The sequence below is a fragment of the Neoarius graeffei genome, chromosome 25 (assembly GCF_027579695.1).
Source record: "Neoarius graeffei isolate fNeoGra1 chromosome 25, fNeoGra1.pri, whole genome shotgun sequence".
Classification (NCBI taxonomy): domain Eukaryota; kingdom Metazoa; phylum Chordata; class Actinopteri; order Siluriformes; family Ariidae; genus Neoarius; species Neoarius graeffei.
In genome coordinates this window covers 32,332,473-32,404,561 of record NC_083593.1, presented here as the reverse complement: position 1 = coordinate 32,404,561, position 72,089 = coordinate 32,332,473, and the positions used below count along the sequence as shown (strand labels likewise).

Sequence of the window (72,089 nt, the reverse complement as noted above, 5' to 3'; positions counted from 1 at the left end):
TTAATTATCCTCATAAAGATCTGTACTTCCCAAAATTGTATGTCCAAGCCTCATCTTTGCTTCAGTGTCACATGGATATTGCAGACTTGTATCTGCTGAAACTGCTGCTATAATCATAAGGACTGTCCTGTGTTAATCTCGGGACTCCTCACAATCTACTCCTACTGAACATGCTTTTAACACACCTTCATACTGTTTGACTCTTTCTAGCATACAGCTGTAGAAGAGTAATGATTTCTAATCATACTATCCAGTGTCACCTACTGGATTTGAACATAGTCCTTTGCTAGGTTTTTTTCCCTCATTTCCTCTCAAAGGATTTTTTCCCCCCTCCTCCATGACTGGCACTTCTGGCGTGCTCATTAATGATCTAACTCAACATCTGGATTCCTGTAAAGCTGCTTTTTGATGATGTCTCTGGTTAAACTTACTAAGCATAAAAAATCGACCTGAATTAAGATCATATGTAGGGGTAGGATCAGTCGCTTGCAGTGGATGAGTGAGGAAGTGGGCTGCCGTTATAAGGTCAGTGTCTTTATTAGCTCATGTCCTTTAACCGAATGAAAACGTGCTCCTTGAGCCGTTGTTTGTTTCGTGTGTAATGCACAATACATAAGTTATTTGTTGTTTATGTGGAGTTTGTCTGTAGTGCTAATTATAGTAATGACATATCGATATTTGTGCGTTTTGCTAACTAACTTGCTAAATACACTCACCGAACACTTTAATAGGAACTTGTTCCTGATGCTAAGATTCCTGTTCTTGGCTGGCAGGAGTGAAACCCAATGTGGTCTTCTGCTGTTGCATGCTGAGATGCTTTTCTGCTTACCACGGTTGTAAAGAGTGATTATGCGAGTTGCTATAGCCTTCCGGGCAGCTCGAACCAATCTGGCCATTTTCCTCTGACCTCTTTTATCAACAAGACGTTTCCACGCACAGAACTGTCACTCGCTCAAGGCCTCTGCATGCTCTTGCGACAAGGCAGATAGCTTTTCGCAGACAGTTGTAATTTATTGTTGAGCGGGGGAATAGGCGTGCACGATGTTATTCACCGGCACAACGCAAGGGGGCGCAAAGTCGCTAGGAGTAGTTGGTGGGTGTGGTTAGTGGAGTGTTTATCCTCCGGTTACTTATAATGACTAGAACTTTTTTTTTTTATAATGACTAGAACTGGAGTCGTATAGATGTACGTACTTCCTCAATCAACCGCTCTTCGTGCTGCTCCATCTTCGCTCGTGTTTTTAAAAATGCCGGTCGTGAAAACAAAACAAACCGGGAAAGTAGGGAAGCGGAAGTGCGTGTACAGCGGATGTAGAGTGGACCAATCAGAGCCCTCTTGTCTGCGGCGCTGTCTGCGAGGCTTCTGCGGTGGTCACAATTTTTGGGAGGTGCGCGCAGAGCGTCTGCGAAGGTGGGGGGGCTACGCAGACACTGTCTGCGAGGACTGGGTTGTCAGCGTAAATTGGCCTTCAGTGTTTTTTGTTTTTCACACCATTCTGTGTAAACTGTAGAGACTGTTGTGTGTGAAAACCCCAGGAGATCAGCAGTCTTTTTTTTTTTTTTTTGGGGGGGGGGCTTTTTTCACCTTTATTGGATAGGACAGTGTAGAGACAGGAAATGAGTGGGAGAGAGATGGGGAGGGATCGGGAAATGACCTCGGGTCAGAATCGAACCCGGGTCCCCGGATTTATGGTATGGCGCCTTATCCACCTGAGCCACGACGCCCCCAGATCAGCAGTCTCTCTGAAATACTCAAACCAGTCCATCAGGCACCAACACCCATGCCACAGTGAAAGTCACAGAGATCACAGTTTTTCCCATTCTGATGTTCGAAGTGAACATTAAGTGAAGCTCTTGATTTGTATCTGCATGATTTTATGCATTGTGCTGCTGTCAAGGGATTGGCTGATTAGAGAACTGCATAAAACAGCAGGTGGATGGGTGTACGTAATAAAGTGGCCGGTGTGTATATATAACGAGCTATAGAATTTTTTTTTTTTTTTTTTTTGGGGGGGGGGGGGGGGGGGGGTTTGTATGTTATAGTTATGTAACTATGATTTTAAGCTCGTTAATATTTTTGTATTTTCCATCTACTTTGCAAGATGTCGTCACTGTCAGGTTTTATTAGCACTAGAAATAAAAAGGGCACATACAGTATATTAATGTTAACAGCATTTAGCAGATGCCCTTATTCAGAGCGACTTAGGCCAAGTTTACATTAGACCGTATCTGTCTCGTTTTCTTCGCGGATGCACTGTCCGTTTACATTAAACCGCCTGGAAACGCCGGGAAACGGGAATCTGCCAGCGTCCACGTATTCAATCCAGATCGTGTCAGCTCCGGTGCTGTGTAAACATTGAGAATACGCGGATACGCTGTGCTGAGCTCTAGCTGGCGTCGTCATTGGACAACGTCACTGTGACATCCACCTTCCTGATTCGCTGGCGTTGGTCATGTGACGTGACTGCTGAAAAACGGCGTGGACTTCCGCCTTGTATCACCTTTCATTAAAGAGTATAAAAGTATGAACCATCCTTCCACTTGCAAGTAGTAAGTGATATGCACTGGGATCACACACACAGCGGCTCAGTCCCGAATCACTGCTCGTGCGCTATACTCGCGCGCTCTGTGAGCTGCGCAGGGCCGGAGTGCGCACCCTCCAGAGGGCACTCGCTGTTCAGGCCGGAGTGATTTGGAGCGCAGGATGCCTGCGGAGCCGGGCGTATCCGTGTATTGGTGTTGCTGTGTGCACACTAATCGTTTTAAAAACATTAATCTGATGATCCACTGATATGGTCTAATGTAAACCCCACCTTAGAGAAGTGCTTTGCAGTCTCTATCAAAAACGCATCCTTACGCCAGTTCACTAGGGGTACCATCAGTGTAAAAATATGCCTTTTATCCATAATAATATTCATGAAATGCATTTATCCGAAGATAAGTATATAAAAATAGTGTTGTGTCCTCTACATTTGTGTGTAAAATGACTTGAAAAACCAGAACATAATGGACAATACACTGGAGAAACGCATTAATGCTTTCACTTCTCTAGTGAGCCAGCAAAGGAATTTGAATTGTTCAAACTTGGCACGTGAATGCAAGCTTTATTACATTGCCACATTGCCCATATAGTTGAACACCTGGAGTATCTTAGGTTTTATAAGAGTATAATCACTATTACAGACCAACAAAAGGATACAGAATAGTAACTACAGTGGCTATAAAAAGTGTACACACCCCGTTAAAATGATAGGTTTTTCTGATGGGAAAAAAAAAGAGATGACGATAAATAATTTCAAAACTTTTCCCACCTTTAATGTGGCCTATAACCTGTACAATTCAGTTGAAAAATAAATCTGTTTGGGGGGCAAAACATAAATAAAAAGTGTACAATAAGCTGGTTGAATAAGTATGCACACCCTTAAACTAATGCTTTGTTGAAGCACCTTTTGATTTAATTACAGCATTTAATCTTCTTGGGTCGGAGTCTATCAGCCTGCCACATCTAGACTTGGCAATATTTACCCACTCTTCCTTTCAAAAGCGCTCCAAATCTGTCAGATTGCGAGGGCATCTCTTGTGCCCAGCCCTCTTCAGGTCACCCCACAGATTTTCAATTGGATTTAGGTCTGGGCTCTGGCTGGGCTGTTCCAAAACTTTAATTTTCTTCTGATGAAGCCATTCTTTTGTTGATTTCGATGTATGCGTGGGGTCATTGTCAGGCTGAAAGATGAAATTCATCTTTATCTTTCTAGCAGACACCTGAAGGTTTTGGGCCAAAATTGACTGGTATTTAGAACTGTTAATAATTCCCTCCACCTTGACTAAAGCCCCTGTTCCAGCTGAAGAAAAACAACCCCAAAACATGATGCTGCCACCACCATGCTTCACCGTGGGTATGGTGTTCTTTTAGTGATGCGCAGTGTTGTTTTTGCACCAAACATACCTTTTGGAATTGTGGCCAAAAAGTTCAACCTTGGTTTCATCGGACCATAACACATTTTCCCACAAGCTTTTAGGAGAGTTGATGTATTTTTTTTTTTACAAAGTTTAGCCGGGCCTGGATGTTTTTCTTTGTAAGAAAAGGCTTCCATCTTGCAACCCTACCCCACAGTCCAGACATATGGGAAATGCGGGAGATTGTCATGTGTAGTACACAACCAGTACTTGCCAGAAATTCCTGCAGCTCCTTCAGTGTTGCTGTAGGCCTCTTGGCAGCCTCCCTGACCAGTTTTCGTCTTGTCATCAATTTTGGAGGGAAGTCCAGTTCTCGGTAATGTTACTGTTGTCCCATATTTTCTCCACTTCCTGATGACTGTCTTCACTGTGCTCCATGGTATATCTAATGCCGTGGAAATGTTTTTGTCCCCTTCTCCTGACTGATACCTTTCAACAATGAGATCCCTTTGATGCTTTGTAAGCTCTCTGTGAACCCTGGCTTTTGCTGGAGGATGCAACTGAGTAAATGTCCGAACTTTATTTGGGGTTAATCAGTGTCATTTTAATTGATGGCAGGTGTGAACCCAAAAAGACTGAATGCTGTAATTAAATCAAAAGATGCTTCAACAAAGTATTAGTTGAAGGGTGTGCACACTTGCGCAACAAGCTTATTGTATGTTTTTGTTTGTTTTTCCCCTTAACAGATTTGTTTGTTTTTCAATTGAATTGTGCAGGTTATAGGTCACATTAAAGGTGGGAAAAGTTTTGAAATTATTATTATTTTTTTTTTTTACATCAGAGAAACCTATCATTTTAACGGGGTGTGTACACTTTTTATATCCACTGTACCTCGGCCAAGCTACATATTTGGATTTGCATCAACATTTAATCAATTGTTCCTTGGCCCATGGCCCACCTTTCCTCAAAATGTCATCAGTCCGTTCACTACTTTTTCAGTTACTTTAGGAACAGATAGACAGACAGACAAACAAACGGAGGTGAAAGCATAACCTCCTCCAACAAAGTTTGTGGAGGTAATTAAATAAGGAAAGCTAAATCTTTGTGGAACTTATTAACTGCTCGCTGTCAGATCCTAATGGGTCTTTAAATGGATGCTTTATTAAAGGCAGGCACACTTGAAGAGTAAGTGCATTAATCCTGTTATTAACTGCAAACCATAAATACATGGTGTGTAACAAGTACCTAATTAGAGCAATAAAGCTTTTGGTCTTTTCCAGTTCGATTAGATCTAAATTGTTTAAAAAAAAAAAAGTCTAACTTTTCTCAGTTTAGTTAACATGTTAATAATAAATGTTATTATTGTCAGGTAATTTATACTTCTTCCTTAGTTAGCTGTTTCACATTTAGAGCATTTAAAATGAGCTTGTTTAAACAAAAAATGTTACAGGATGTTCAAAAATGTTTAACTGGCAGTATTTAATACTCGAGTTGAACTCGTACAACTTCATTGCACTGATTTATTTTTTATTTTCCCCCCCACCATCCATCTGCTCCATGACATCTCCCCCCATTTTTTTCTTTATCATGTATTGCATCTAACTGTGTTTACTGTGTCACTCTGCCAAAGGAACCCTGAGTGCCGGTACTTGGCTAGCTCATCTAAAGATGGCTCGGTTCGGATATGGGACACGGTACTGGGCCACTGCGATAAGATCCTGACGGGCCACACGCAGTCAGTGACCTGTGTTAAATGGGGAGGGGATGGCCTTTTGTACACTTCATCCCAGGACAGGACTGTAAAAGTGTGGAGGGCCAAAGATGTAAGAGCAAACCCTTTTATCTGTGCGTACATGCGTACAGTACCAGTCAAAAGTTTGGATACACTACTCATTCACAGGTTTGTCTGTATTTTGACTATTTTGTACATTGTAGAACAATACTGAAGACATCAAAACTATGAAATAACACATGGAACACTTACTGACTGAGTGGGAGGGCCAGACGGGAAAATATTTGGCTCGAGGTCATGCCGTACAGACCAAGCACAGTGAGGTCCATACAAATGGTCAAAAGCCAAATATTTTCCCATCCAGCCCGACCTAAGTCAGTCAATAAGCATTTTATCATGTGATCTTTTCAGGGTTTTCCATACATAGACCATTGTGTGGTGCAGCGCCACACAATGGATTCCTATCGCCACACAATCAGACTCGCGATTTTGGGGGAAAAAAAATTCCATTGTGTATCGTTCCGTTCATTCATAGTGCTCTTTCTTCTCATTCACGCGCGCGCGCACACCCACACACAGAGAGAGAGAGAGAGAGAGAGAGAGAGAGACGGAGAGGCGTGTACACAGGCCTGCCGGTGCGCATATACCCGGACTGCAAGTAGGCCTGTTAGGCTAATTAAAAATAACGCAGCCTTCCCGATTCGCCTTCCGCCCCCTTATTTTAAAAGGTAGCCTACGTCATGCTCGTGATGAGCTTTATCATAGCCTTCTTGGCTTACATGAAACAGACATCCCTGAGTCAGGCTATAAACCAATTTTGATGCATACAGTAGCAGCTTGACACGAGGAACCGGCCTTATTGCATTATCCCGTTTATCCCGCTTCAGCATTCATGCAAGTTATTTATAATGGCTTGACATTCACAATAAATAAGGATTTCCCACTAGCCTAATTTTATTATTATTTTGTTGTTACATTATACTATTTATTTCATTTTAGTATTGGTTGAGGTAAGTGTTGAGTTCAATATTTAAAATAAAAACCTCCAGCTTGTTTTTTGCAACTTATTCCTTGAATGTCAACTAAAGAATGATTGAAAGATTGCCACCAAAAAGGCAAAAAACTAAGGTAAAAACTAAACTTTAACTTCAATTTTGGTGAGTAATTTTCATAAATTTAAAAGACAGGTTTTCCACCAACATCAAGCCCAGCAAACTAATGGCCTGCCCTGTAATTTAAAGTTGGGTTGAGGAATGAAACCAGGCAGGGTTCTGGTAAAAATTGTTTTAGCTGTCTTATCTTAAAAACTTAAAAGAATTTAGATTGAACTGAATAATCTCAAATGCTTCTTGTAGCTTTAAAATAGTCCCAGCAGGTGACTCTGAAGAAAAATACTGTGTGTTTGAACACCACCCGCTGTAAACACTTTGCATACACCCCAATGACCGACTCCACCGACCGCCACGACACCACCGCGCACGATTCCCTCATTGGCACAGTGGAGCACCACAAATTGCTACCTGGTCTGTGGGAAACACTGCTTTTTAACTAACATGCACAGTGGAGAACAACAGTGTCCGAAAAACGAACCATCTCATCTCATTATCTGTAGCCGCTTTATCCTGTTCTACAGGGTCGCAGGCAAGCTGGAGCCTATCCCAGCTGACTATGGGCGAAAGGCGGGGTACACCCTGGACAAGTCGCCAGGTCATCACAGGGCTGACACATAGACACAGACAACCATTCACACTCACATTCACACCTACGGTCAATTTAGAGTCACCAGTTTACCTAACCTGCATGTCTTTGGACTGTGGGGGAAACCGGAGCACCCGGAGGAAACCCACGCGGACACGGGGAGAACATGCAAACTCCACACAGAAAGGCCCTCGCCGGCCCCGGGGCTCGAACCCAGACCTTCTTGTTGTGAGGCGACAGCGCTAACCACTACACCACTGTGCCACCACTGTCTGATAAATCATCTGGATAATAAAGTTCACTTTCACTGTGCTCAAGTGTGTCGCTTATTTTTCAAAGTAACAATTCAGAGCAGAATGAAAACGGCGGAAGTGAGGGAAACGGGTCCGGGGCTGCATAAGGCTTTTCTTGCCTTCTTAATGCGTTTGAGTTTAAATAGTAAATAAAAATGCAGTAAATAGCCCTATTCCACAATTGTAGTAATCCATATAATGTCTAGCACTGTTCAACTAAGTAAAGAGAAATGACCATCATTACTTAAGACATGAAGTGTCTTTTAAATTATAAAAATGGAAAAAAAAATTAATTAGAAGGTGTGTCCAAACAATTGCCTGGTACCGTATACACGTGACTGTTAGATTTGCAGCACTTCTGTATCAATTTAAGAACACCTTTTTTCCACAATACATATTTTTACAGAAAATTCATTATTTCTGACCTAACAATTGCTGAACTAAATAAAGATATGTTTGGATTTCTCCTTGCTTTAGGGGGTTCAGTGTCGGACATTGCAGGGTCATGCTCACTGGGTGAACACGCTGGCCCTCAGCACCGACTACGTCCTCCGTACAGGAGCCTTCGAACCAGCTACTGCTACCATCAACCCTCAGGAACTTACGGGCTCATGTAAGATGAACAATGCATGCAATTAGTCTTTAAAGATGGATATGGGGTTTATGGTATCTGATTATTGTACCAGTCTGGGACTTGCTTAACATCGAACAAAGGGACTTTAATCAAGTCCACATTTTAAACTCTCAGTCACTAATTTTGTGGTCTCGCAGGGCTGGACATGAGCTCGAACAAAAAAACCACACCCGCAGGCTGGCTTTTAAAAATGTGGCAGTGAGTTATAGGGAAAACGAGCACAAACAACGCTACCCTCACTCACAAGCTTCTAAAACATTGCCCAGTTTTTCTAGTCTAATATACGTTTAACATCCAAAGGAGTACCAACAATTCACGCAAGTTATATCTTCAAAACAGATGTTTAACCCAGTGATTTTGGCCTAGCGAAGCATTTTAGTGCACATAATCTGTTCTCCACACACACACCAACAAACGGATGCATGCTTTACTGGTGTCTTATTTAGTGACTGTTCTGCTGTCCTGGTTTACTCTCATAATACCATATGCTGGTTGTTATGGGTGTTCTCATTAAAGACTACGAATAAATAATATCAATAATAATAATAACTAGAGGTACTGTGCCAAGGGCACAGTGGTATCCCATTTCCACACCTGAGGCCTTGGGACAAAGGTCAAGGTCACAGAACTGAGAGAAATGAGGCCACTTGTGTGGAATCTGATGACAAAGGGAAAAGGATATCATACTTCCCATGGTTCATAATATTAACCAAGTTCCTATCTTTCACCAATTTTTTGATGCAGGCCAGTAAAAAAAATATACCGATCATTGATCTGACCTGTCAGGGTCACTCCAGGACAAAACCAGTGTTCCCAAATGAAAGCCCATATATGACATGGTTAATAGTAACTATAACCTTATCTTGCTCCGTTTTTGAGATATAGGCCATTGAAAATATGTGACCTAATATTGACCTCGGTCAAAACTATAAATATTCATTAAAACACGTTTTTCTATGGCAAAGGAGCAAGGCTGGCTCAGAGACCATGAAAAATAGACAAAAAACTGACTTTTTGCTATAGAGTCACCTAACTGACAAGTTCAAGGTCACGTAACTCGGTGAAAATAGGTCCGATTGCTTAACCGATGCAAACTATTTTTGATGCCCCCCCAAATAGGTTCTCCATACTCCATTTGGTGAAAATTCATGAAAAAATGAGGGAGGAGTAGCGATTTAACGCACAAGTGACCTTTGACCTAATTCTGGCAAAGGGTCAAGGTCAGAGGTCAAATGAGTGCAAAAAAAATTAAGGTATAAAGGCCATGGAAGGGCGGCACGGTGGTGTAGTGGTTAGCGCTGTCGCCTCACAACAAGAAGGTCCTGGGTTCGAGCCCTGGGGCTGGCGAGGGCCTTTCTGTGCGGAGTTTGCATGTTCTCCCCGTGTCCGCGTGGGTTTCCTCCGGGTGCTCCGGGTTCCCCCACAGTCCAAAGACATGCAGGTTAGGTTAACTGGTGACTCTAAATTGACCGTAGGTGTGAATGTGAGTGTGAATGGTTGTCTGTGTCTATGTGTCAGCCCTGTGATGACCTGGCGACTTGTCCAGGGTGTACCCCGCCTTTCGCCCGTAGTCAGCTGGGATAGGCTCCAGCTTGCCTGCGACCCCGTAGAAGGATAAAGCGGCTACAGATAATGAGATGAGATGAGATGAGGCCATGGAAGATAGCATGAAAGAATTTTGTCTAGCTTGTCCTGGTACTGTACCAGGTGGTCCCATTCATAGCCATTCCTGAACATTTTATGACATCATGGCATCATGTGATGTCATGCATGATCTGGAGATCACAGATGGTCACTACCTACACTACCGTTCAAAAGTTTGGGGTCACTTTGAAATGTCCTTATTTTTGAAAGAAAAGCACTGTTCTTTTCAATGAAGATCACTTTAAACTAATCAGAAATCCACTCTATACATTGCTAATGTGGTAAATGACTATTCTAGCTGCAAATGTCTGGTTTTTGGTGCAATATCTCCATAGGTGTATAGAGGCCCATTTCCAGCAACTCTCACTCCAGTGTTCTAATGGTACAATGTGTTTGCTCATTGCCTCAGAAGGCTAATGGATGATTAGAAAACCCTTGTACAATCATGTTAGCACAGCTGAAAACAGTTGAGCTCTTTAGAGAAGCTATAAAACTGACCTTCCTTTGAGCAGATTGAGTTTCTGGAGCATCACATTTGTGGGGTCGATTAAATGCTCAAAATGGCCAGAAAAATGTCTTGACTACATTTTCTATTCATTTTACAACTTATGGTGGTCAATAAAAGTGTGACTTTTCATGGAAAACACAAAATTGTCTGGGTGACCCCAAACTTTTGAACGGTAGTGTATATGCACACCAAGTTTCATCCAGATATTTTCAAAACTGAGCAAGAAATGACCCTTGTCTAACTACGACGTGTACACTAAACCTAAGCAATTTCAAGATGATAATAATAATAGTAGTTACATGTATGTGTGATGTACCTTTTGGATTAACGCTCATTTGCTTGCTTCCTACAGTGGAAGAAATCAAAGACAGAGCATTGCAGCGATATAACAAAGTCAGAGTAAGTGCAAAGCGTCTGCTAATGAGATTTTAGTTCATACAATGGTACTTTTACACTTTATTGAGCGTTCTCTCTGAATCAGGGTGAGGCTCCTGAGAGATTGGTGTCAGGTTCTGATGACTTCACGCTGTTCCTGTGGAATCCAGCAGAGGAGAAGAAGCCTGTGGCTCGTATGACTGGACACCAGGCTTTGGTCAATGAGGTGCTCTTTTCCCCTGACACACGTCTGCTCGCAAGTGCTTCTTTCGACAAGTCTATCAAGATCTGGGATGGCAGGACTGGCAAGTATGTAACTGAGCCTGATATTTTCTACTCTTTTGATTGTTGCATCTAGACTAGAGGTGGGAAGCATGAAAAAAATCACTGCGACACCTTTACAATGGAGTGTCATGATTTGAACTGTCAGGGTATTACAAACCCTTTTCCAAAAAAGTTGGGATGTTGTGTAAATATAAATAAAAGCAGAATGTGATGATTTTTCAAATCATGGAAACCCTATATTCCATTGGAAATAGTATAAAGATAACATATCAAATGTTGAAACTGAGAATTTTAATTTGTTTGAAAAATATATGCTCATTTTTAATTTGATGTCAGTAAAATGTTTCAAAAAAAGTTTGGACGGGTGTGTTTACCACTGTGGTGCATGACCTCTACTTTTAACAACACTCTGTAAACATTTGGGAACTGAGGAGACCAATTGCTGTAGTTTTGAAAGAGAAATGTCCCATTTGTACCTGATATACAATTCTAGTTGCTAAACAGTTCGGGGCCTCCTTTGTTGTATTTTGCGCTTCACATCACACCAAATGTTTTAAACGGGAAACAGGTCTGGACTGCAGGCAGGCCACTTTAGCACCCGGACTCTTTTACTACAGAGCCATGCAGTTTTAATATGTACAGAAAGCGGTTTGGCATTGTTCTGCTGAAAGAAGGAAGGTCTTCCCTGAAAAAGATGTCATCTGGATAGCAGCATATTGTTCTGAAATGTGTATGTATTATTCACCATTAATGATGCTCTCCCAGATGTACGAGCTACTCATGTCATGTGCAGTAATACTCCCCATACCATCCCGGATGCTGGCTTTTGAACTGTGTGCTAATAACAAGCCGGAGGTCTCCTCTCCTCTTTAGCCCAGAGGTCGCAGTGTCCATAATTTCCAAAAAGAATCCAAAATGATCTCGGACCCAGAGAAGGTGGCTGCGTTTCTGGATGTTGTGTAGATATATATGGTTTTAACTTGCATTTGTGGATGCAGTAATGAACTGTTTTCACAGACCAAGGTTTTCTGAAGTGTTCCTGAACTCATACATTGATTTCCACTACAGACACATGTCTGCTTTTAATACGGTGTCACCTGAGGGCCTGAAGATCACAGGCATCCAATGCCAGTTTTCAGCCTTGTCTCTTGCACACAGAGATTTCTCCAGATTCTCAGAATCTTTTAATGATATTATGTGCCATAGATGATGTGATACCCAAATTCTTTACAATTCTACATTGAGGAACATTATTCTTAAATTGTTGCACTGTTTGCCCACACAGTCTTTCACAGAGCAACCCCTCCCCATCTTTACTTCTGAGAGACTCTGCCTCTCTGGGATGCTCTTTTTTTTTTTATACCCAATCATGTTACTGACCTGTTGCCAATTAACCTAATTAGTAGTTGTTGTTTGTTTTTCCAGTCTTTTGTTGCCCCAGTCCCAACTTTTTTGAAACATGGTGCTGGCCTCAAATTCAAAATGAGCATATATTAAAAATAATAATAAAATAAAATTTCAGTTTCAACATGTCATGTGTTGTCTTTTTACTACTTTTAATGAAATATTATTTCCACGATAAATTGTTTCCACGATTTGCAAATCACATTTGTTTTTATTTACACTTTACACAGCGTCCCAACTTTTTTGGAAGCAAGGTTGTAAATTGGTTAAAGACACTGCCCTGTTTAAAAAATATTCAATATTTCGTATGAAATATGTACAGAAGCCGAGAGAGGCCCTTCATATAATCCTTTTTTTTTTTTATTCACTTTGTTATCCCGAGATAACGACATAATTAATTCAGGATCTCGAGAAAACAACACAACTAATTCAAGATCTCGAGAAAACAAAATTATTTCATGATCTCGAGTAAACAGCTGAGAAATGGTTCATTCAGGTGCGCCAAGAGACTTGTGATATGCTGACTTTGGAGCTATTTCTCATTCTGTATAGACGCAACTTTGGTCATTAGAATGTCTGGAATAATCGATCACCTAATAAGGCAATATTTTGATCAGGGGTTGACACAGGGAGAGATTGCATTAAGCCTTTTAATAAGGGATAATTTCAAAATTAGTCCACGGCACCTCCGCAGAAGACTGGCCCAGGGAGAGAATATCTCGGCTGTTTTCTCGAGATCATAAAATAATTTTGTTTTTTCGAGATCTCGAATTAGTTGTGGTGTTTTCTCGAGATCCTGAATTATGTCGTTATCTCGGGATAACAAGGTGAATAAAAAAAGATTATATGAAGGGCCTCTCTGGTGGCTTCTGTAAATATGCAACAACATTTTTAAATCATTATCTGTATAATGTATATAGGTCAAACTTTGAAAGGTTTTTCAAAACAACAAAAATTATTTAAAATATTTTTTTTTCTTAAATAGACTTTGTGTCGCATTTTTGTTAACATTTAATGTTAATGTAGACTGTTTCAAATCACATTCTTATATAATTAGGGTTAAGAGAGAACTATAAAGGAACTGTGTAATGTTGCATGTTGGGTATAATGTCAAATCATACTGACATTTATTCCAGAAAAATACACTAGATGGCGCCCAAGTGACATTGATCTTAATTTCAGCATCCCCTGTTATTCAGCCAGAAGAAACTAGAAATGTCTTTCCACTGCTTTTGTTTTCCTTGTAGTCCTTAAAGGTAATAGACCGTACTTATCCTATTGCAAATCTCTTAGAGAAGTAATAGAGTATAGTAATAGAAATAATATTGAAGAATTAAGCTGCTAAGGTCCTCAGACATCAAGCACTTGGCACAAGTTACAGCTGCACTTCAGTTACCTCAGCCAAATATAGCAGCACATCATGGTTTTCATGGTCCATACACCCCGTTTCATACAGTCAGCTCGTCCAGTCTTAGTGTACTGGTGCTTCATAAGACAAGACTATCTATCATACAGGCCAGATCGACTGACTGTATTACAGATCTCTCTGTGACTGATCCATGTCTCATGAAGCAATCCTGAATGTGAGAATTGCACACCATAATTCCCATAAACAGATAAAGTTCAGTATAAATGCAGGATTCAGTGCTGTACCATTTCCCTCCTGCAGGTATCTAACGTCTCTCCGGGGTCACGTGGCCGCTGTGTATCAGGTGGCGTGGTCAGCAGATAGCCGTCTGTTGGTGAGTGGGAGCAGTGACAGCACACTGAAGGTGTGGGACGTGAAGACAGGCAAACTGAGCGTGGATCTGCCTGGACATGCTGATGAGGTAAGAGGATCACTTCGGGGGGTTTTTGTGCATATTTGATTTATTACTTTCAATATTATTCATGTTTACTAATAGTGTTGTGTGACGTCAATGTTTCGTTCAGGTTTTTGCTGTAGATTGGAGTCCTGACGGTCAGCGAGTGGCTAGCGGTGGGAAAGACAAATGTCTACGGATGTGAGTAATTACCTTTCATATTGCCCTGCTTTGTCTACCATTTACACATCATGACGTGCTAACACTTGGTATCTCGGATTTCCACCCCCACTTAGATGGAGGAGGTAGCTGATGCAGGTTCCTGCCCCCACCACTGCACGGACAATCATTCAAACAGCCTACACCATGGGATAACACAGCTGTATCAGCTTGAACCTTGACTTAATTACCCAGTGCCCCAGTACTCTCAAATCAGCCAAGAGGACATGTACAGCACATGCTGTAGCCTTCTAACTATAAAACAGAAGCATGAAGTAATGGTGTCTCTTTACCAGCATTGCTCAGTACGTGAAGTCCCCACAATTGACCTGGGCTAATTTCTGGAATCCCCACATACAGGGAGAGCACGTATTCAGAGATTCAATAACTCCTGTAGAGAATTTTAAAATAAAATTCATTGGGCCAAGCTATTTCTTGGAGTATTTACTGTCTCTACAGTATTTTCCAGATCATTTCTGAATCAAAACATGACAATACAGCCATAAACGGTAACAAATCATTTACTCAGATCACACAATTAAAATATAGCCACAAGCAGCAATACAAAGGGTCTTGGCGTCCTTAGAAAATGGTGTCCAACATTCTCACCAGGATATACAGAACAAAGAAACCACAAATTAATATTATACATTAGTCAGTGCTACCATTTGGCCAAAGAGTTATCACTCTTACCAGAGTAGTAAGAAGGATTACTACCTACGAAGTAAAATTCATCTCGGACAATAGGGTTTGGTCTGTAAAATCAATTTTAGCAGGGGGGAGTTTCCAAATCAATCTGTCTTTTAACCTCAAGCTAGTTATACAATTTGTTGCTTTAATTGAACAAAATTATCATCAACACAGATCAGGTAAGCATGTAAATGAACTTGAGTCTCAACCCCAGCTGTTCGAACTGAAGCCAAGAAGATCTCCAGTTCCCTTCTCTTCTTGACAGAGTGATGAGTCAGAGCTGGAGTTGAGCAGCTGCTCTTGACTGGCTTTCCGAAGTGATTTAGCAGAAGGCTTATCTGCTTTAGTATGGAATCTACTTTGTGCCAAAATGTTCATACAATACTTTTGAAATATCAAACAAAAACGACAAATCAAAAAGTCAATTTTTTAGACTGGCAAACAAATTATTCGTGTAATCGTGCAAAATATCAGTCTATTACTCTTCAGAAACCTTTTATTTTTGTTCCTCGTCTTTCTCAGTTTTGTTTGACGTAATTTATTTTGGTTGCGATTCCAGCTTTCTCGTTTGCGCTCCCTGACTTTTTGCTTGCAGTTTTGGCACAAACTTCACATGTGGGTGGGCTGTCCAGGAATGCATTCCCACTGGCTAACTTGTGTTTGACTGACAGCTCCGCTCAGCCATTCCCTACTCGGATTCTGGCGGACTGTTTGACGAGTGACCGATCCATTGACGGTAAACAAGGATCGAGTGGACTTCAGTGGCGACTATGATATTGAATTTACACTTTGAATTAATTCAATATCATAGTCGCCACTGAAGTCCACTCGATCCTTGTTTACCGTCAATGGATCGGTCACTCGTCAAACAGTCCGCCAGAATCCGAGTAGGGAATGGCTGAGCGGAGCTGTAAGTCAAACACAAGTTACCCAATGGGAATGCATTCCTGGACAGCCCACCCACACGAAGTTTCAGAGCCTAATCTAGGAATTTGAAAATAGGGGACAGATCCCTCACTAGTTGTAGAAGCAGGGGACAGAAAATATTAACATGGGTAAAAATATCCCTCAGTTGTTCCAGTTAGTGGGGACAGAAAAATAAGTAAATACATTGGTAGATATTTAAGAGTACATCTATAAACAGAACAGTTTTATTAATCTTTACTTTTAGAATATCATTAACATAATACTAAATTGAACTTTCAACAAGAAAAAAACAAATTACTCAAAAAAAAACCTAGCAATCATGTAGAATGTGTAAGATTACCAGGACTACAAAAATGCAGAAAAATAGGCTTTACTTATCCAAACGCTCCTGTTGGTTCAAAAGTTAAAGTGCATGGAACCTCACAGCACAACATGAAGTTACCTTAAAATATAATATAAATGCCTCAGCTTTCATGTAAGAAAAAAAAAACTATTAATACTAGTACTGCGTGCAGGCAGTCTCTCCTGAAGACTAAATTAAACAATAATCAAACTAATAAAACATGGCTCAGGCTTCATAGAAGAAAAAAAAAATTAACAGAATCTCACGGTATGATGCTGAAGCTGCCTAAACAATGGAAAATAAAATACCATTTTGGCAAAAATGTTGGCATCCATTAATTTCTTGTATTAAGTAAAAAAAAAAAAGTGCACACAGTCCTTCACTGTAAACACAACACACTTTCAGTAACAAAATTTAAGCCTATATAAACACTGACTCTCACATCATGCAATGTTGCCAGATACTGCTGACGAGAAATGCACTTAAAACCGCCCAATCTGGCAACACTGCGCACATGCTGCTTCTCTTGAACGTATACACGGAAGTAAGGCGGAAGGTAGTTTGTCGCCGTCACCGCAAGACGACGCCAACGATTGGATATAATAGTTCACAAAACTGTTTTACCCGCTAAATAAGCCATTCGGAATACTTCGGTCCTTTCCGATATTTTCCGATTGGTGTGTAAACAACGCTATATTTACCGCAGTGCTTGCTAGCGGGTGCTGACAAATTGATACGCACAAGATTCAGTAAAACGCGACTACACGCTCTCTACTTATAAATGCGCGACAAAATGAATAGATACGCGATATCACTCTCGCGCCCAAAAAGTGGATGTGCGACAGACAGATAAAAAACGCATATTATCGCGTATTACGCGCCCTAGATTAGGCTCCGAGTTTGTGCCAAAACTGCAAGCAAAAAAAAGTCAGGGAGCGCAAACGAGAAAGCTGGAATCGCAACCAAAATAAATTACGTCAAACAAAACTGAGAAAGACGCGGAACAAAAATAAAAGGTTTCTGAAGAGTAAATGGACTGATTTTGCACGATTACACGAATAATTTGTTTGCCAGTCTAAAAAAATTGACTTTTTTTGCATTTTGATTTGTCGTTTTTGTTTGATATTTCAAAAGTATTGTATGAACATTTTGGCACAAAATATACTAAGTAACTTTAAAAATGCACAATGGAATTCAACACGAGATCACTTTAGATCCATGCATATATTTGAAATTTATGATATTGTATGTAATGCACACACATCTTGAAACATCGATAAAGGACATTTATTGTCAAACTCAAGAATTAATTCACAATAAAAAAATTCAAAGTGACAGTCGGTCCATGTTCGGACCGTCATGCTGGAGATTCTGGGTCTGTGTCGTCCAGGGGTCTCAGCAGCAATGACTGAGGGTGTCAGGAATCTGTCACGGAGGTGAGCTAGCCTGATGTGCTGATCCTGAACTGGCGTCGTGACTCGAGGCTGACCAGGGCGTGGACGATCCCTGGTGCTCCCTGTCTGTCTGTAACGCTGACTCAAACGGGAACTGGTCGAATGATGAACACCGAAGTGCCGGGCGACCTCTGTCTGTGTACTTCCGGCACGCAACATCCCGATGGCCTGTTCATGTTGATTTTGGCTTAGGCGTGGCATCTTCAATAATGACAATTTTCCCATCATTTCCCCCGGGTATTTATAGGCAAGATTGTGTGTGTACAGTGTATGCAAAATTTGTCTCGTCTTCTTCCGCTTTATCCGGGACCGGGTCGCGGAGGCAGCAGTCTAAGCAGGGAAGCCCAAACTTCCCTTTCCCCAGACACCTCGGCCAGCTCCTCGGGAAGAACACCGAGGCGTTCCCAGGCCAGCCGAGAGACATAGTCCCTCCAGCGTGTCCTGGGTCTTCCCCGGGGCCTCCTCCCGGGGGGACATGCCTGGAACACCTCCCCAGGGAGGCGTCCAGGAGGCATCCGAAAAAGATGCCCGAGCCACCTCAGCTGATTCCTCTCGATGTGGAGCAGCAGCGGCTCTACTCCGAGCTCCTCCCGAGTGACTGTGCTACTCACCCTATTTCAAAATTTGTTTGAAAATTAAAGCCTGTCCATGTCATTGACTACCCGAGTCATATTGTACGTTATTGAGTACAACTCCCTTAAATTCTGATTTGAGCACAGATTTGGAACTTATTCGGGCGGAACGAAGTTATTTTTCCATTGTGATATATTTCTTTTCTTCTTGAGATAAACTCAGCACGAATTCAGCAAGTTTTATCAATGTGCGTTTTTAAAGTTACTTAGTGTAGATTCCATACTTTAGCAATAGGTTAAAACACTAATTTTAGTTATAAACATTGAGAAACCACAAGTATACCATTTTTCCACTGCCTTCCATTTCTTAACTTGAATGTCAAAATGAAATTGGCTACAAATAAAAAGGAAATACCAATTCTGCCAAAAAAAAACCATCCAAACAATCATTTATTGTGTTTTATTTTTATTTATCCCCCCCCAGTGCAAATCAATAGAAAAAGATTTAAGATCTATACGACAAGTTAACTGAGGGCAAGGGAATTGTGTACACTGGGGTTTGCCACACAAGTGGATTACGACAGGTAAGAGGATGGGAGTGAAAGTAGTTGCATGGTTTTGCAGGAAGTGAAAAACATGCAACTCAATAATACTCTGCATCTATGTTCCAGACAAAACCTTTAGTAGTATGCTGTGTATCAAAACACCACTTGTGAGCTGAATTCTCCACGGTCCTTCTCATGCAGATGGCTGCCTAACCCAGTGCACTCAGTCAGTGGAACAGTCCGCTTCGTCATGAGTGACACTGCCAACTGTGTCTGCATTAGTCATCGTTCGCTACAGAGCAGGCCGTTAACATCCTCAGTCTGTCTCCCAGACTTTGTTCAGAAGCTTTACAACCTCCTCATACAGGACAAAGACAACGGCGACATCCAGACACACCCGGCCCAGCCGAGGAACCGTGCCTTTGTAAAACCTGCAGCACAGAAAATTGGGTTACAAAGCTAGAATGGTGAAAAGTCAAGACTATGCATGTGGCATTACAGTTATACCAGGGGTTCTCAACTCTAACCCCCTGCAATCTTAAAGGAGATGCGCAGAACCACGGCTTCACTTTTGTTTATAAATGCCTTGAGACTTCAAGAATGAAACAGGAGTAGTTTTAAGTGTTAGTAATAAACCTAATATAGTAATTTTTACGATTAAAAGGGATTCATATAGGTAGCGATCTGAGTGAATGACCGTGACATCTGTAACGTCACAGCAGGAAGGCTAATTGGTCTCCTCGCCATTTCCGCTATACTAAAACAGTTGCAGTTAGCTCTTCGAGCTTCCATTTTGAGCTAATTTAATCACCATGTCACGCAGACGTGCTGCTGGCGGGTGCAGCAACACGACAGAAGGTGGATTTGTGTTGCATTCATGGCCCAAGAATGTTCAAACTGCAAAGATTTGGACGCGTTTTGCGAGAAATTCACGGCTTGGGCACCTCTGAAGTGGTCTCTCCTCTGCTCTGCACATTTTACTGATGACTCGTACGAGACCTCTGATCTGTTGAGGAGCGTTGGCTACAAGCCCGTATTGAAAGAGGGTGCAATACCAATAATTAAAGGAAAAGAAAAACAAGAAAAGGAAAGTTAGTTCAGTTGCACCAGTTCTCCCAGAGTGTGAGCCGAGCAGTAATGGCAGAGTACTCATTATGGAGAAAGACGACTGGCCCACTCAGATTTCTCCACTGGATATGCTTGCCTCAGCAGCAATAACTCACCCTTGGGTGGAACAAGCGAATGAACGAAGAACCGAAAGTCAGATTGTTTTGAAACAATCGGCCACAAGCTCGGCCTTCAAAAAGCGAGATCACAGACGGGTAAGATGCGACTCTCATTTGGTTACATAAAACCACTCGTTTACCTGCATTTAGATTAATATATGTAACTTGTATTGTATATTTAAGTTACAAATATAAAATTTTTTAATTTGCTTCAGAATGTGATTCTCAGTTCATCTGATTAATTAGCCTTTTACATTTTATCAGTGAAAATGCATGTTTCATGCTTGAAAGTTTGTGAACCCTTTAGAAATGTTCTGTATTTCTGCATAAATATGACCTAAAAACATCAGTTTTTCATGCAAGTCCTAAAAGTAGATAAAGAGAATCCAGTTAAACAAATGAGACAAAAACATTATACTTGGTCATTTATTTCTTGAGGAAAATGATCCAATATTACATATCTGTGAGTGGCAAAAGTATGTGAACCTTTGCTTTCAGTATCTGGTGTGACCCCCTTGTGCAGCAATAACTGCAACTAAACATTTCCGGTAACTGTTGATCAGTCCTGCACACCGGCTTGGAGCAATTTTAGCCCATTCCTCCGTACAGAACAGCTTCAACTCTGGGATGTTGGTGGGTTTCCTCACATGAACTGCTCGCTTCAGGTCCTTCCACAACATTTCGATTGGATTAAGGTCAGGATTTTGACTTGGCCATTCCAAAACGTTAACTTTATTATTCTTTCATCATTCTTTGGTAGAACGACTTGTGTGCTTAGGGTCGTTGTCTTGCTGCATGACCCACCTTCTCTTGAGATTCAGTTCATGGACAGATATCCTGACGTTTTCCTTTACAATTCGCTGGTATAATTCAAAATTCATTGTTCCATCAATGATGGCAAGCCGTCCTGGTCCAGATGCAGCAAAATGGGCCCAAACTATGATACTACCACCACCATGTTTCACAGATGGGATAACGTTCTTATGCTGGAATGCAGTTTTCCTTTCTCCAAACATAACACTTCTCATTTAAACCAAAAAGTTCTATTTTGGTCTCATCTATCCACAAAACATTTTTCCAAAAGCCTTTTGGCTTGTCCACATGATCTTTAGCAAACTGCAGACAAGCAGGAATTTTCTTTTTGGAGAGCAGTGGCTTTCTTCTTGCAACCCTGCCATGCACATCATTGTTGTTCAGTGTTCTCCTGATGGTGGACTCATGAACATTAGCCAATGTGAGAGAGGCCTTCAGTTGCTTAGAAGTTACCCTGGGGTCCTTTGTGACCTCGACAACTATTACACGCCTTGCTCTTGGAGTGATCTTTGTTGGTCGACCACTCCTGGGAAGGGTAATAATGGTCTTGAATTTCCTCCATTTGTACACAATCTGACTGTGGATTGGTGGAGTCCAAACTCTTTAGAGATGGTTTTGTAACCTTTTCCAGCCTGATGAGCATCAACAACGCTTTTTCTGAGGTCCTCAGAAATCTCCTTTGTTCGTGCCATGATACACTTTCACAGACACGTGTTGTGAAGATCAGACTTTGATAGATCCCTGTTCTTTAAATAAAACAGGGTGCCCACTCACACCTGATTGTCATCCCACTGATTGAAAAACACCTGACTGTAATTTCACCTTCAAATTAACTGCTAATCCTAGAGGTTCACATACTTTTGCCACTCACAGATATGTAATATTGGATCATTTTCCACAATAAATAAATGACCAAGTATAATATTGTTGCCTCATTTGTTTAACTGGGTTCTCGTTATCTACTTTTTCACACAAGTTCTAAATCTGATGTTTTAGGTCATATTTATGCAGAAATATAGAAAATTCTAAAGGGTTCACAAACTTTCAAGCACCACTAAGTTATAACACCTATCCTGTTTTAATGAGAGTCACATGAGACTGTCAGTTCAATTCCGTCCAATTCTCTAGACGGCTTTGTTCTCTGGCTTTATTTCGTAAGGTGGGGGCCTCCGTGGCCGACGTGTTACTATCGGATTCACTTTCCGATGGTTCGAACTGATACGGTTCTACGTGTATAGCAGTAGCATGTACACACACTCCAATTTCAGGACTATCACAGTCAAATGTATTACTATCTGAGGAATCCGAAGAATCTCCCATAAATCCAAAAGAAGAGGCCACTGCAACCACTCTCGCCTGCCGAGTCTGGCTTTGGTCTCTAGCGCCGGTTCCCGCCGTGACATCACCCACCCAGGTCTGGCTGGCTCAGCAGGGCAGCTCGAATGCCAACTTTGCGGTCGATTTTAATCCTCAAATTTTTTTTTTTTAAATTCCCAATCACGCCGCATACAAGAGTCAAGGATGGAGATACCATCCACTCAGAAATTTATTTAAAAATAAAGGCTCTGCGTATGTCCAAGTTTGAGCTAAATCACATTCAATGTTACTATAGAAACAATAAATGTACTAGAAAGTGTACATTAATATAAACCTGTGACTTGCATTACAGCCAGTAATAGAGCTGCTGTTACAGAAAATTGATCAGCTTTGTCCTTCTGAATTAGATTTTAGAATTCAAAAGGTGCTACAAGTTACATTAATTATGCAATTCAAAATCAGCATGTCTAGTTGAAACAAGGGAAAAAGAGCTTTTTTTTTTTTTTTTTTTTAAAGTACATACGCTTGTGGGCCTTCATTCTTTAGTATCTGGAAAGCACAGTCTAGCGTGTTCTTATAACGATGGGCTTCCAGACCCTACAACAGAAAAAGTTACAAGTTACAGAATAGTGAAGCAACAGGCTGAAGAGACTCATTTTGATAAAAATAAATAAAAACTCAATTATTCTGTAATGCCATACCTGCATCCTGGTCTTTACCACATCCAAAGGTGTGTTTCCAAAGACGCTTGCTGCACCTGCAGTTGCCCCAAATATAGCCGTGACTAGTGGATGTATCTCGCGTCTAGGGTCGTCACCTGGAAACGATGCCAAGAGTCTCATTCTATTATTTTGTCCATTTGATCATTACAGTCCCTTGATATTAAAGTGAATAACAAACTACAATTGTGTTTCATCTCTTACCTTTATACCAATTGCGCAGAAGGTTCATGACATAAAACCGTATAGCCTGATTGCTCCCCTGTTTCAGTACTGTAGCAGTCAACCCTTGGTATGTACCACGAACACCTGCCAGTAAAGCAGATCCGTCTGTTCTAGCATAAACTTCAAATGCCATACAGTAATGATTTAACATACAACTCTGGAAAAAAAGTTAAGAGACCACTTAAATTTTTAAAAATCATCTCCATGTATGGCAGCCATTTCATTCCAGTGTCTGTGCTGGAATGCCAACACAAGCACACCTCATTTTACTTAACAAGGTACATGAGGAGAAAATATAAAAACCACTGCTGTGGTCATCACTATTCTCTTGCAATAGGACCAGTCTGGATGGCAAAAATAGTGCTAGTAGTACCTTAAATTTAATTGGAATATAAAAATATCTATTCACCATGACAAGTTAAAAAGAAAGGTTGGCGGTACAGTGGTGTAAGTGGTTAGCACAGTCGCCTCACAGCAAGAAGGTTCTGGGTTCGAGCCCAGCGGCTGGCGGGGGCCTTTCTATGTGGAGTTTGCATGTCTCTCCCCACCCCGTGTCTGCGTGGGTTTCCTCCAGGTGCTCCGGTTTCCCCCACAATTCAAGACATGCGGTTAGGTTATGAGGACAGCCTTGGGCTGAGGTGCCCTTGAGCGAGGCACCTAACTCCCAACTGCTCCCTGAGCGCTGTTAGCATGGCTGCCGACTGCTCTGGGTATGTGCGTGTATTCACTGCTTCAGATGGGTTAAATGCAGAGAGGAATTTCAAAAGCGTGTGATGAATAAAGTTATTCTTGTGAGTGAGAAAAAGAAGGGGTTCAGTTCTGGCTTTACTGGCAGAGGGACAGTGAGCATCAGGTTACTTCCATCTGCAAAATTTAAAAAGACGGCAGTTCATAAGAACAAGGTCAAGCAGCAGACAGACATCGGGGACAAAATTACAGACTGGCAGAGGGCGAAAACGACTCTCCACTGACCGGGATGATAGTCAACTCCTTCAAATGTCACTCAACAACCACAGGATGAGATCAAGTGACCTACAAAAAGAATGGCAAGTGGCAGCTGGGATTAAGTGCATGACAAGGACAGTTTGAAACGGGCTGCTCTGGGCAGGGTTGAAGTCTTGCAAAGCTCGGAGGGGGGCGCTTTATCAATGAGAAGCAAAGAGCAGCCAGGCTGAGGTTTGCTAAAGTCCTGTGTTCACTCTAGGACCCAAATTGTTTTAGCAAAAAGTGCTAAAGACTCAAATTTTTCTTTAGCAATTTCGCTGAGCAAGAAATGCTAAAAGAACAATTTTCTTTTTAGCAAAGTAATTTTTTAGCAAGATATGTTATACTTCTAAAAGGTTTCTTGCACTGACAGAATATTGAAAAATGAATTGTTATTGTAGTTTGTTGGTGTTTCAATAGTGTTTGCAAGCTTGTTTCCTGCCTTTGTCTTTCCATGTTCTTGATTTATGTTCATAGCATGCTTATTTATTCTTGAATCCTCTTATTTTGATCATTTCATCAACTGTATATATGTAATGAAATTGTGTGTTTAACTTAACCCGCTTAATCTGGTTTACGGAGTCCATATTTTTCATTATAAATTATATCTAACATCTGGTGTGATGAGGGCGGCACGGTGGTGTAGTGGTTAGCGCTGTCGCCTCACAGCAAGAAGGTCCTGGGTTCGAGCCCCGGGGCCGGCGAGGGCCTTTCTGTGTGGAGTTTGCATGTTCTCCCCGTGTCCGCGTGGGTTTCCTCCGGGTGCTCCGGTTTCCCCCACAGTCCAAAGACATGCAGGTTAGGTTAACTGGTGACTCTAAATTGACCGTAGGCGTGAATGTGAGTGTGAATGGTTGTCTGTGTTTATGTGTCAGCCCTGTGATGACCTGGCGACTTGTCCAGGGTGTACCCCGCCTTTCGCCCGTAGTCAGCTGGGATAGGCTCCAGCTTGCCTGCGACCCTGTAGAAGGATAAAGCGGCTAGAGATAATGAGATGAGAATGAGATCTGGTGTGATGTGCTTTGCATTCTTTGCTATCTATGCACCTTTTAGCCCTTAGTCACCCTCTATAGTATGCTGACTGGCCTGTGTGGGTATGTATGTGTGTGTATAATTGGGATCTCTGTGTGTGTGTGTGTGTGTGTGTGTGTGTGTGTTTAGGGGGAGGGGGGTGTCTTTATGGGTAGGATGAAGGGAGCTCAGGGAGTTAAAATCAATGGTTGTTTCTTATAAACTAATCTCATAACCCAAATATAACTATATTCACCATTAATTTCTCAAATGAAACTTGCAGTCAAAACTTTGAACCATGTGCGTCAAAACGCTCTGAAAACAAGGTACACTTGGTCGATATATCCTGGTTCATCTGTGAGTTCTTCCAAAGTTCTGTCAGGGTTGATATGTAGAAAATACGTCTTTAGAATGGTTATATCGTGTTTTTATCCCTAACTGAGAAAGCTAACAGAATATTCTAATATGTTCTCACTTTTTAGATAAGTTTGTGTCATATGTAAAGTCGGATAATTTATTTTAAACAAACCTCGCTATAATCTTGTTCACTAATGAGCGAGAATTGGCGACATTATCAGCGCAACTCGGAAATTGATCATTTTATATGTAAGGTCCGATGCTATTGGAAGACGTAATTTGCGGTCAACCAATAAGAAGCTTCGAAACTCAGGGGGGTTGGTTATAAATCAGAACAAACATAGAAGATGGACACGAAAGGCAGGGCCTGAATTTCATTTTTCAGAATGGGGGGGAATTCCCCCCCCCTCAGTCAGTGCGTTTACATGCACATAGAGAAGATCGAATTTCTGCCGTAGCTCGACTGAAATTGAAGTTCTAAATGCCATGGATACACCTTAGCTCGGCTGAAATCGAACCGAACTTGATTTCTCGTAATCAAGCTACAAGACCTAGATTATGCGATTTTAGCCAAGCTACTTAGTGCATGTAAACCCTATCGAGCTACTTACTTCAGCACTGCCCCTTCCGGAAGTGACGAGTGACGAGACCACAAGCGGGAAACGCAACAGCCTCGGTCGGCATGACAATGAATCATGACAACGGCATGAATCTTTTCTTTTTGTGGCATTGTTTGCACTGTTAAAATTTAGCTCACTTACTGTATCACCAAATACATCTGTACAGCTGTTGCACAGCTGTGAATTGTGTACATAAACAAGTCATTGTATTTGTGTGTGTGTGTGTATATATATATATATATATATATATATATATATATATATATATATATAATTTTTTTTTTTTTGTATATATATATATATATATATATATATATATATATATATATATATATATATATATATATATATATATGTGTGTGTGTGTCCAACATCTGAAGAATGTCAATAAAAAAGCAATTGAACTTTGTGTGTGTATTAAGACAAGTTAAATTGTAAGCAAAAAATGGACTTTAGAAAAATATACAATTGTGCAAAATAAGTTGTCTTACAAAACAGTGGTCTGCGCAGGACAGTTTGTAGCCATACAGTCTGTTAGAGCAAGCCTAATAGCTTGAGCACGGAACTTGTGAACATGGAACTGCCAGTGTTGCCAGATTGGGCGGTTTTAAGTGCATTTTGGCAGATTTGAACAGGTTTTGGCCTGGAAAACGTCAGCAGTATTTGGCAACACTGCTGATAACTGTTTATACTCTTGAATAGCTCTTCTTCATGACGACAACCGGAAGTGTACCAACACGATGGGGCGTGTAGCGCCACCTGTGGCTCGGGTGCACAAATGTACTTCACACAATAGCTCGATTTCCTTGTGTGCATGTAGGATTGGATTTCTCTGGCACCCCTGCTGGGACCCTTAGCTCGATTACCGACAGTAGCTCGATTTGGATGTGCATGTAAACGCACTGAGTGACTCAAATGGGGGGGGATTTACACAGTTTGTGGGGAACGCAATTGTGGGCTTAAATAGCTTAGGTCTTACCTTCTGCCACTACTCAGATTGAAAATCTCTACAGTATGTAACCTTTTGTCACCATTTGAGGTATCCTTTTTAGTAGACTTTTCATTTTGATATCTCCAAATTTGGATAGCATTGTCAGACAAAGGATGGATAAATGCAAGTATTATTCCCACCAGCCGTCTAAGATATGGACTGTTCAGTTTCGGGTGGAGGGTAGAAAACCACCACAAAGTGAAAGAGATCCTTTACAGCATGACATTGCTGACTGACTGTTATGCCATCAAACACCAATAGCCTTTTTCTAGCAGTGCAAGTAAGGCTCTAGGAAGAGTTTGGAAGGTTGTGTGCCTTTTAGTTAAGCTAAGTTTACAACCTCCTTAGTGTTGCTTTACACAGCTGCTTCTTCCTCGTCTTCATGCACTATTCTTTAAGTGTCACTGCTTCGTTTAATTATAAAAAAAGAAAAAAAAATCAGTCTGTTCTTAATAGCACTCAATGAATTTATTGACAAGTCTAAATTAAAATCTAACAAACCAGTCTGCTGACTTTTCAGGATTCTCTTAACTATGTTTGTGTTATTTGTCTCTTCTTTTAGTGACCATCTCTTTAATCAGTGACCTTTGCTTTTTCCTTTTATAACATTTTTATATCATCTTTATCAACTTTTATATCATTTTTCTATTCTCATGTCTGATCTGATCATCCCTGTCCTCTGTTTAATGTCTACAATTAAAATAAGAAAACACTATCAAACTGTTCTTAACACTGAATGAATTTACAAACTTTGTTTCAGTCCACATATAGAATGTTAACATGACAACAGTCTTTGTTGACTTTTCAGAATTCTCTTATACAGTGGGGCAAAAAAGTATTTAGTCAGTCACCAATTGTGCAAGTTCTCCCACTTAAAAAGATGAGAGGCCTGTAATTTATCATAGGTATACCTCAACTATGAGAGACAAAATGAGAAAAATCCAGAAAATCACTGTCTGATTTTTAAATAAATTTATTTGCAAACTATGGTGGAAAATAAGTGTTTGGTCAATAACAAAAGTTCATCTCAATACTTTGTTATATACCCTTTGTTGGCAATGACGGAGGTCAAACGTTTTCTGTAAGTCTTCACAAGGTTTTCACACACTGTTGCTGGTATTTTGGCCCATTCCTCCATGCAGATCTCCTCTAGAGCAGTGATGTTTTGGGGCTGTCGCTGGGCAACACGGACTTTCAACTCCCTCCAAAGATTTTCTATGGGGTTGAGATCTGGAAACTGGCTAGGCCACTCCAGGACCTTGAAATGCTTCTTACGAAGCCACTCCTTCGTTGCCCGGGTGGTGTGTTTGGGATCAATGTCATGCTGAAAGACCCAGCCACGTTTCATCTTCAATGCCCTTGCTGATGGAAGGAGGTTTTCACTCAAAATCTCACGATACATGGCCCCATTCATTCTTTCCTTTGCATGGATCAGTCGTCCTGGTCCCTTTGCAGAAAAACAGCCCCAAAGCATGATGTTTCCACCCCCATGCTTCACAGTAGGTATGGTGTTCTTTGGATGCAACTCAGCATTCTTTCTCCTCCAAACACGACAAGTTGAGTTTTTACCAAAAAGTTCTATTTTGGTTTCATCGTACCATATGACATTCTCCCAATCCTCTTCTGGATCATCCAAATGCTCTCTAGCAAACTTCAGACGGGCCTGGACATGTACTGGCTTAAGCAGGGGGACACGTCTGGCACTGCAGGATTTGTGTCCCTGGCGGCGTAGTGTGTTACTGATGGTAGCCTTTGTTACTTTGGTCCCAGCTCTCTGCAGGTCATTCACTAGGTCCCCCCGTGTGGTTCTGGGATTTTTGCTCACCGTTCTTGTGATCATTTTGACCCCACAGGATGAGATCTTGCGTGGAGCCCCAGATCAAGGGAGATTATCAGTGGTCTTGTATGTCTTCCATTTTCTAATAATTGCTCCCACAGTTGATTTCTTCACACCAAGCTGCTTACCTATTGCAGATTCAGTCTTCCCAGCCTGGTGCAGGTCTACAATTTTGTTTCTGGTGTCCTTTGACAGCTCTTTGGTCTTGGCCATAGTGGAGTTTGGAGTGTGACTGTCTGAGGTTGTGGACAGGTGTCTTTTATACTGATAACGAGTTCAAACAGGTGCCATTAATACAGGTAACGAGTGGAGGACAGAGGAGCCTCTTACAGAAGTTGTTACAGGTCTGTGAGAGCCAGAAATCTTGCTTGTTTGTAGGTGACCAAATACTTATTTTACCGAGGAATTTACCAATTAATTCATTAAAAATCCTACAATGTGATTTCCTGGATTCTTTCCCCCCATTCTGTCTCTCATAGTTGAAGTGTACCTATGATGAAAATTACAGGCCTCTCTCATCTTTTTAAGTGGGAGAACTTACACAATTGGTGGCTGACTAAATATTTTTTTGCCCCACTGTACCATATAGCCCTGTCTCCTGTGTCATATGCCATCTTTAATTTAAAAAAAAATCATTGTTCTCAACACTGAACAATTCATCTTTGCTGAGTGCAGGATTCTTGTACATATGTAGTCTTTCCTACTCTTTCTCCTAGTGGTCATCCCTTTTGTCAGCATCAGTGTCCTTTGCTTTTCCTTGAAAATTTTTTCTTATAGCCATGCTCTGATCTAATCCCCTTTGCAATGTCGACGTTAATGTTAGCTGTCTCGTCCTGTGTATTCTCAGCAGTATTCTCAACGGTATCAATCACACTGCTATTACCACCATCGGATTCAGGAGTTTTCCTCTTAGCAGGGGAAACTTCTGCCACTGTACTTGTACGTTTTAGCCAGCAGTCCATGTATTTTACAGCGAAAGTCCGAGAGGAAGAGTGCGCACGCTGTATCTGTGTGAACTGTCTGTGTCTGCTGTTTTTTTTCTGAGTAGGCTACGGGGGGTCAGTCAGTAAAAGGAGGGTCAAATTCAAGTAACCTTGAGAACAGAAGGTAGTCACGCATTTACACTGATCCATTATTAGATTAACGTTGTCAGGCAATGCAGTAATGTGTGCGGGAATCTCTCGCATTAGAATCGTTAAAGGTGCGGGAATTAAAAAAAAAAAAAAAAAAAAAAAAAAAAAAAAAAGCGCGATACCCGCAATCCCGCACCCAAATTCAGGCCCTGAAAGGTACTGTTTATCTTGAGAAATCGCAATTGTTTGATGGATTTTGCTTAAACTTTAAATGACTTTCGCATTTTATGCGAATACAGATGATTTTCTTTTCGCAAATTGGAATAAGACTTCGCAATTTGCGGACATGCGAGCGGCTAGCATGAGCCCAGAAGTCCGTAAGGATTGGACTGTCGAGGACTGAAGTAAGGTCATCTTCTATGAGGAGTCGAATTTTCAGCTTTTCCCATCACCTGGTCGTCTAATGGTTAGACGGAGACCTGGAGAGGCCTACAAAGCCAATGTCTCGCACCCACTGTGAAATTTTGTGAAGGATCGGTGGTGATCTGGGGGTGCTTCAGCAAATCTGGAATGGGGCAGATTTTTGTTTGTGAAGGACAACATGAATCAAACCATGTACAAGGTTATCCTGGAAGAAAACCTGCTTCCTTTTGCTCCGACAATGTTCCTGAACTCTGAGGATTGGGGTTTCCAGCAGGACAATGCTCCATGCCACACAGCCAGGTCAATCAAGGTGTGGATAGACGACCACAAGGTCAAGACCCCGTCATGGCCAACCCAATCTCCAGACCTGAACCCCACTGAAAACCTCTGGAATGTGATCAGGATGAAGACGGATGGTCACAAGCCATCAAACAAAGCTGAGCTGATTGAGTTTTTGCACCAGGAGTGGCATAAAGTCACCCAAGAGCAACGTGAAACACTGGTGGAGAGCATGCCAGGACACATGAAAGCTGTGAAAATGTCAGGGTTATTCCACCAAATGTTGATTTCTGAACTCATCCCAAGTTCAAACATTAGTATTGTGTTTAAAACTGAATAGGATCTTGATTTCTGTGCATTATTCACGGTCTGAAAACACTTCATCTTTTGTTATTCTGACCAGTTGTCATTTTCTGCAATCAAATGCTCCAAGTGGCAATATTTTTATGTGGAATTTGGGAGAAATCTTGTCAGTAGTTTATGGAATAAAACAAACTTTAAATGTTGCTCAAACACATACCTATAAATATTAAAACCAGAGAAATGGGTCATTTTGCAGTGGTCTTAATTTTTTCCAGAGCTGTATATTCTACCAGAGTATCCAAATGGAACAGTTTATAGCGTTAAAGTGGCACATTTTTTCCAAAGTATATAAGCTTTGTGAAAACACAGAACAGAATTTTTCACAAAGTCAGAGCTTTTAGAAGTTCTATAATGGTGATTAACTTGGAAGTATCCAATTTATCAGATGTGTGACTAATAATAACAGGCAGATTGGAATTTTTAACACCACATCTGGCTGTGCGTTTGTAAGTAGCAGCAACAGTAACTTGAAGGGAAAACAAGGACTGATTGCTGAAACTAACTACAGTCCTTAGCAGGACATTACATATCGGATTAGTTGAATATTTGGAGTTCGTTTTTCATTTCATAGGTTGTTTTTTTTTTGTACAGTTATGCTATTGCAAATATGATCTTTTGTTCATATGGATATGGACCTTAGATGTTGAGGTCTGTTCGCACTAATGACATTTACATCAAAAAAAAAAAAACCTGAACGATTACAAATAGAGTTAGACTTTGTCCAACATTTACCCTGATCACGAATTATTTCCCTCACGCCATGGAAGAAGCCTCTGTACCGTGGACGAGGAGAGCACTGGTCATGGATTAACTTCACCTGGGACAGCACCAAATCCCTTGAATTAGGGCAAGTTCTTCCTTTTCATTTTATTCTAATGTCTATTTCCTCATAAAAACGTGTCCCATAATGCATTACATTGTGCAATTCTTTAATGAAGAGACATTATCATCTAACCAATCACAGTATGAAATAATTCTTGGAATAACAAAGTGGTGTTGCAAAGCATGTGGTAAGAAATAGATTATAACTTGTGTTCAAATTAAACAGAATGTGTTCCTTCCTCAAACCTTCAGGGTTTCCATTGGACAGACTACCAGCACTGCTTCAGCGATACCGGCTCCCAGGCCACACAGCAAGCTGCCAGTGTTATCAAGGCGACCAGTTTCATCCCTCATTGGGTTGCTCAGGACCTCAAATGTGCCAAACCTGTAATCAAATAAGCAGATGGAAGCAGGTTAAAAGAAAGGACAACGTAAGGGGATTTAGGAGGCATTTCACACTGCTTCTCTTACCGAATCGCAGACTTTGGGATGGAGCCGTAGAGTAGTGAGCTCAGGCCTCTGTACAGCCCTCTCAAACCATGATACTGAACGGTCAGCTTCACACAGTCCCCTAAGCACACATTTTATAATCCTCAAATTCAAGGTTTGAATGACTAAATTAGTACAGCCATCAATACCCCAGTCAATTATTGAACTGCTGGATTTTAGTACCGAAATGTTCACTGTGCATTTAGCTCAGTCTAGTCCCAAGCATTCATTATTAAAAGCAGAATGCTGAGAGAGGGAGAGAGAGTCACCTATCCCTCGATAACGAGGTGGATTTGCCCGCTCATCAAGCTGCAGCTGAGTCTTCACATACTCTGTCGGGAAGGTGATGCAGATCTCAATACCTCCTGCAATGCCACCTATGGACAAAGAAAATTGAGACTTTTTATTTTTTTTTTTTAAACTTACTCTCTGTAGAAGATGGCAGATTGTCACAAACAACAAACCGGAAAATATATTTACTAGTGCTGTCAAGCGATTAAAATATTTAATCACGATTAATGTCGCGACTGTCATAGTTAACTCGCGATTAATCGCAATTTAATCGCACATTTTTGTCACATGAAAAACCATTGTAATTCTCTTATCAGCATAAAAAAGTGAATGGGCTTGCTCACTAGGGCTGTGCCGATAGACGATGCCATCGTCCATCGACGATGGTGGTCATCCATCACGATGGAGAGTCACCATCGTGATACCACGCCCCCTCCTGTCATAAACATGCATATACGGTATCATCTGGGCCTATTTAACCTAAAAAGTTAGTTTTTTGTTAGTTTAGTTAGTTAGTTTTGTTTTATATATATATATATATATATATATATATATATCTCTCATTATAAAGTAATATCCTATTACCGCTTGTTCACGTAGGCTATGGTGCAGGGACGTGCTAGTGAACATAACGTGGTTACACAAATACAGTATGCTACTAATAATAAATTTCGACTTCATTTTTTAGCCTACACTATACTTTTAATGTAAAATTTGTCATGTTGTTCAAACAAATAGCCACTATTAATGACTTCAGTCAGGAAATATTTCACCTTATCAAACGGCAGTGAAGCGCAGACTTCGGCAGAAGTCAAATAACTTTAATCTGGTAAATAGGCCTACTTTCAGACACAAAATGGTCCACTCTAAGCCATAATGTCAAACCAAATGGAAGAATGAAGGTGATTCTGATAAATGTAAAGACAGTAAAAAAAAAAAAAAAAAAAAATATTAAATCATGATTTTAAAAGCTGGTGCAATAATTCAAACACTAATAAATTGGAAAAATTAGCGCGTTCAAGTGCGCACTAAAGGCCGAAACGCATCTTCAATTGATATGGTGTAAATAAACAATGAGTAATAGCTTAAGTGTAGTTTCTTCTCATAGTTTGAATACTAGTCTTTCATTGTTAGAGCAGATTAATATCTTGCCGTGATCAGTGAGTGCTCGGGGAGGTTCATTTCCACCTGCGCTTTGCGCAGCTAATTTCTCCGAAGCCAGCTGTGCACAAACGCAGTGTTGACTGCTCGGCAAACTCCAAACGCTCGGTCTGTACTGGCCCTCTGTTGCGCAAGCGAGTTGGTTATGGCCAGGTTCAAATTGTGCCCAAAACAACTTAACCTCGGCCATTTCAATTGCCTGATGGCTGCGACAATATTCGCCCCGTTGTTATGCAGGCAATCTTTTTCTCCTCTATTTTCCATTCGGCAAGTGTCTCGCGCAATGCGTCTTCTAAATTGTCCGCTGAATGTGTCTCTGGCATGAAACTCGTCTGCAGGCATTTGGACTGCATTGCCCACTCTCGGTCCACATAATGTACGGTAGCTGACATGTAGGGCATCATGTTGCAGCTGGACCACATATCCGTTGTCAAGGCCAAATATTCCACATCACCTAGCGCTTTTTTTCCCTTTACGTGCCAAAGCCTCGGATGAGTATCTAATACTTTTAATAATAATAATAATAATAATATATTTAATAACGTGGTATTAAAATCCCCCCCGCCCACGATATCATCGTCCATCATGATGTTTGCACTGTAAACATCGTCGATGCCAATTAAGGGGACATCGCACAGCCCTATTGCTCACCGTTCGAACTATGGGGGTACTCGGGGGATCCGAGATCCCCTGAAACAGACATGAGATCCCTTGAAAACATGATTTGGGAAATGTTGGGGGGTCTCTAAAATATTGGCAAAATGATGTTTATTGACATAGCAATCGTGTGTAACGGGAAGCATTTGCATATCCGAAGTGAGCGTGCGATGGAGAGCCGCGCTCCGAGACAAGCGCAAGCACCCCCCCCCCAAGGGAAAAAAAGGGACCCCCCCGAAAATATCGGCATAGTTCAAACACTGGTTGTACCAATTTTTTTTTTTTTTATTGCAGAGCATAACACGTCTTGTCACAGCCACTGCAAAGTTAGGCTGGAGCCGCCGATGGGAAAACGAAACCTAAGCCGAGCACCGTGGCTCTTCGGGGGAGGGCAGAGGACTCTGGCTATGCGTGGCGTGGCATTACAGTCTAGCTGCTATCGTTTTTCTAAGCAAAGTCTCTGTTCCAAGTTCCTGGCAGTTTCAAAAGCTTATGAAAAACCTACATCATGTCACAGAGCGTTAATCTCGCGATAAAAAAAAATTATCGCCGTTAAAATCAAGTTAACGCGTTAATAACGCGACATTTTTGACAGCACTAATATTTACACATTACTTATAATGGAATTGTAATGGTTCGGAAACATATCCTTTCCCTTCTTTTCTTTGTAGAACGGGGGTCTCAAACATTTGTGATCGCCCCCGTAGCAAGTGTACTTTGAGCCCCCCTGAAAAAAAAGATAGATCAGCTATTACTTTAGTATTGGGCTGTTTTTTATTGTTGTGTATTATTACAATGTTAGACAACACAGTCTGAGACTGAAAATGTTAAATTTTGCCCTATATTCTTTTCAAAATTTCTGGATCCAGACCGTTCCAGATCACCTCCAAAATTTTAAGCTCTTCATTGGGCCAAGACACACATCTAATAAAATTTTCATGAAAATCCGTCTGTACATTTTTTTTCTGCAAAGTTGCTAACAAACCAACAAACTCTACTGGTGTACCAGAGGTAGTGTTAATGAATGTCTCAGTGTGACATGAGCTTGCTTTGTTTGGCAGAGTTCTCAAATTCTCGGCTCAATTTTAGTTAAACACAGCCTCAGGTCATCCTCAATCTGTGCACGATTGCGGTACTTTGTTTTGAGCGCGGTCAGTTTTGAAAAGCCTGCCTCACACAAGTATGCTGACACGAAAGGTAGGAGAATTTTTAAAGGCAGCGTCACAGAGCTAGGGGTCCTCCTGCATCAGTGTTACCCAAAAGGATGTAAGAGAACAGGTGCTACAAAGGTGCTTCAGCCTGCGGTCACTCTTCAGCTCAATAAGCTGCTCTTGCATTTGCAGTGACAAATCGTTTGCGGTGCAAATAAACGGGTCCCGAACCCATGAAAATGACCAGTAGTTCTCCTTGAAATAAGAAACTAACTGCTGCTTAAGCGCAGACAGGTGTTTCATGCTGTCACTGGCAAGCACCTACACACAAACGGCACATTGCAGACGTAGTTCCAGTGTGCCAGTAACAGAAAAAACGTATTATAAATAACTTGTCATACTTGCAGAGGTTTTTTTTGGGAACTGGTGCATCAGTGGGACCAGCTCTTTTTTCACGAATTAGAAATTTGTCCATATTGTTTATTAACCCAATAAAAGATCGTTATGCTGTAAGTGTGAACGTAGCAAAGGGACTTGCTCAGCTAAGAATGCTAGCACCTTACCACCAGACTTTGCGCCGCTAAAATGAGCAATCTACAAACTGTGCTTAATGTAATTAAGTTAAAATATAAGTCAACTGATACGGTGTTGGACCTTATTTTTTTTAATCGAAGAAAAAAGGTGGAGGAAAGGGAGAAAAAAGTAGGAGAAAGATTAAAGAAAGGAGAAAGAGGAGGTTGACAAGTAGGCAAAGGAGAAAGTTAGTTGACAACTAGGAAAGAGAGATGGTAAGATCGGATTTAAATGGAGTTTTAAAGCGAGAAAAGAGGGCTAAAATAGTCTTTAAAAAGACTTTTAAATTATTACTGCAATAGCAGTGCTGGAAGGCTAGCTATATATGCAAGGATATAGCCTTTAAAAAGGCTGTTGGTAAAAGCTAATTGGAAAGCTAATGCCGCTTTTCCACTACCAATGCGGCTGAGTTGGGCTGAGTCGAGCTGAGTGGGGCTGTTGGAGTTGCATTTCGACTACAACCGTGCTGAACCGTGCTGGCTGGAAGTGGGTGGACACTAGGGCTGCTCGATATTGGAAAAAATCAATATCATGATTTTTTCAGTAAATATCGATATCGCGATTTTTAAAACGATATTTATACACCTTTTTTTAAAGCCCTGATCATCAACACCTGAGGCACCGGGCCACATTTTTATAGTACAGGCCTCATAGGCTACCTGTCAACCCTTCCCGTTGTACCCTGAAACGCCTTTTACTTAAACTATTTACTGTGCAAGCGCGTACTTTGCATAGGTCTATAGCCTGCATAAGGCTCACGTTCTCCTCACTCAACATTTCCGATCACAGAGGATGGAGCCAGCGCTGGTATTACCAGTGATTACTGCGTAACGTCCACACTGGCTCGTAGCCGGCAAAGGATAAAATCTCTCTCTCTCACACACACACACTACAACGTAAGCTTGTGTGTTGTTAAGACACCAACATTAAACACGCACAATATAGAGACAAGTCCTTAAGAATTAACATACATGAAAATAGGCTTCTCTTCCTTCATCTTCCAAATGTGGACTCCGCTATCTTTTTGGCATGTCAGCACTGAAATACCATTTGCAGAGATATTTCACTCGCCATTAAGAAAAGTAAAAGCAACACATGATTAGGGCTACATGATTAGCAGGGGGACACCGTTTTAAGCGCACAGAATTTTAAAAACAATGTAATTACATCTGAGTCCGTCTACATCGCGCAATAAACCCGTCCTTAGCAGAACCTACTTCAAAGCATGATGCTAGCTGCAGATGCACAAGTCAAAATCAAATGAACCCAAGTAAACATGCCGCGGCGGGCAACATTAATAACCAAATTGCCTTACCTTAAAACGCTGCCTTGACCACAGGACGACTCGCAATTATTCCACTTAAATCCACACGGTTTAACACATCTAACACAGCTAGCAAGCTGGATATGTGCTAATATTGTTGTGCTTGTTTTCTTCCGTAGATGCCATTTTTACATTACCCAGTCCCACATCCAAAAATATGACGCAAATATATGTTAATTGTATAACTATTAGCAAGCAAATCAAACAACATATTAAGAAATCAATATATCAAATCACCCGACACGTATGAAAACAGAAGAACTGATTTTTTACTGTTGCGGAGATATCGCGGGAGTAGAATGGATGACGTATGCAAGGCTACGGTGTGCCTTAGGGGACAGAAGGGTTCGTTTTACCTTACTGTCACATCAATGTTACTGTTGTTTTATTGCCATTGTAGAAATATTGTGCACGTCCCTTTCAACAAATGACAAAAAATAGTTTATCAATATTATGAATTTTGATATCGTTTGACACCAATATCGATATCGTGATAAAAATACGACATATTGCACAGCTCTAGTGGACACATTGGGTGGAGTTAGTGAAAGTGGGTGGACGTCACGTGATGTCGTTAGGCGGCGCAAACAGTGACATCAGTGATCTTTTAAGCGGTAGTCTCACGACCCGGAGAGTAAACAATAAACATGGAGGACATGGAGTCGTTAGTGTTGCTGGTCTTGGTTCTGTGGCTTGTTGTCACCGACAACGCCAACAGATACTGGCAAGAGCGTATAGATGAGGCGAGGCGCATAAGGCTTCAGAAATTCTTGTAATTCATAATTATTATTCTTCCGGGTTTACGGTGTTTACAGATCCCAGCGTGCTCGCGGGGCGTGTGTGGGCATGTGAGGACACTCCTCCTCACCAATCAGTGCACAGGGGAGTGTCTCCTCACGCCCCTAGCCCCACTCGGCTCGGTTTGGCTCGCTTCAGCCCCACTCCAAAACCGTGCGAGTTTTGGGGGCTGAGCAGGGCTGAAGCGAGCCCAGTCGCGCCGCTCTGAGGTAGTCGAAACGCGAGCCGTGTCGGGCTGAAGTGAGCTGAAAAAGGGTAGTGGAAAAGGGCCATATTAGTAGTCTATACAGTACCTTGAAAAAGTATTCATACCCCTTGAACTTTCACATTTTTCCACCTTACAGCCATGAACTTAAATTTTTTATCGAGATTTCATGTGATAGACCAACACAGTAGCACATAATTGTGAAGTGAAACGAAAATGATAAATGGTCTTCAAAATTTTAAACAAATAAAAATCTGAAAAAAAATGTGGTGTGCATTAGTATTCAGCCCCCCTGTACTCTGATACCTCTAAATACAATCCAGTGCAATCGATTGCCTTCAGAAGTCATCTAATTCAGGGGTTCCCAAACTTTTCCATGCCAAGGCCCCCCAAACAGCATTAGCTTCTAGCCAGGGACCCCCTTTGCAAACCCACAGACAACGCTACAAAATATGTAAAGAAACATCAACTTTTAGAATGTTTTCTCTTACTTTTATTCAATAATTGTTACATTTGTTTAGCATAAGAATATTATTACTAACATGTTTTCAACACAAATATTTTCACACTGAACAATAAACTTTTCAACAAACCGTTGATAAGAACAGCACAAAAGAAATCAAACCACTCAATTGTGTGTGTGTGTGTGTGTGTGTGTGTGTGTGTGTGTGTGTGTGTGTGTGTGTGTTTTAGGCTTGGCATGGTTATGGGAAAAAAACCGAACCGTACGATACACCTGTTGCGGTGCAATACGCGTATAAACCGCGGTACCCCTATTTAAGACGTTCGCCAAAAAAAAAAAAAAGCCGAATGCCCGTATGAAGCCACGTGGTTCTCTTTCGCGCGAACAGGGGTGATAGCGTTCCGGCGCCGCGCCGGATTTCCGGCGTACCGCGGCGCCGGAAAAAATAAAAAATAAAAAAAATCTAGTTCGCCCATTATCCTGTGTCATTCTGAGATGCACAGATAGACAGTAAAGGGAATTCGGAATTCCCTTTACTGTCTATCTGCGCATCTCAGAATGACACAGGATAATGGGCGAACTAGATTTTTTTTTTTTTCCGGCGCCGCGGTACGCCGGAACGCTATCACCCCTGCGCGAAAGAATTGAAGTGACAGCGGAGTGTGGATGGCAAGTGCAAAAATGGCAAGTGGGAGTGGAGAAGGCAGGTCGTCGTACATAGATGATGCCCCCGCGGCATTCAAATCAGGTGTGTGGGAACATTTTGGTTTTCCCATTACATGCGATGACGCCGGCAAAAAATCAATTGACAAAAACGTCACAATATGCAAGCTTTGTAAAGTACGAATGCCGTACACTCGTGGGAATACTTCAAATATGTCTGCACATCTAAAGAGACATCACACGAGTGTATCAGAGGAGGTGAGGAGAGAGCCTGCCAAAACGCAAACTCAGTTTGTGCATGATTATTTCATTGTAACTATAATTTTAACCTCTCTTAAATGCTGTATCCTAAACTATGTTTACTTAAGGTAAATAGTAGGCTATATGCCCAAATACAGAGTACTTAAGATTTAAAAAAAAAAAAAAAAAAAAATGCAATACGTACCGAACCGCAGACCTCAAACCGCAATACGTACCGAACCGCGACTTTTGTGAACCGTGCCACCCCTAGTGTGTGTGTGTGTGTCTGGGAGTGACAGACGGTTTACACTAGTGGGAGGGATGGGCTTGGTGGCTCCTACATAGTTTGTCAACCCTGGGCTTAATCTCCGTCAGTGCCATACACATGTCAATGTCCACATGTAGACGTGCTCCATGTTTGGTTTTGAGTACCTTTAAAAGTTGAAAAGCCAGACTCACAAGTAGGTTGCTGCAAAAGGGAGAAGGCGTTTCAATGCCCCGTCAGCCAAGCTGGGATAGTCCTTTCTTACATGTAGCCAGTAGTTAGACAGGGGAAGAGCCTCAAAGTCCATTTTTAAAATCCCCTGAGTTTGTCATCTCAAATCAGCTCCTCCTGTGACTTTAAGTCCAGACTAGAACCGACACCGGGGGCAAAAGGGTTCCTAACCCAGTTTAAATGTGTGTTTTCAAGGTCAGGGAAATAGTCTTTGAAATATCCTTGGAGGTGCTCCAGGTGGGACTGGATCAATGGAGAGACGGAGCCCAAATCACCACATGACAGCAGCTCCTGGTGAAGTAGTGGGAGCATTTCTGTAACTCCCTCCTGGAGCTTGTTTGACCACAGCATGTTCTTTTTGGAAAAAGCACGCACTTTGTCTTGCACCTGGAGCATGTACGTGTCACATCCTTGCATGCTTTGATTCAGTACATTTAGATGCTGGAAAATGTCTGACATCGATGCAAGTTTGCGGATCCAGGTTGCATCGGTGAACCGATCTGCTAGCTGATGCTTTTCAGATGAGAGGAACTCTGCAACCTCCCTCTGCAGCTCATACACACGGTTCAAAACTGCGCCCCGTGACAGCCAGCGCACGTTCGAGTGAAGCAGCAGCCCCTCAAAATGAGCACCCATCTCATTACAAAATAGGGTAAACAGTCTGTGTTTCATGGGACGGGCTTTAATTAAATTCACTACTTGTATAACCTCCTGTAGTACCTGATTCAGGGCGGCACGGTGGTGTAGTGGTTAGCGCTGTCGCCTCACAGCAAGAAGGTCCACGTTCGAGCCCCGTGGCCGGCGAGGGCCTTTCTGTGTGGAGTTTGCATGTTGTCCCCGTGTCCGCGTGGGTTTCCTCCGGGTGCTCCGGTTTCCCCCACAGTCCAAAGACATGCAGGTTAGGTTAACTGGTGACTCTAAATTGACCGTAGGTGTGAATGTGAGTGTGAATGGTTGTCTGTGTCTATGTGTCAGCCCTGTGATGACCTGGCGACTTGTCCAGGGTGTACCCTGCCTTTCGCCCGTAGTCAGCTGGGATAGGCTCCAGCTTGCCTGCGACCCTGTAGAAGGATAAAGCGGCTAGAGATAATGAGATGAGATGAGTACCTGATTCAACTCGTTATCCATCCTTTTTGCGACCAGTGCCTCATGATGGAGCATGCAGTGTGTGGCCACTACATGCGGGGCCTTCTGCTTAATGAGCGCGGTCACGCCACCGATCTTCCCGGTCATTGCCGCGGCTCCGTCCGAACACCCCCACACACAACGGGTCCAGTCCCGTTAGACTCGATGTAATCGTCCAAAACTTGAAAAATGTCTTTCCCAGTAGTTCTTCTTTCAAATGCTTTACAAAATAGTATTTCCTCCACAAATCTTTCCTGTGAAATAAATCTGATGTACACAAGCAGTTGGGCCTCATTGGATAAATCTGTGCTCTCATCCAGCTGAAGTGCGAAGTATTCGCTGGCGCTCACCTGCTCCAGCAGCTGAACAGATACATCTTGAGCCATGCCACCAATCCGTCGGCTCACGGTGTTATCAGAGAGTGGGACAGCATCGATTTTTTTTTGGCAGCATCCTCACCAAGCAATTCTCGGACAATGTCTTTGGTGGCTGGTAAAATCAAATCTTCTCCAATTGAGTGAGGTTTTTTAGCACGAGCAGTGTGGTACGAGGCTAAAAATGATGCCTTCAGGGCCCGCTCGGGGACAGTAGCTTGCTGGGTGAATGCAGCAGATTGCCTGACCAAATGCTCTTCTTTGCATCTGAAGAAATCTACTGGGTTTTTTTCGGCATCTGTCGGATGTTTTTGTACCAAGTGACGCTGAAGTTTCGAAGGTTTTAAGCACTCGTTTGACAGGGTCTCCAGACAGAGGACGCATTTCAGGCAATCATGGCCATTTTTCTGTATGGCTGTAAAGCCATACTTAATGTATGCTGCCTCATACAGTATTTTCGGATTTTAGTTGGCCAGGACTTAGTTTTTTTCGCAGCAGTGTCCTCCACAGCAGGGCTGTTGGTTTGTTCCTTCAGTCTCTTCTTCAAAAACCTGTCCATTTTGCGCTAGCAATACGCTAGTTTGAGGAGCAAAGCAGCTTGATAAATGGCGCAAACCTCAACGTCACAGGCAATCGGAGAGATGAGCATGGCAAACAACGTTTCGATATGTATTATTAATAATTATTTGATAATGATTAAAAAATTACAATATTTAATAATTATTTTAAAAATATATTTTTTCGCAATTTTTTGTTATCGTCCCTCCAACTTTCTGAGGGCCCCCCAGGGGGCCGCGGCCCCCACTTTGAAAACCACTGAACTAATTAGTTAAGAGAGAGTCCTACTGTTTGTAATTTACTCTCAGCATAAATACACTTGTTCTGTGAAGGCCTCAGTGGTTTGTTAGAGAACACTGAAGAACAAACAGCATCATGAAGACCAAAGAACTCACCAGACAGGTCAGGGATAAAGTTCTGGAGAAGTTTAAAGCAGGGTTAGGTTATAAAAAAATATCCCAAGCTCTGAACATCTCAAGAAGCACTGTTCAATCCATCATTCAAAAATGGAAAAAGTATGGCACAACTGCAAACCTACCAAGACATGGCCGTCCACCTAAACTGACAGAGTGAGCAAGGAGAGCACTGGTCAGAGAAGCAGCCAAGAGGCCCATGATCACTCTGGAGGAGCTGCAGAAATCCACAGCTCAGGTGGGAGAATCTGTGCACAGGACAACTATAAGTCATACATAGGGCTGTGCTCATCTGCCATCAGTTGCTCACGATATCGTACCATATATATCGAGTTAAATGATGTCTAATATATTGTAAGCAGAGGGCGTGAATACGTTTGGCACCAAAATTATTCAATCAATGAGTCTCGAGACGAGGCCATGGAGACATGGGGGACGTAATTAGCGGCTTGCAGCGTCTGTAGCAGAGCGCATTGAAGCAGAGCGCCTAATTTCTAGTGCGCATGCCCTGAGTAACTGGAAGCGCCATTTGTAAATAAAAACGTTTTTGGTTGGAACAGGTTGCAGGCATGAATTTCTGTCGATTTCTGGCATGAAACATGCTTTAAATCAAGTGAAAATTGATGACAACCTGCTACAAAACTGGGAGAAATGCATGAAATGTCATATATGGGATTTTCGATTTTCAAGTGAGTAAACGACATCGTATCGTACCCCCGAAAATCGTGCATGATCGAGTATCACGAGCTGTGAGCACAGCCCTAGTCGTACACTCCACAAATCTGGCCTTTTTGGAAGAGTGGCAAGAAGAAAGCCATTGTTGAAAGACAGGCACAAGAAGCCATGTAGGGGACACAGCAAACATGTGGAAGAAGGGGCTTTGGTCAGATGAGACCAAAGTTGAACTTTTTGGCCTAAATGCAAAGCGCTATGTGTGGCGGAAAACTAACACTGCTCATCACCCTGCACACACGATCCCCACTGTGAAACATGGTGGTGGCAGCATCATGCTATGGGGATGCTTTTCTTCAGCAGGGACAGGGAAGCTGGTCAGAGTTGATGGGAAGATGGATGGAGCTAAATACAGGGCAATCCTGGAAAAAAACCTGTTGGAGGCTGCAAAAGACTTGAGACTGGGAAGGAGATTCACCTTCCAGCAAGACAATGACCCTAAACATACAGCCAGGGCTACAATGGAATGGTTTAGATCAAAGAATATTCATGTGTTAGAATGGCCCAGTCAAAGTCCAGACCTAAGGTGGGGTTTACATTAGACCGTATCAGCGGATCATCAGATTAACGTTTTTAAAACGATTAGCGTGCACACAGCAACACCAATACACGGATACGCTCGGCTCCGCAGGCATCCTGCGCTCCAAATCACTCCGCCCTGAACAGCGAGTGCCCTCTGGAGGGTGCGCACTCCGGCCCTGCGCAGCTCACAGAGCACGCGAGCAGTGATTCGGGACTGAGCTGCTGTGTGTGTGATCCCAGTGCATATCACTTACCACTTGCAAGTGGAAGGATGGCAAGCCTAAAGACAATCATAACTACACAATGGGCAGTATTTGCATCAGTATTTGCAGTATTTTCATACTTTTATACTCCTTAATGAAAGGTGATACAAGGCGGAAGTCTGCGCCGTTTTTCAGCAGTCGCGTCACATGACCAACGCCAGCGAATCAGGAAGGTGGATGTCACAGTGACGTTGTCCAATGACGACGCCAGCTAGAGCTCAGCACAGCGTATCCGCGTATCTCAATGTTTACACAGCACCGGACCAGACACGATCTGGATTGAATACGTGGACCCTGGTGGATTCCCGTTTTCAGGCGTTTTAATGTAAATGGACAGTGCATCCGCGAAGAAAACGAGACAGATACGGTCTAATGTAAACTTGGCCTAAATCCCATTGAGCATCTGTGACAAGAATTGCTCTTCACAGACGCTCTCCATCCAATCTGGCTGAGCTTGAGCTATTTTGCAAAGAAGAATGGGCAAAAATTTCAGTGTCTAGATGTGCAAAGCTGGTAGAGACATACAGTACCACAAAAGACTTGCAGCTGTAATTGCAGCAAAAAGTGGCTCTACAAAGTATTGACGCAGGGGGGCTGAATACTAATGCACAACACATTTTTCAGATTTTTATTTGTTTAAAATTTTGAAAGCCATTTATCATTTCCGTTTCACTTCACAATTATGTGCTACTCTGTGTTGGTCTATCACATAAAATCTCAATAAAAAAAAAAAACTTAAGTTCATGGTTGTAAGGTGGAAAAATGTGAAAAAGTTCAAGGGGTGTGAATACTTTTGCAAGGCACTGTATGAAAGCTGCAATGGTACGAGCTCGACTCGATTGCACAGTGATGTGTTTCTGATGTCTGTGATCTCTTATGTACTTGAGGTGTGTCTATGAAATCTCAGCAAGGAACTTTTAAATAATAACTCCCCGTTTTCATTGGCTGGACTGAAGACGAAGACATTCGTTATTTGTTGGTGCAACTGTAAACCAGCCCCTTGCATTTGCCACTGAGCGGTCAGTGACCACACACACACACACCCCCCACCGAGTGTCCCCCCCAGTTTGAGAACCACTGTCGTAGAAGATAAGGTCATTCTTGTCTTTGGTAATACCCAGATAATGTGGTACAGAAGTTGAAAAACATTCGGGTGAAGATTGTAGAGGCCAGGTTAAGTATTACTATACATCCTCTTGCTTGCGGATCTGACTTTTGATGGACTGCCTCCTCTACGCACAGTCGCAGTTGTGCCATATTCTTTCATTCAATAATGTTTCTTTGCAAGATTTTCAAAGTGTAATTTTTTGATCTAATCAAATCCTGATGGCCATTTTTTCCACAGCTTTGTCCTGGACTTGTTTCGATAACTCCTTGGTCTTCCTGATGCTGTTTGTTATGTATAGGTATGGCTGGCCTTCCACTATATGAAAATTGAGATCACGTGACTACTTGTACACAGGCGACTCCATTCATTTCTAAAGGCAAATGGTTGCACTGGCACTAAATTAGGAGGTGAATACTTAGACAATCATGATTTTTACATTTGTAAATAACTTTGCAGACCATTTTAAATCCCCCTTTAATATTTTTCTGTCGAGTTGTGATATAAAAATGTTATTTACCAGCTCAGAGGGCCGTATCGTGAAATACCGTGACTGAGGTCTTGAAAGTACTGAGCGAGGTCCTCTGGGCCGAGGTCAGTATTCAGGCCGAGGTCACGGTATTTCACGATACGGACCGACCTTAAGCTGGTAAATAATATATTTTTTTTTTCTTTACCAAATTCTAACAGAAAACGAGAGCGCCCGAAAAGGAAAACCAAGCCGCCATTTTGAATCCTCATTCACGGCTGTAATGCAAATTGCTTCCTCCTCGGTATACAAGTGCACTTCCATGGCAGGAAAACAATTACATTTTGCCGCCTATGTAGTCCCCTATTTATACAAATAGGAGTCATTCAGGATTCAGACATGTTTTTGCTCGACCAAAGTTATACAGTATTCTGACGTTTATATTGCATAAATAGCGCCATTTGGTGAAACTTTGAAGAAGAGATTGTACTGGTTTAAAGTTTTTACCGAACGTAATATTATGTATTACGATAACATGGTCCAAAAATGGGCCTCATTAACTAAGGCTACGTTTACATTACGTCGAATCAGCGGATCATCAGATTAATGTTCTTAAAACGATTCGCGTTTACACTAAAACCGTTAGCCGTGCACACAGCAACGCCAATACGCTCGGCTCCGCAGGCATCCTGCGCTCCAAATCACTCCGCCCTGAACAGCGAGTGCCCTCTGGAGGGTGCGCACTCCGGCCCTGCGCAGCTCGCACAGCGCGCGAGTGAAGTGCACAAGCCACGATTCGGGACTGAGCCGCTGTGTGTGTGATCCCAGCGCATATCACTTACTACTTGCAAGTGGAAGGATGGCAAGCCTAAAGACAATCATAACTACACAATGGGCAGTATTTGCAGTATTTTCATACTTTTATACTCTTTAATGAAAGGTGATACAAGGCGGAAGTCCGCGCCGTTTTTCAGCAGTCGCGTCACATGACCAACGCCAGCGAATCAGGAAGGTGGATGTCACAGTGACGTTGTCCAATGACGACGCCAGCTAGAGCTCAGCACAGCGTATCCGCGTATTCTGAATGTTTACACAGCACCGGAGCTGACACGATCTGGATTGAATACGTGAACCCTGGCGGATTCCCGTTTCCAGGCGGTTTAATGTAAACAGACAGTGCATCCGCGAAGAAAACGAGACAGATACGGTCTAATGTAAACGTAGCCTGAGGCCAAGTTTACATTAGACCGTATCTGTCTCGTTTTCTTCGCGGATGCACTGTCCGTTTACATTAAAACGCCGGGAAACAGGAATCCGCCAGGGTTCACGTATTCAATCCAGATCGTGTCAGCTCCGGTGCTGTGTAAACATTCAGAATACGCGGATACGCTGTGCTGAGCTCTAGCTGGCGTCGTCATTGGACAACGTCACTGTGACATCCACCTTCCTGATTCGCTGGCGTTGGTCATGTGACGCGACTGCTGAAAAACGGCGCGGACTTCCGCCTTGTATCACCTTTCATTAAAGAGTATAAAAGTATGAAAATACTGATGCAAATACTGATGTAAATACTGCCCATTGTGTAGTTATGATTGTCTTTAGGCTTGCCATCCTTCCACTTGCAAGTGGTAAGTGACGCGCATGCCCGACATGCACTGAGAGCACACACACAGCGGCTCAGTCCCGAATCACTGCTCGTGCGCTCCACTCGCGCGCTGTGTGAGCTGCGCAGGGCCGGAGTGCGCACCCTCCAGAGGGCACTCGCTGTTCAGGGCGGAGTGATTTGGAGCGCAGGATGCCTGCGGAGCCGAGCGTATCCGTGTATTGGCGTTGCTGTGTGCACGCGAATCGTTTTGAAAACGTTAATCTGATGATCCGCTGATACGGTCTAATGTAAACCCCACCTGAGGAGATCAAACTGTTAGCAAGTTAGAGGTTTTTAGCTTTCTCCTGAAATGTTTTCTTTTATTTCTTCTTCCTCAGGGTAGTAAAACTCGCTTTCGCCGTGAACACTGTCGTTATCGCTATCCATGATGTAAAATCAATGCTATTTTTGAATCCTCATTCACGGCTGTAATGCAAATTGCTTCATCCTCGGTATACAAGTGCACTTCCATGGCAGGAAAAAAAAACATTTTGCCGCCTATGTAGTCCCCTATTTATAGAAATAGGAGTCATTCAGGATTCAGCCACGCTTTTGCTCGGTGTTAGCAAATTACAGGTTTTAACTTTCTCCTGAAATGTTTTCTTTTATCCGTATGGTGAAATACCGTGACCGAGGTCTTGAAAGTGCTATTTCACCATACGGACCGACCTTAAGCTGGTAAATAATATTTATTTTTTTCTTTACCAAATTCGAACAGAAAACGAGAGCGCCCGAAAGGGAAAACCGAGCCGAGCCGCCATTTTGAATCCTCATTCACGGCTGTAATGCAAATTGCTTCCTCCTCAGTATACAAGTGCACTTCCATGGCAGGAAAAAAAACTACATTTTGCGGCCTATGTAGTCCCCTATTTAAACAAAATTGAATCATTTAGGATTCAGCCATGTTTTTGCTCGGTGCTAGCAAATTAGGTTTTTAGCTTTCTCCTGAAATTTTTTATTTTATTTCTTCTTCCTCAGGGTAGTAAAACTCGCTTTCGCTGTGAACACTGTCCATGATGTAAAATTAAATGTTATTCTCCTGAGAAATGCGAAAATAAAACGTTGACAAAATAATGTTGTGAACGGGCGAGTCGCCAGAGGTCCGTAAGATACGGTCCCGCTCGCCAGCCAATCACAGCGCAGGATTTGGACCGCGAAAAAGATAATCCCAGTTAATTCCATTGCCAGTTTGTAACAGGACAAAATGTGAGAAAGTTCAAGGGGGTAAACACTTCTGAACACACTGTATGATTTATTAACTCCAAATAAAACACATGAATAAATTTTTATTGTAGGGTTTCCTCAGCAGGTGATATAACAGCTGACAGTAAACATGTTGGCACAACGCTGAACATGACAACAGAGGGCTAATATTAGCCAGCCCGGCCCAGCTCAGCTCAGCTCACTGGCTAAAGCAGAACCGGGCAGGTTATAAACAGTTAGCTAGCGGGGTCATAGTTAGCGCTTTAGCCAGTGCTAAGCTCTTACCGTGAGTAAAATATTACGAAAAATTTACTAGAATATTCTGCTGTAAATGTGAACAGGGACATTCGACCCACTTCTGTGTCTCGGGTGTTGTGCGGTGTGCTATAAAAAAAAAAAAAAAAGGCAGCTGCAGCTTTGGCTAGCCACCAAGACAACAGCCTGTCTGTCAAAGCTGCACCAACTCAAACACTCACCCGCAAGAATCGCTTTGCCTGGGTGAGTGATTTTCCTCCCGCCCACTGCAGCGGCAGCAAAACGCCGTTTCCCTTCACACGCGCTGTGAATCGGGGTGAAGCTGCTCACCAGGACACCCAGGCGTGCGGAGCTCAGCGCTGCCGGATGCTGCACAGGTGGACATCTGCGTCTCCAAACCGCATCTTTGCACAGTCCACCGGAAACACAGAACGGCTGATACACAGACCACATCCTCCTGAGCGCAAATACAAATAAAACGGACCCCTGTGCTTACCCGAAATACGACACCCAACAATGCACCTTCTGTCCAATGGGATAAAGCCAACACAATCACTGGCTCAACCTGGCGGTGGGATGGTCATGCATATTCAAATAGGCGTGTCATACGGCTGGCACTTTTATTAGCCTTTACACATGGTTGATTATTTTATGCAAATATTAATAAGCTCTTTTGTCCAATGGAGTGTTAGCTGTGTAGCTACAGATTGATGGCATTCTGATTGTTGTGAAAAATATTATTGATCAGCATCAGGAAAATAAAATAAGCCGTTTTATGACGGTTGCAAATATATTGTCACTTTTTTTTTTTTTTTGTGGGTGGTGCAGTGGTTAGCACTATCGCCTCACAGCAAGAAGGTTCTAGGTCTAAGCCCAGTGGCCTTTCTGTGTGGAGTTTGGATGTGTCTACATGGGTTTCATATGGGTTCTAGGGTGGCCAGACGTCCGGCTTTAGGCCGGACCGTCCGTCTTTTCAATGTCTTGTCCGGCGCAGCATCAAGCCGGACGCACATTTGTCCTCCTTTTAGAGACGATGAGCGGAATTATATAATATCGACTTGCCAGACTGGAAGAGCAGAGTTCTAGAATAACGTTTTGTCGGGAAACTGCAGATCTGTGCTGCACACTAGTAATCTAAGAGTCTATGGCTCGATGTTTTTTGGCACGCAATGCGAACTCCGCACCGCGAGGCATTGCGTTCTAGAACGCGTTGCGCTCTATCCTTTGATGATCTTCCTGGCGTGTGCCTAGTGCCCCGCCCCCCTGGCCCGGCCTGGCTGGGACATGGAAACACGAGTCTGTCCGGTAGACCAGCTGCTCACAACTTAACTTATTAGGATATGGATGACAGTCCAAATGCACATCTACTATATCTACCTTAAGTTTAATTTCAGTGGTTTGTTACTCCACAATGTTTTTAATAAATACAAATATGGTGTTCTAGCCAATTAAGAGCTAATACATGAATTATAATAAATACTATGAATGCTTTAAAGGGATAGTTCGGGATTTTTGACATGAATCTGTATGGCATCCCCATCAATAGTGTCGTGCAAACACACTGACTTACCCCCGACAGCATCCTGTGAGTCCAGTTCTTGTCCAGTTTTGGTCCAGACGAAAGTAGTCCAGCAAGTTTGTTGGGGTCACGAAAGTAAAACGTTTTTCGTCTCAAAACAGTACGTGTTCAAAAGAGTGATATATTTGCACCACAAAACCGTTGTCAAATAAAAAGTCAGACCTCGAAATCGCTTGGCACTATTTTCTCTCCCTTCTCATCACTGCGCGCTGCCGCCAGGTGACAGCGAAACGCAGACCCACTAAGCTGGTGGGAGACCAAGGCCCAATCCCAATTCTAATTTCTACCCCTCCCCCTCCCCCTTCCCCTTGGCCCTTCCCCTTGAAACTAAGCTACAAGGGATAGGGCTTGAAATTCAACCCCTACGTATTGGGATAGCCCTTCAACGATCGCATACGTCATCGCGTACCTCCGTCAGCGTTTACTTTAGCAAAACACGACCAAATGCGTCATTGGCTGCGACCAGCCGCTACAGTCAGAGCCAGAGGCAGAACCAGAAATCTCTGCTGGCAGGGTGTGATTTGTTAACTAACACCACTGAATGGGATATCTTTGGCGCTTCGTGCACCACATCCGACAGAATGAGGTGTCAGAACACTCATGTAAACAATAAAAGCAAGAATAACAGAACAAAACGTACGCAGTCAAGCAACCGAAAACAATACTCACTCCTAAAACTTTTTAGCAGCAGCTTGGATTTCAGAAATCGCTGCTCATTCTCAGCTCGAAAGCGAATCAAGTGGCGTGTTTCCTCTGGATAACAACTTAAAACACGTAAATAATGGAGAAAATACATTTATGACAATCTTTCGCCGCGGGAACCGCCATCTTTCTGAAATCCGCATGAAATCTCGCTGAAATCCACATGGCATTGTGGGAAATCACTCAAACCCCTTCGTTCGGAGTCAGCTCCAGGAAAATCTCCGTTTGGAGGGGTACAGAAGCCCTACCCCTTCCCCTACCCCTCCGCGTTAACTGGGATTGGGATACCCCTACCCCTTCACGTGAACGCGCAAAATGGAGGGGAAGGGCCAAGGGGTTGGTCCAAGGGGTGAAATGGGATTCGGCCCAAGGCTGCACTCTATCCACGGCTTACACACGTGATGGCACGGAGGATGTGTATAGTGGCAGCATCTGTCCCCCCAGAGAGGATCTTTTCAAAAGCAGGACAGATTATAACTGAGAGGAGAAATAGAATCAGAATTAACTAGTTAATTGCAGCAATTAAAGGAATAGGTAGGAAAAGGAAGGCGCAAAGACACCGCGCAGCGCCTGAAAACGGGTTTTCAGGCGCTGCGCACCCGTTTTCAGGCACTGCACGGTGTCTTTGCGCCTGCAGCGGTGCTTTGCCTGTGCTGTGGCTGAAAATAGTTCCAGATATAAATTGGTCTAGTAAATCCCTTCGTGTTAATTTGCATTGATATGTGTACTCGATGTGACTGTACAAGTCATGAGAAATAATTATAAACAATCTTGAGTTATTTAATTCACTTTTGTAACGACAATGCTAGCTGGACACGCCTGATTACAGTGACTACGCTAAGCTAACCTGGGCGTTTATAGATCAGGACAATGGCTGGGTCGGCTACAAAACGCTTTGGCTCACTCATCCAACTCTAGGGACTGCAGGGACTGACTCAATTTCATCTGGGGGTGGCGTACTCCTTTAAATCAAAAATAAAATCTCAGGAGCCGAAAGAGCCGGCTCCTTATAGTAAGAAGAGCCAAAAGAGCCGGCTCCCGAAAAAGAGCCGAAATTCCCATCACTAGTAAACAATGAATGAAACAGCCGTGGCTGTCACCTGGCGGCAGCGCGCAGTGATAAGAAGGGAGAGAAAATAGTGCCAAGCGATTTCGAGGTCTGACTTTTTATTTGACAACGGTTTTGTGATGCAAATATATCACTCTTTTGAACACATACTGTTTTGAGACGAAAAACGTTTTACTTTCGTGACCCCAACAAACTTGCCGGACTACTTTCGTCTGGACCAAAACTGGACAAGAACTGGACTCACAGGATGCTGTCAGGGGTAAGTCAGTGTGTTTGCACAACACTATTGATGGGGATGCCATACAGATTCATGTCAAAAATCCTGAACTATCCTTTTAAAACGTTTTATAATGTTGCTGGTTATGTTGCCTATTTGTTCTTTGAGAATCTACAAATGTTGTGCTTTTTGGTACTCAGCACCTTAAGATTAATTTCAGTGGTTTGTTAACTCCACAATGTTTTTAATAAATATAAATACTGTGTGTTCTAGCCAATTAAGAGCTAATACATGAATTATAATAAATACTATGAATGCTTTGGCCTTACTCTTTTTTCCCCACAATCATAATCTTTAACCCTACAAAATTGCGATGTTGATTTCACCAAACTTGAGTGACTTGCATAAAAATAATCCATTCTCAATCTTGCCACTGTGGTTTACATAAAAATTTGAGGGCTATGAATCAGATGGGATTTGCCATAATTCACCCTAAAATTGATTAGAATGCAGGAAATTGCATCTAAGAAATACAAAATTTTCTGGGGAGGGCCCCCAGACCCCCCGTCCAAATTATGTCCTCCTTTTTGGTGTTATGGAAATGGTCACCCTAATGGGTTCTCTGGTTTACCCCACAGTCCAAAGACATGGGGTTAGATAGATAGATAGATAGATAGATAGATAGATAGATAGATAGATAGATAGATAGATAGATAGATAGATAGATAGATTGATTGATTGATTGATTGATTGATTATTAATCCCAGAGGGAAATTCAAGGTATCCAATAACATTTCCGCATTGCACAAGATCAATACAAAAACTAAATAGCATTATACAAGGAGGTCGTATAAAAAACTAAAATACCAAAGAAATAAAACATTACCAATAAGAGCAAATAATAGAATATACAGCTCTCAGGCAGCACGGTGGTGTAGTGGTTAGCACTGTTGCCTCACAGCAAGAAGGTCCGGGTTCGAGCCCCATGGCCGGTGAGGGCCTTTCTGTGCAGAGTTTGCATGTTCTCCCCGTGTCCACATAGGTTTCCTCCAGGTGCTCCGGTTTCCCCCACAGTCCAAAGACATGCAGGTTAGGTTAACTGGTGGCTCTAAATTGACCGTAGGTGCGAATGTGAGCGTGAATGGTTGTCTGTGTCTATGTGTCAGCCCTGTGATGACCTGGTGACTTGTCCAGGGTGTACCCTGCCTTTCGCCCGTAGTCAGCTGGGATAGGCTCCAGCTTGCCTGCGACCCTGTAAAACAGGATAAAGCGGCTAGAGATAATGAGATGAGATACAGCTCTCAGTGTGGGAGGTAGTGAGGTAGTGCAGTAACCAGTCACAGTGCAAATAAGCGTGTAATGAGCAGTGCAAATACTTTGTGGACAGTTACATACATGTGCAGTGTGTTTAGTGGAATATGGTAGATAAAAAGCATAGTATATTACATGATCGGCATAGTTAAAGTATATATCAGTACATATAGTATATGTGATAGTGCACGATATATAATATTAAGTTGGTATATATAACAGTATGTATAATATATAAGTAAGTAGGTACATTATAACAGTACAGTATATAATAAGTCGGTATGTTGTACTTTACCTTATCTACAAATATCTGTATATACCCACCTATGCATATAATGTACATCTATGTTAGCAGCAGAAAAGTGCAATGGACATGAAATGAGCAGTGTAACTAGTCCTCAGTACAGCAGAGTCACAGAGTCTTATTTTTGCTGAGCCAGGAGGAGTTGAACAGTCTAATGGCCTGAGGGACAAAAGACTTCCTGAATCTATCCATGGTGCAGGGCAGGGACAACAGTCCGCCACTGAACAAGCTCCTCTGCCTGATGATGGCACCGTGCAGAGGGTGGTGAACATTGTCCATGATTGAGAGCAGTTTGGTCAGGGCCCTTCGCTCTGCCACTGATGTAAGGGACTCCAGCTCAGTTCCCAGCACAGAGCCAGCTTTCCTCGCCAGCCTGTCGAGCCGTCCAGTGTCTCTCTTCTTAATGCTGCCTCCCCAACACACTACAGCACAGAAGAGGACACTGGCTACCACAGACTGGTAGAACATCAGCAGCAGTTTTCAGCAGATCCTGAAGGACCCAAGCCTCCTCAGGAAGTAGAGTCTGCTCTGACCCTTCCTGTAGAGGGTGTCAGTGTTCACTGTCCAGTCCAGCTTGTCGTCCAGATGTCCACCCAGCAGGGGTGAAAGTAACTTTTATTTCTTGCCGGCACTATTATTTTGAGTCATTGTGCATACGCGCAGCGGATGCCGAAAAATACATCTAATTATTTATTATTGTCTACTTATCAAGCATTCACTAGGACTTCTTATCACTTAGTAGTACTAGTATAGTACTTTTTTATCATACTATCACTCTTTCATCCACCTGTATCAGTTTTTGATTATAATTGGGAGACTTTGCAACAAACATCTGTCTACTAAAACACTTTGGATACCAGCTGCGCACTTTGGTGCAAGATGGTTAAGCAGTGGGCTACGCGCATTATCTCGCACATTGTCTGTCGAGTGAAACACGGAAGGAATTCACTTCAGACATAATTCAGAGACAGGTCAGAACGAGTTATATGCAATGTATATTGAGGAAAATGTGTTGCTTTTAGGGCGGCACGGTGGTGTAGTGGTTAGCGCTGTCGCCTCACAGCAAGAAGGTCCGGGTTCGAGCCCCGTGGCCGGCGAGGGCCTTTCTGTGTGGAGTTTGCATGTTCTCCCTGTGTCCGCGTGGGTTTCCTCTGGGTGCTCCGGTTTCCCCCACAGTCCAAAGACATGCAGGTTAGGTTAACTGGTGACTCTAAATTGACTGTAGGTGTGAGTGTGAATGGTTGTCTATGTGTCAGCCCTGTGATGACCTGGCGACTTGTCCAGGGTGTACCCCGCCTTTCGCCCGTAGTCGGCTGGGATAGGCTCCAGCTTGCCTGCGACCCTGTAGAAGGATAAAGCGGCTAGAGATAATGAGATGAGATGAGACGTTAGCAGGTGTGTTATACTGAAAGTGCATTTTTTTTTCAGAGACAGTATATTTTTCTCACTACCTCTGTGGGTTCACCACCCACAGAGGTAGCAGTAGGGGTTTGGTGCAATGTGGATTGGGTGGCAGTCGAAGGCAGGGGCCTCGACGACCTGATCCCCGGACACAGCGGCTGGCTGTTGGGACATGGAATGTCACTTCGCTGGGGGGGAAGGAGCCTGAGCTTGTGCGGGAGGTTGAGAGGTACCGGCTAGAGATAGTCGGGCTCACCTCTACGCATAGCTTGGGCTCTGGAACCCAGCTCCTCGAGAGGGGCTGGACTTTCCACTTCTCTGGAGTCGCCCATGGTGAGCGGCGGCGGGCTGGTGTGGGCTTGCTTATAGCTCCCCAGCTCAGCCGCCATGTGTTGGAGTTTACCCCAGTGAACGAGAGGGTCGCCTCTCTGCGCCTTCGGATTGGGGAGAGGGCTCTTGCTGTTGTTTGTGCCTACGGGCCAAATAGCAGTATAGAGTATCCGGCCTTCTTGGAGTCCCTGGGAGAGGTACTGAGGGGTGCTCAGACTGGGGACTCCATTGTGCTACTGGGGGACTTCAATGCTCACGTGGGCGACGACAGTGACACCTGGAGGGGCGTGGTTGGGAGGAACGGCCTCCCCGATCTGAACCCGAGTGGTGTTTTGTTATTGGACTTCTGTGCTAGTCACGGTTTGTCCATAACGAACACCATGTTCGAGCATAGGGGTGTCCATAAGTGCACGTGGCACCAGGACACCTTAGGTCGGAGGTCGATGATCGACTTTGTAGTCGTTTCATCTGATCTCCGGCCCTATGTCTTGGACACTCGGGTGAAGAGAGGGGCTGAGCTGTCAACTGATCACCACCTGGTGGTGAGTTGGATCCGCTGGCGGAGGAGGAAGCTGGACAGACCTGGCAGGCCCAAACGTATGGTGAGGGTCTGCTGGGAACGTCTGGCCGAGCACTCTGTTGGGGAGGTCTTTAACTCCCACCTCCAGGAGAGCTTTTCCCAGCTTCCGAGGGAGGTGGGGGACATTGAGTCTGAGTGGACCATGTTCTCTACCTCCATTGTGGATGCAGCTGTTCAGAGCTGTGGCCGCAAGGTCTCCGGTGCCTGTCGTGGCGGCAATCCCCGAACCCGGTGGTGGACACCGGAAGTAAGGGATGCCGTCAAGCTGAAGAAGGAGTCCTATCGGCAGGGCTTGAAATTAACTTTTTTTCTTTGTGTCCCCCAGTGGTCCCGAATTCTGTGTTGTATTGTCCCGAATGGAAGCAATAGTGTCCCCATTTTTTTCCTCTCTGAAATAACCAGCGGTTAATATTATCATATGAAGTTATTATTATATTTGTAACTATACGATTTTGAACCCTTTATATCATTTTTACAATAAGTCACAAAACACAAGTGACACATGTCCAATACATCATCTACTTCAAAATTACAGTTATTGCATTTTCAGTTTATTAAACTTTGGCGATCTCACTGTACGAATAGATACCCGTTTATTTAAAAGGGGCCAACTAGCTCATTCAGAAAATGTTTCAACTCCCTACATCTGCAGTACACTTTAGTTGAAAATAAGACCCCTTTTATGTTCATTTCATCTACTTATACCTTGAATATCTGTTGGCACTTATAAGGCCAACTTATCATTTTCACCATTACCGTTATCCATTTTTATGTAATATACCTGTTGCCCCATTCAGAGATGTTTTGAAAGCCATCAGCCATACCATCAATGGATGAAATGCACACCCATGTTGCAAGCAGTACAATAGAAGGTTTGACCCAAAAAACGAAATATTTTAATCCAGTCTACAGTGTAAAATAAAGGAAAAACGCCATCCAATCATATCGAGGTACCACCTCAAAATGATTGGATACTGACACGTCAATCAGACTGAAGCCCGCGACTAGCCCGGCCCTTCTGTGTGTGTGTGAGAGCGAGCAGTGTCACACAGAGCGCAGGATTCTCTCAGTGCGCTCCTTCCAAACAACGGGGATTTACACGAAAACGGAAGGAGATATTCACAAAATTCTTTCACAGTGAGCGCCACAAGGCTCTCCTGAACACACGGATGTAATTTTTTTGTCTGTAGTGTAAAAAATGAGGTCACTAGAGCGAGTTAAAAACGAGTGACTTTTCTGCCACGTTTATAATGGGAGTCTATGAGGCTGCGCGGCTGTGCTCTCGTTACTTTCAGGCTTCTCATTCAAAAACTGTAAGTCCTATCGCTCAGGTAGACACATTGTGTGAATCAGGACAAGTGTGGCTACTACTTTTGAGAAAATTGTGTGTGTGGAGTGAAAATTGGGGCTGAAAACACAGTTTAAATGAGAAAGTTTGAGCTATTTTTCCAAGCTCTTTACACTCTAACTTAACGAGCTCCACTGGTGTGTAACGCAATAGACACCCATTATAAAGCCGGACTTTCTCAGGCTTTATAAGGGGGAGGAGGGGTGGAGACGCGGGGGGTGGGAGTGTTTCTTGTCAAAATATGGCTTGCGGGAACCGTTATTCCAAAATCTTGTACTGCACCTTTAATGTAGAACTTTTTTTCTAGATCTATTTTTTTCCCATTGTCCCGGGATTGTCCCAGATATGATAATTTTGTGTCCCGATGACATTTTTTATGGTCCCCGGGACGTCGGGACACCGTTAGTTTCGAGCGCTGCCTATCGGGCCATGTTGACCTCCGGGACTCCTGAGGCAGCCGACGGGTATCGGCAGGCCAGGCGTGCTGCAGCTCGGGCAGTTGCGGAGGCAAAAACTCGGAACTGGGAGGAGTTCGGGGAGGCCATGGAGAAGGACTATCGGTCGGCCTCGAAGAAATTCTGGCAAACCGTCCGGCGCCTCAGGAGGGGGAAGCAGTACTCTGCCAACACTGTTTACAGTGCGGGTGGGGAGCTGTTGACCTCGACTGGGGACATTGTCGGGCGGTGGAAGGAATACTTTGAGGATCTCCTCAATCCCACCGTCATGTCTTCCACTGAGGAGACTGAGGCTGATGACTCAGAGGTGGACTCGTCCATTACCCAAGCCGAAGTCACTGAGGTGGTTTGCAAGCTCCTCGGTGGCAAGGCACCGGGGGTGGATGAGATCCGCCCTGAGTATCTCAAGTCTCTGGATGTTGTGGGGCTGTCTTGGTTGACACGCCTCTGCAACATCGCGTGGCGGTCGGGGACAGTGCCTCTGGAGTGGCAGACTGGGGTGGTGGTCCCTCTTTTTAAGAAAGGGGACCGGAGAGTGTGCTCCAATTATAGGGGAATCACACTTCTCAGCCTCCCAGGGAAAGTTTACTCCAGGGTACTGGAGAGGAGAATTCGACCAATAGTCGAACCTCGGATCCAGGAGGAACAATGCGGTTTTCGTCCTGGTCGCGGAACACTGGACCAGCTCTATACCCTTCATAGGGTGCTCGAGGGTTCATGGGAGTTTGCCCAACCAGTCCACATGTGCTTTGTGGATCTGGAGAAGGCATTCGACCGTGTCCCCCATGGTATTCTGTGGGGGGTGCTTCGGGAGTATGGGGTTCGGGGCTCTTTGCTAAGGGCTGTCCGGTCCCTGTACGAACGGAGCAGGAGTCTGGTTCGCATTGCCGGCAGTAAGTCAGACCTGTTCCCAGTGCATGTTGGACTCCGGCAGGGTTGCCCTTTGTCACCGGTTCTGTTCATAATTTTTATGGACAGAATTTCTAGGCGCAGCCAGGGGCCGGAAGGAATCCTGTTTGGGAACCACAGGATTTCATCTCTGCTTTTTGCGGATGATGTTGTCCTGTTGGCTTCTTCAAACCAGGACCTTCAGCATGCACTGGGGCGGTTTGCAGTCGAGTGTGAAGCGGCTGGGATGAGAATCAGCACCTCCAAGTCCGAGGCCATGGTTCTCGACCGGAAAAGGGTGGCTTGCCCTCTCCAGGTTGGTGGAGAAGTCCTGCCTCAAGTGGAGGAGTTTAAGTATCTCGGGATCTTGTTCACGAGTGAGGGAAGGATGGAGCGTGAGATCGACAGGCGGATCGGTGCAGCCTCCGCAGTGATGCGGTCGCTTTACCGGTCCGTCGTGGTGAAGAAGGAGCTGAGCCAAAAGGCGAAGCTCTCAATTTACCGGTCGATCTACGTTCCAACTCTCACCTATGGTCATGAGCTTTGGGTAATGACAGAAAGAACAAGATCGCGGATACAAGCGGCTGAAATGAGTTTCCTTCGCAGGGTGGCTGGGCGTTCCCTTAGAAATAGGGTGAGAAGCACAGTCACTCGGGAGGAGCTCGGAGTAGAGCCGCTGCTCCTCCACATCGAGAGGAACCAGCTGAGGTGGCTCGGGCATCTTTTTCGGATGCCTCCTGGACGCCTCCCTGGGGAGGTGTTCCAGGCATGTCCCCCCGGGAGGAGGCCCCGGGGAAGACCCAGGACACGCTGGAGGGACTATGTCTCTCGGCTGGCCTGGGAACGCCTCGGTGTTCTTCCCGAGGAGCTGGCCGAGGTGTCTGGGGAAAGGGAAGTTTGGGCTTCCATGCTTAGACTGCTGCCTCCGCGACCCGGTCCCGGATAAGCGGAAGAAGACGAGACGAGACGAGTATATTTTTCTTTCCGGTACAGCCAAATCTTTTAGTGGTATGCCAGACTGGCCAGGACCGGCTTACTTTCACCCCTGACGCCCGGGTATTTGTAGGTACTGACCATCTCCACATCGACCCCCTCAATAGAGATCGGTTGCAGAGTTGGCCTGGACCTTCTAAAGCCCACAAGCATTTCTTTTGTTTTACCAATGTTCAGCTGCAAGAGGTTGGATTTACCCCACAATACAAAGTCCTGTAGCAGGCTCCTGTACTCCTCCTCCTGTCCATCATGAACACATCCCACAATTTTAGTATCGTCCGAGAACTTCTGCATGTGGCAAGACTCCGAGTTGTATTTGAAGTCTGATGTATAGAGAGTGAACAGAACTGGAGAGAGCGCAGTCCCCTGCCCTGTGGTGCTCCCGTGCTGCTGATCACCGTGTCAGAAATGCTACTATGAGCTACTCTAAACAGGGGCGTAGTTGGGGGGGGTGCCCATGACCCCCCCCCCCCCGTCAAACCATACATTTTTTCAATAGCTGCATAAGAATATTAGAAAAGTGCCCACTGTAATTTTTCTAACATTTTTTTTAAACTAGATTGTCACCTCAGCCTCATTAGAGTTTCTATAACCTTGTATGGACTTCCTGTGGTTTGGCCATGAAAACCCAGTTTGTCAGAGTGTGTGCAGGAGAGGCGGATGTAAGTGCAGATATGTTAAATAATACACAGTGCAATATGAGCATAAAGTGCGTGAAACGCACACAACAGGCAAACAGTCCAAAACAGCAGGCAAAGTCGTAATTGAAGAAACAGGCAGGAGGTCGATTGAGGTGTGGACAGAATATCAGAGGCAAAACTATACAAGATCAAGGGACGAGAAACAGGAGTCAAAAAACCAGGAGGTCAACAAGGACAGGGATCAAGGCTCAGTAAGGCACACTAGATGTGGCGTAATACTTCGCATCATCCTTGCATTGGCGCAGTCCTTAAACAGCCCAAACATAGTTCATTGATTAAAGACAGGTGTTCTTTGTTAACAGCGCGCGAGCCGGAGCTTGTTAGGCGCGCGCCAAACCCGAGGCGCGCCTTCAGATGCACGAGCCAAGGCGCGCAGGACTGACACAGTCCTGCGCAAGCGCAACACAATCGCACTAGAAAGCATGGTCAAGCTGCCAGTGTAGCTACAGTCTTTTTAGTTGAGAATTACGAGTATTTCCTCTTGTGTTAATAATTCGCCATGTCAAAACAAGCGAAACTTTCCTCCCTTTTTCGACGTGAAGAGAGGTAAGCAATTTATTAGATATTTTTTTCCATCAAAGTTGCATTTTGTGGCTTTGAAGCTAAGTTTTAGTGCCGTTTCTAGAACGCAACATCAAGAAAATGTGGAAGAAACAGCAATAATGGAAGAGCCGGTTTCTAAGCTACCTAAAACTAGCAGTGGTAATTCTTTTTTGTTACATAATGTACTCAGGCTGCCAGTTAGTGTGTCACCCCCCCCCCCCCCCCCCCTTTGAAAAATCCTAGCTACACCCCTGCTAAATTGCCCATAGGTGTGAATCTACATGTGAATGATTTGAAAGGAGAAAACCTCTATTATAATAATAAGAAACCTTTATTTGTCACATGCACACTTCAAGCACAGTGAGATTCATCCTCTGCATTTAACCCATCTGAAGCAGTGAACACACGCACACACACCCAGAGCAGTGGGCAGCCAAACTACAGCACCTGGGGAGCAGTCAGGGGTTAGGTACCTTGCCCAAGGGCACTTCAGCCCAAGGCTGCCCCACATTAACTTAACTGCATGTCTTTGAACTGTGGGGGAAACCAGAGCACCCGGAGGAAACTCACACCGACCGGGAGAACATGCAAACTCGCCACAGAAAGGCCCCCGCCAGGCTCGAACCCAGAACCTTCTTGCTGTGAGGCGATAGTGCTAACCACCATGCCACCCAGTAGACTAATCCACTAGTTAGTTTTTTTTTTTTTTTCTTTTTTATCAGACATCTAATTTTTGGGTTTGTTTACCTGGAAGGCCACGCCTTCAGAAACAGCAGCTGATGAAAGATGCGTCACCAATAACATCCGGTGACACTCTGAGGAAGACGGAAGTTGTACGTCGAAACATGTCAGGTAAACAAACCCAAAAATTAGATGTCTGATAAAAAAGAAAAAAAAAAAAACTAACTATATTTAATATAAGACATAATGAATGTAATCAAAAGACTAATCCACTAATTATGACTAATCCAGTAGAAGGCAATGGGAAACCACTACTGTAATTCTTCCCTAGAAACTAGGGAAGAGCAGAAGGAGCAGGCTAAAGTTCAGCAACTGCACTGTAAAAAGAAATCTTAATTTTACAGAAAATAACTCTAAATATTTACAGTAGTTTATTAGCGGGGCGGCACAGTGGTGTAGTGGTTAGCGCTGTCGCCTCACAGCAAGAAGGTCCGGGTTCAAGCCCCGTGGCCGGCGAGGGCCTTTCTGTGCGGAGTTTGCATGTTCTCCCCATGTCTGCGTGGGTTTCCTCCGGGTGCTCCGGTTTCCCCCACAGTCCAAAGACATGCAGGTTAGGTTAACTGGTGACTCTAAATTGACCGTAGGTGTGAATGTGAGTGTGAATGGTTGTCTGTGTCTATGTGTCAGCCCTGTGATGACCTGGCGACTTGTCCAGGGTGTACCCCGCCTTTCGCCCGTAGTCTTGCCTGCGACCCTGTAGAACAGGATAAAGCGGCTAGAGATAATGAGATGAGTTTATTAGCAGAGCTCCTGAGTGGATAGATGGATCCCAGCTGACTATGGTCAAAAGGTGGGGTACAGCCTGGATAAGTTACCAGGTCATCACAGGGCTGACACATAGAGACAAACAACCATTTACACTCAGTCAATTTAGAGCCACCAATTAGCCCAACTGTGGGGAGGGGAAAACCAGAGCACCCAGAGGAAACTCATACAGACAAGGGGACCACATGCAAACTCCACACAGAAAGGCCCCTGTCAGCCATTGGGCTCAAACCCAGAACCTTCTTGCTGTGCAGCGACAGTGCTAACCAATACATTATACCACCGTGCCGCCCATGCTATAACTACTTATCTAAAACTGCACATATTACACAATTATCTTTCATGGCTTAAGTGGATAGTTGGGCCTAGCCATTCATTCGCTATGCTTTTATTTCTTTCATTTATGTTCCATTTAAGAACATACAGAAAAAAAGTGGGGAAAAAAACATTTAATTTTTGGAGTTTACAGTGGTGCTTGAAAGTTTGTGAACCCTTTAGAATTTTCTATATTCCTGCATAAATATAACCTAAAACAATATCAGATTTTCACACAAGTCCTAAAAGTAGATAAAGAGAACCCAGTTAAACAAATGAGACAAAAATATTATACTTGATCATTTATTTATTGAGGAAAATGATCCAATATTACATATCTGTGAGTGGCAAAAGTATGTGAACCTTTGCTTTCAGTATCTGGTGTGACCCCCTTGTGCAGCAATAACTGCAACTAAAAGTTTCCGGTAACTGTTGATCAGTCCTGCACACCGCCTTGGAGCAATTTTAGCCCATTCCTCCATACAGAACAGCTTCCACTCTGGGATGTTGGTGGGTTTCCTCACATGAACTACTCTCTTCAGGTCCTTCCACAACATTTCGATTGGATTAAGGTCAGGACTTTGACTTGGCCATTCCAAAACATTAACTTTATTCTTCTTTAACCATTCTTTGGTAGAACGACTTGTGTGCTTAGGGTCGTTGTCTTGCTGCATGACCCACCTTCTCTTGAGATTCAGTTCATGGACAGATATCCTGACATTTTCCTTTACAATTCACTGGTATAATTCAGAATTCATTGTTCCATCGATGATGGCAAGCTGTCCTGGCCCAGATGCAGCAAAACAGGCCCAAACCATGATACTACCACCACCATGTTTCACAGATGGGATAAGGTTCTTATGCTGGAATGCAGTGTTTCCTTTCTCCAAACATAACACTTCTCATTTAAACCAAAAAGTTCTATTTTGGTCTCATCCATCCACAAAACATTTTTCCAATAGCCTTCTGGCTTGTCCATGTGATCTTTAGCAAACTGCAGACGAGCGGCAATGTTCTTTTTGGACAACAGTGGCTTTCTCCTTGCAACCCTGCCATGCACACCATTATTGTTCAGTGTTCTCCTGATGGTGGACTCATGAACATTAACATTAGCCAATGTGAGAGAGGCCTTCAGTTGCTTAGAAGTTACCCTGGGGTCCTCTGTGACCTCGCCGACTATTACACGCCTTGCTCTTGGAGTGATCTTTGTTGGTTGCCCACTCCTGGGGAGGGTAACAATGGTCTTGAATTTCCTCCATTTGTACACAATCTGTCTGACTGTGGATTGGTGGAGTCCAAACTCTTTAGAGATGGTTTTGTAACCTTTTCCAGCCTGATGAGCATCAACAACGCTTTTTCTGAGGTCCTCAGAAATCTCCTTTGTTTGTGCCATGATACACTTCCACAAACGTGTTGTGAAGATCAGACTTTGATAGATCTCTGTTCTTTGAATAAAACAGGGTGCCCACTCACACCTGATTGTCATCCCATTGATTGAAAACACCTGACTCTAATTTCACCTTCAAATTAACTGCTAATCCTAGAGGTTCACATACTTTTGCCACTCACAGATATGTAATATTGGATCATTTTCTTTAATAAATAAATGACCAAGTATAATATTTTTGTCTCATTTGTTTAACTGGGTTCTCTTTATCTACTCGTAGGACTTGTGTGAAAATCTGATGATGTTCTAGGTCATATTTATGCAGAAATATAGAAAATTCTAAAGGGTTCACAAACTTTCAAGCACCACTGTATAACAGAACGCTGCTCAAAGAGAATGGCAGACTCTGGTAACAACGCACATGAGATTCAGTGTATTGGTGCTGATGCCCTTTGGTACAGTCAGTGGGCAGTAATGTAAAACTTCAACAAAAGTGCAGCTCTTCTGGTTGGTCACCACTTACCCTGCTCAGCTTCAGCATTTACTGAGAGAAAAAACATAAATTAGGTTTTGCAAGCACTGTGAAAATGAATCGAGCTATTACAAACTGTTACCATCATTATCCTCAAACTTAAACAAATAATTCAGGAATTATTTGTGAATTTTTATGTTTAATGTTGTCATTGTACCAAGACCCACATTCCTGTTGTCATGCTGTGGCAGCGGTGAAGCGGTGATGTGGTAGAGTGTCCGCTGTGGCCAGAATGGATGTGGGTTAACTGTCACTACCTTTAGAATTTTAAGAGAATAAGATTTTTAGACAGGTGAAACAGTCTAAAGAGATACTCATAGGTATTCCCTTCACCTATCAGTGGTTTTAATGTTATGGCTGATGTGTGTGCATGTTTGTGAGAGACAGAGAGAGAGAGAGAGAGAGAGATACTAGTGCATCTCAAACAATTAGAATATCATGAAAAAGTTAATTTTTTTGTAATTTAATTCAAAAAGGTAAATGTTCATATATTCTGTCTTCATTACACGTAAAGTGGAATATTTCATGCCTTTTTTTGTTTTAATTTTGATCATTATGGCTTATAGCTTATGAAAATCAGAAATCCAGTATCTCAAATTATTAGAATATTTCCTAAGATCAGTCAACAAAGGATTTACAATACAGAAATGTCCAACTACTGAAAAGTATGTTCATTTATACACTCAATACTTGGTTGGGGCTCCTTTACCACGAATTACTGCATCAATGCAGTGTGGCATGGAGGCGATCAGCCTGTGGCACTGCTGAGGTGTTATTGAAGCCCAGGTTGCGTTGATAGTGACTTTCAGCTCGTCTGTATTTTTGGGTCTAGTGTTTCTCATCTGCCTCCTGACAATATCCCATCGATTCTCTATGGGGTTTAGGTCACGCAAGTTGGCTGATCAAGCACAATAATATCATGGTCAGCAAACTCTTTGGTAGTAGTTTTGGCAATGTGGGCAGGTGCTAAGTCCTGCTGGAAAAGGAAATTGGCATCTCCATAAAGCTTGACTCCTTAAAGTGATTTATGAATAAACCACCTGAATAAATGACCTGACTACACTTCTGCTTGTTAAAACAGTGGACAAGAAGCATCTTTGAATTCTAGTTTAATGCAGCAGACACAATAACATTGATGCAGAAATTCTTACTGTATTTGTCAGGGAAAATATGTAGCACCTTGTTGGTCTTAGTATTGAGTAACTCGCACATATATGAAACATATTTTGCCAATCAGAAGGTCGATATATTGTCTTGAAATCCATTCATTCATTCAGTTTCAGTAACTGCTTTATCCTGATCAGGGTTGTGGAGGATCTGGAGCTAATTCCAGGAACACTGGATGCATGGCAGGACAATTCATCCTCGGTGGGATGCTAGTCTGTCTCAGGACAACACAGACATCCACACGCTTATTCATATGTATTCAAATTGTAAAGAAGCATGTAAAGCAAAATATGGGCTCAACAATTCAATAAATTTCATAATTGTGGTTTACAGGAATTGCATATAGCTTTTCAGAAATATATTAATAACAGTAAAAATGGTAAACTTCTACAGTAGAATGGTAAGCAAATTACAGCATAACTGGATTACCAAGGAACATAAATACAGTTTGAATACAATAGACATGTAAACAGTCTATTATTATGGGTGTACTGTAAATATAGCCAACATGGTAACAGACTAGTTACAGTAAAATGCTGGAAATAGTTTTGCCAGTATATTACTTAAAAAAAAGCAATGAAAAGTACATTAGTGTATGTAACATTCCTATAATGTGACACCCATTACATTATATTTCTCTAATATTTTCAGTATGAGATTAAGCTCATTGACAACATAGATTTTTTTTTCATAACTTTTTTAAACCACTTTCCCTAAGGGGGTGAATAATTCTGGAGCTGTGGATCCAGAGCCTCTCCTGGTAACAGTGGGTGCAATGCGGGAGTGCATCCTGAGTGCAATGCCAATCCGTATTCGATAAGCTTGTTTTGTTTTTGATCTAGTTTAACAAAGCATAAAGCTACTTGTCTCACTGTTTTTGACATTTTATTTCATATGTCATTTCTGGGGCCTTCAAATAACTGGCATTTTTCCTGTGAAGAGAAAAGGAAAACACAAAGACAAGATTAAAACAGTTAAATAATTGAAGCAGCATAATCTCATCTCATCTCATTATCTCTAGTCGCTTATCCTGTTCTACAGGGTCGCAGGCAAGCTGGAGCCTATCCCAGCTGACTACGGGCGAAAGGCGGGGTACACCCTGGACAAGTCGCCAGGTCATTACAGGGCTGGCACATAGACACAGACAACCATTCACACTCACATTCACACCTACGGTCAATTTAGAGTCACCAGTTAACCTAACCTGCATGTCTTTGGACTGTGGGGGAAACCGGAGCACCCGGAGGAAACCCACGCAGACACGGGGAAAACATGCAAACTCCGCACAGAAAGGCCCTTGCCGGCCACGGGGCTCAAACCCGGACCTTCTTGCTGTGGGGCGACAGCGCTAACCACTACACCACCGTGCCGCCTCATCTCATCTCATTATCTCTAGCCGCTTTATCCTTCTACAGGGTCGCAGGCAAGCTGGAGCCTATCCCAGCTGACTATGGGCGAAAGGCGGGGTACACCCTGGACAAGTCGCCAGGTCATCACAGGGCTGACACATAGACACAGACAACCATTCACACTCACATTCACACCTACGGTCAATTTAGAGTCACCAGTTAACCTAACCTGCATGTCTTTGGACTGTGGGGGAAACCGGAGCACCCGGAGGAAACCCACGCAGACACGGGGAGAACATGCAAACTCCGCACAGAAAGGCCCTCGCCGGCCACGGGGCTCGAACCCAGGACCTTCTTGCTGTGGGGCGACAGCGCTAACCACTACACCACCGTGCCGCCCTAGCAGCATAATCGTACATGGAAAATAGATTGAAGGAATAGTTTATTACATTTTCAGTGCAGTTCCCTTTCCATTTCTTACTACATTGTTGTTGTTGTTTTTCTTGGACCTTTTAATAAGTGTCATTGTGTTTACCGCATGCCAGAGTAGTGTATCAAGAGGAAGTCCCAGATGGCAGTGTGGGCATTTGCTGATAGAGTTCATATCATCCTCATCAGTCTCCCTCTTCATCCCTCTGTGTCCCTCACTGCCCCAGAGAGGGAAAGACATGGAGCGTGAGGAGTGTGCCACTCCAAAATGAGGCCTGGGGTCTTGCTGATAGCACAAACGATCTCCACCATAGGGAGGCATTAAAGCCTTGTCCTTCAGCTGCAACTGAATATTGAAAAGACAGCACCATCTACAGGATATGTGCAGCAGAAAACATAGCTATCTCAGATACATAATTTACAGTTTACTGAAATGGTTGAAACAAGAGATGAAAGTCAGGGTAAGAATGTGAAACCCAACCCTGAATGAGAGCAACACAAAAGACAGAAGGACAGATCAGTTTCCTATTTAATTATCTGCATCACAAGACAGGAGCTCTGATAAACCAATGTACCTGTGGTGTTTTGGGCTCTGCCTGAGAATGAGATTTCATGCAGTACCAGCAGAGCTCCATGCCTGAGTAATTTTAGCAAAAAACAAAAGCAATATTTTGAAAGTATCAGTTAAATGCATAAGATATAACAAGGCAGCATAAAGACTAAAGGCTTCTACTACTACTACTACTAATAATAATAATAACATACTCGCTGTGCCTGTAGGCTGTTTCTTAGGTTCTGACTGCTCTTCTCCAGCTGCAGGCTTGTCTTGAGATTGGTCCTTAAGTCCTGACTGTTTTTGAAACTGTTCTCCAGCTGAAAGTTTTCCTTGAGACATTTTCGAATGTTATGTATTAAGGTTCTCACGCACTTTCCTGTATCTGAAGCTCAGCTTCCTTGACTGGAGCTCTGTGAAACAACCTGAAGAGAAAATAAGTGAAAGAGAAAATGAGATGTAAAATGATCGAGGACAGTACAAGCCCAAGCTATTACAAACCTGGAATGATCATCCTGTCCACACGTTCTGCTAGAATAACATCTCATCTCATTATTTCTAGCCACTTTATCCTGTTCTACAGGGTCGCAGGCGAGCTGGAGCCTATCCCAGCTGACTATGGGCGAAAGGCAGGGTACACCCTGGACAAGTCGCCAGGTCATCATATGCTGACACATAGACACAGACAACCATTCACACCCACATTCACACCTACGGTCAATTTAGAGTCGCCAGTTAACCTAACCTGCATGTCTTTGGACTGTGGGGGAAACCGGAGCACCCGGAGGAAACCCATGCGGACAACATGCAAACTCTGCACAGAAAGGCCCTCGCCGGCCACGGGGCTCGAACCCGGACCTTCTTGCTGTGAGGCGATGGCGCTAACCACTACACCACCGTGCCGCCCTAGAATAACATTTCACTGGAAAAAAAAAGTAAAAGTGTTGTTCTTAACTGATTCTACTCATCCTGTTCAGTTGGATTCTCTTTGAATGCTTTGGAGAAGATTGAACTGTCTGTCTTTGTCTCACTATACGTTTTAGAAATCATGGTTATATTGTGTTTAAAAAAAAAAAGATGTAAGGCTTTACATTCGTCAGTTAACCAGGTCTTAGCATGGCATGACAATATCCATTTCCTGTTTACAGCAATAGTCATCAAGAAGCTCTGCCCAGAAGTTATCAATGAATCAAACAGTGAATCACATTTTAAAAGGCTGCTCTGCTTTTACCATAAGCCCCACATGCCCTTGCATCTATCATTAATACCTGACTACTCACCTCATGCGTGCCGTCTGCCCACCCACCAAACACTGCTCCAGTGGCAACACACTGCTGTTTGTTTTGCTTCATCTTCTCGCTTTCCATGAAACGGAAACTCTGACAGTTTAATAATGGATGAGTCCGAATGGCTCACAAGCAGATTTGCTGTAAAGAGTAAGTGAAGGCCAGCTTGAGTGTCACACTGTGACTGGGACACCATGTCAGGAACAAGGGTAATACCATTATTCAACAAACCTCAGCTCCATGAACAGGTTTATTTTCTGTATCAGCACCCACATACAAGAACAAGAAGCCTTTATTTATTGCACGTACACTCAAGCACAGACTTAAGCACAGTGAAATATCTCCTCTGCACTTAACCCATCTGAAACAGTGAACGCACACATGCACACGCGATTGAGCAATGAGCACACACACATACCAAGAGCAGTGGGCAGCTATGCTACAGCACCCAGGGAAGCAGTTGATGGTTAGGTACCTTGCTCAAGCGTGCTTCAGCCAAACCTTCAGGTCATGTTAACCTAACTGCATGTGGGGGAAACCGGAGCACCCGGACGAAACCCATGCAGACATTGGGAGAACATGCAAAGTCCACACAGAAAGGCCCTGTCAGCCACTGAGCTCGAACCCAGAACCTTCTTGCTGTGAGGTGACAGTGCTAACCATTACACCACCGTGCCATCCATACAGTAAACATCAGAATAAATAATGCACTTCTTTGCAGTGGGGTGGCACGATGGTGTAGTGGTTAGCACTGTCGCCTCACAGCAAGAAGGTTCTGGGTTCGAGCTCAGTGGCTGACGGGGGCCTTTCTGTGTGGAATTTGCATGTTCTTCCCATGTCTGCGTGGGTTTGCTCCAGTTTCCCCCACAGTCCAAAGACATACAGGTTAGGCTAATTGGTGGCTCTAAATTGACCGTAGGTGTGAATGTGAGTGTGAATGGTTGTTTGTGTCAGCCCTGCAATGATCTGGCGACTTGTCCAGGGTGTACCCCGCCTCTCGCCCATAGTCAGCTGGGATAGGCTCCAGCTTGCCCATGACCCTGCACACGATAAGCGGTAATGGATGGATGGATGGATGGATGGATGGATGGATGGACTTCTTTGCAATGACCTATGAGTATGGCATTTATTTACAGAGACATTTCTCATTAACATTTCTTCAGCATGGTAACTGATTATGCTATACATGCCCTGAAGGAAGTGTGTGTGCATAATTTCCCATATATGTACTGTATGTTTCTGTCAGTGTACTGTATCTGTGTATGCATTTATATGCGTGTGTGTATTTTTCCTAGCGTAGAAATGGTGCAGTGGAGGCCGAGAGTGAATGTAAGTGCTTATGACTGTGCAGTGAGCTCATTAATGTGGAGGTGGTCCACCACTTTATGGAGCTGTTCGATGCGCACTTACACAGGGTGAGTCACTCAAAGCTTCACCCCCATTCTCTCTTTTACTGCCTCCCCTTTCTCTCTCACTTCATCAATTTCTCACCCTCTTCACCTTTTCCTCTTCGCTTTTTCAGCCTTGCCTCTGGCACAAACAGCACCCGTTTGGAACGTGGGATTAAGTGGTAACGCTGTTGCTTCGCTCCACTGTTTTCTCGATTAACATTTTTGCAGGTGTTTCGAACAGTGATGATAATGATTTGGCAGTGAATGCACATGGAGTGGGCTTGAGGAAAAAAAAACACGTGTGTGTGTGTGTGTGTGTGTGCATCTTTCACAAGACTTTTTACTTCTCCCAATTAGAAATGAGCTTTTAGCAGGCAAATTAATCATATAACAATCTGGGCTTGACAGTTACTGCTGCTATAGTTAAATGTTCCATGTCTTGGTATAATTACAGCGTTATTGAAACAGGACTGGCCTCCAGCAGCGTGCTGCCATT

General features: G+C 43.2%; 2 protein-coding genes across 4 annotated transcripts in view; one reads left to right on the top strand and one right to left on the bottom strand.

Moving 5' to 3' along the window:
- The window catches only part of nle1 (notchless homolog 1 (Drosophila)), a 27,975-nt gene extending 13,053 nt beyond the window's left edge, over window positions 1-14,922 (top strand). For all 3 annotated transcript variants that reach the window (XM_060909385.1, XM_060909384.1, XM_060909383.1), the window contains exons 7-13: window positions 5,528-5,720; window positions 8,098-8,233; window positions 10,759-10,805; window positions 10,888-11,090; window positions 14,140-14,299; window positions 14,403-14,473; window positions 14,569-14,922. In XM_060909385.1, coding sequence (XP_060765368.1) covers window positions 5,528-5,720; window positions 8,098-8,233; window positions 10,759-10,805; window positions 10,888-11,090; window positions 14,140-14,299; window positions 14,403-14,473; window positions 14,569-14,581 — 823 coding nt within the window. In that variant the 3' untranslated portion in view covers window positions 14,582-14,922. The remainder of the gene's footprint in view (window positions 1-5,527; window positions 5,721-8,097; window positions 8,234-10,758; window positions 10,806-10,887; window positions 11,091-14,139; window positions 14,300-14,402; window positions 14,474-14,568) is intronic.
- Window positions 14,923-19,014: 4,092 nt separating this feature from the next.
- On the bottom strand, window positions 19,015-49,710 carry slc25a1a (solute carrier family 25 member 1a). Its single transcript, XM_060909477.1, has 9 exons — window positions 49,479-49,710; window positions 32,841-32,948; window positions 32,554-32,653; window positions 32,329-32,467; window positions 31,993-32,077; window positions 23,302-23,406; window positions 23,080-23,195; window positions 22,902-22,975; window positions 19,015-19,453 (listed from the first exon to the last, which is right to left on the bottom strand). Exons 1-9 carry the CDS (start codon window positions 49,708-49,710, stop codon window positions 19,339-19,341), a joined length of 1,074 nt encoding a protein of 357 aa, XP_060765460.1. The 3' UTR covers window positions 19,015-19,338.
- Between the last annotated feature and the right edge of the window lie 22,379 nt (window positions 49,711-72,089).

What these genes read in the sequence shown, in the direction of transcription:
- slc25a1a (XM_060909477.1), bottom strand. Translation starts at nt 49,710, where the DNA reads ATGTGGTCTGTGTATCAGCCGTTCTGTGTTTCCGGTGGACTGTGCAAA. An exon ending in ATCCCAAAGTCTGCGATTCG is followed by an intron (nt 32,468 to 32,553) that starts GTAAGAGAAGCA and finishes ATTTGATTACAG; the next exon opens with GTTTGGCACATTTGAGGTCC. An exon ending in GTCCAATGGAAACCCTGAAG is followed by an intron (nt 32,078 to 32,328) that starts GTTTGAGGAAGG and finishes GTGCTGTCCCAG; the next exon opens with GTGAAGTTAATCCATGACCA.